This window comes from Arachis hypogaea, chromosome 4 (genome assembly GCF_003086295.3).
Source record: "Arachis hypogaea cultivar Tifrunner chromosome 4, arahy.Tifrunner.gnm2.J5K5, whole genome shotgun sequence".
In the NCBI taxonomy this organism is placed as follows: domain Eukaryota; kingdom Viridiplantae; phylum Streptophyta; class Magnoliopsida; order Fabales; family Fabaceae; genus Arachis; species Arachis hypogaea.
Window position 1 is genome coordinate 31,894,673 of NC_092039.1, and position 72,089 is coordinate 31,966,761.

The 72,089-nt window shown below is 37.3% G+C and overlaps 3 protein-coding genes across 7 annotated transcripts; all 3 read left to right on the forward strand.

Moving 5' to 3' along the window:
• Positions 1–27,746: 27,746 nt before the first annotated feature.
• Positions 27,747–35,035, forward strand: LOC112796622 (uncharacterized). The gene is made up of 4 exons (XM_025839169.2): positions 27,747–29,649; positions 29,762–32,349; positions 32,931–33,252; positions 34,789–35,035. The coding sequence occupies exon 3, from the start codon at positions 32,949–32,951 to the stop codon at positions 33,240–33,242; it is 294 nt and encodes a 97-aa protein (XP_025694954.1). The 5' UTR covers positions 27,747–29,649; positions 29,762–32,349; positions 32,931–32,948; the 3' UTR covers positions 33,243–33,252; positions 34,789–35,035.
• A 1,709-nt stretch (positions 35,036–36,744) lies between these two features.
• LOC112796623 (tRNase Z TRZ1) lies at positions 36,745–43,561 on the forward strand. Of its 5 annotated transcripts, none has more exons than XM_025839172.3 (11): positions 37,286–37,579; positions 37,701–37,936; positions 38,104–38,225; positions 39,172–39,390; positions 39,804–39,966; positions 40,067–40,137; positions 40,603–40,698; positions 41,548–41,661; positions 42,617–42,685; positions 42,771–42,845; positions 42,962–43,561. In XM_025839172.3, exons 4-11 carry the CDS (start codon positions 39,181–39,183, stop codon positions 43,034–43,036), a joined length of 873 nt encoding a protein of 290 aa, XP_025694957.1. In that variant the 5' UTR covers positions 37,286–37,579; positions 37,701–37,936; positions 38,104–38,225; positions 39,172–39,180; the 3' UTR covers positions 43,037–43,561. The 5 variants fall into 5 exon arrangements, with proteins under 5 accessions (XP_025694959.1, XP_025694957.1, XP_025694958.1 ...); XM_025839171.3 differs by having other exon boundaries at positions 37,368–37,579; positions 37,862–37,936; XM_025839174.3 differs by lacking the exon at positions 37,701–37,936 and having other exon boundaries at positions 36,745–37,579.
• Positions 43,562–47,404: 3,843 nt separating this feature from the next.
• Positions 47,405–52,592, forward strand: LOC112796624 (uncharacterized). Its single transcript, XM_025839176.3, has 9 exons — positions 47,405–47,924; positions 48,047–48,130; positions 49,165–49,274; positions 49,684–49,734; positions 49,954–50,097; positions 50,181–50,270; positions 50,971–51,077; positions 51,216–51,300; positions 52,298–52,592. Exons 1-9 carry the CDS (start codon positions 47,813–47,815, stop codon positions 52,394–52,396), a joined length of 882 nt encoding a protein of 293 aa, XP_025694961.1. The 5' UTR covers positions 47,405–47,812; the 3' UTR covers positions 52,397–52,592.
• Positions 52,593–72,089: the final 19,497 nt, after the last annotated feature.

Sequence of the window (72,089 nt, forward strand, 5' to 3'; positions counted from 1 at the left end):
CAAAACCCCACATCATTAGGGGGAGGAGCTCTATTGTAATTCAAATGAATGAATGAAGTTCTTCATCTTTTCAATCCGCTTGTTGTAGCTAAGGGATAACTTCTGTGCTTAATAGATCTATTCACTACCGGAAGAGGGTTTAGATCCATTTGAATTTCTTTGTGAGCCTCGGAAGGGGAATCATAGAAATTAGTTTGAAGCTCCTTCCCTCACAACTCTCTTGATTAATAAATTCCTGGTTTGAATTGAGATCCTGAGAACTTGTGTGGCTTATGGACTAGAGAATTGAACTTAACCTTTTCTCATGAACAATTAGATCAAGGAATCGGCAATTAATTATGTTAAGAGAAATTGAATCACCAAGGGATTGGGATTCAATTACTACAATCCGCCATAGATCTACTTCATATGATTGAGAATAAAGTGGAGACCTATTGATTCATGATGGATTACGATATCTCCAATCCCTAATAAATCATACCCATTATCTTTCCTCTACTTAATTGCTTTGAGTTTCTTGTTATCTTTGATTCCCAGATCCCAAAACCCATTTAAATTTCATACAATTTACCTTTCATTGTCATTTACATTCTTGCTTTTACTTTCTTGTCATTTAAGTTTCAGCTCTTTAAATTTCTTGTCATTTAAGTTTCCGCCATCTACATTTCGCAGTTTACTTTCAGCACTTTAATTCCCAGTAATTTACATTCTGTTAATTCAATTTCACTAACATCATCAAATATTAGCTTGACTATGTAAATCACCTAACTAAAGTTGCTTAATCCATCAATCCCTGTGGGATCGACCTCACTCAACAGTGAGTTATTACTTGGCGATTTGGTACACCTGCCGAAGAAATTTGTGTTGTGCAAATTTCCAGCTCATCAGTCACATGACGACGAATCTCTCTAAGTATATGAATGTCTTTCTTAAGGGTACATGCTATCTACCAATATCGGCAATCGTACAATGCACCTACGAGAGGGTACAACAGTTGTTCGTGTGGAAGGGACGGGAGGCACACGCATAGCTAGGGGCGGGTAATCAGTTTTCACAATGGCTTATGGCGGCTATTGAGAAGAACATAGAGGGAATCTTGAAGATTGGTGCACGAAATTGCAATCACACTTTTGCAACTCCGCACAACTAACCAGCAAGTGCACTGGGTCGTCCAAGTAATACCTTGCGTGAGCAAGGGTCGATCCCACGGAGATTGTCGGCTTGAAGCAAGCTATGGTTATCTTGTAAATCTTAGTCAGGATATCAGAAATTATCAGGATTGATTGTGAAAAGCAAAAGAACATGAAATGGTTACTTGTTTTGCAGTAATGGAGAATAGGTTGAGGTTTTGGAGATGCTCTGTCCTCTGAATCTCTGCTTTCCTACTGTCTTCTTCATCAAACACACACAGTTCCTTCCATGGCAAGCTGTATGTAGGGTTTCACCGTTGTCAATGGCTACCTCCCATCCTCTCAGTGAAAATGTTCCTATGCTCTGTCACAGCATGGCTAATCATCTGTCGGTTCTCGGTCAGGCCGGAATAGAATCCCGCGATTCTTTTGCGTCTGTCACTAACGCCCCGCCTGCTAGGAGTTTGAAGCACGTCACAGTCATTCAATCATTGAATCCTACTCAGAATACCACAGACAAGGTTTAGACCTTCCGGATTCTCTTGAATGCCGCCATCAATTCTAGCTTATACCACGAAGATTCCGGTTAAAGAATCCAAGAGATAATTACTTAATCTAAGGTAGAACGGAGGTGGTTGTCAGGCACACGTTCATAGTTGAGAATGATGATGATTGTCACGGATCATCACATTCATCCGGGTTAAGAACAAGTATTATCTTGGAATGGAAGCAAGCATGATTGAATGAGAAACAGTAGTAATTGCATTAATCCATCAAGACACAGCAGAGCTCCTCACCCCCAACCATGGGGTTTAGAGACTCATGCCGTGGAAGATACACAAAGAAAACGTGTAAAGTGTCATGAGGTCCAGATACAATGTCAAAAGATCCTATTAATAGTAAACTAGTAGCCTAGGGTGTACAGAGATGAGTAAATGACTTAAAAATCCACTTCCGGGCCCACTTGGTGTGTGCTTGGGTTGAGCAATGAAGCATTTTCGTGTAGAGACCTTTTCTGGAGTTAAACGCCAGCTTTCATGCCAGTTTGGGCGTTTAACTCCAAGTTTTGTGCCAGTTCCAGCGTTAAACGCTGGAATTTCTGAGGCTGAATTGCCACGCCAGTTTGGGCCATCAAATCTTGGGCAAAGTATGGACTATCATATATTGCTGGAAAGCTCAGGATGTCTACTTTCCAACGCCGTTAAGAGCGCGCCAATTGGGCTTCTGTAGCTCCAGAAAATCCACTTTGAGTGCAGGGAGGTCAGAATCCAACAGCATCTGCAGTCCTTTTTGGTCTCGGAATCAGATTTTTGCTCAGGACCCTCAATTTCAGCCAGAAAATACCTGAAATCATAGAAAAACACACAAACTCATAGTGAAGTCCAGAAAAGCGAATTTTAACTAAAAACTAATAAAAATATACTAAAAACTAACTAAATCATACTAAAAACATACTAAAAACAATGCCAAAAAGCGTATAAATTATCCGCTCATCACAACACCAAACTTAAATTGTTGCTTGTCCCCAAGCAACTGAAAATCAAAATAGGATAAAAAGAAGAGAATATACTATAGATTCCAAAATATCAAGGAAACATAGCTCCAATTAGATGAGCGGGACTAGTAGCTTTTTGCCTCCGAACAGTTTTGGCATCTCACTCTATCCCTTGAAGTTCAGAATGATTGGCATCTATAAGAACTCAGAACTCAGATAGTGTTATTGATTCTCCTAGTTAAGTACAATGATTCTTGAACATAGCCAGTGTATGAGTCTTGGCTGTGGCCCAAAGCACTCTGTCTTCCAGTATTACCACCGGATACATACATGCCACAGACACATAATTGGGTGAACCCTTTCAGATTGTGACCCAGCTTTGCTAGAGTCCCCAATTGGAGGTGTCCAGGGTTCTTAAGCACACTCTTGTTGCCTTGGATCACAACTTTATTTCTTTTCTTTTTCTTTTTTTTCGAAATTTTTTTTGTATCCACTGCTTTTTCTTGCTTCAAGAATCAATCTAATGATTTTTAGATCCTCAATAACAGTTCTCTTTTTCCTCATTCTTTCAAGAGCCAACAATTTTAACATTCTCAAAACAACAAGTTCAAAAGACATATGCACTGTTCAAGCATTCATTCAGAAAACAAAAATTATTGTCACCACATCAAACTAATTCAACTAGTTTCAAGGATAAATTTCGAAATCCTGTACTTCTTGTTCTTTTGTGATTAAAGCATTTTTTTTTTAGAGAGGTGATGGATTCATAGGACATTCATAGCTTTAAGGCATAAAATTTCAATTTTATTAATTATAAATTAAGAACAAGACTCAAAGATAGATATAAGACGAGACTAAAAAATAAAAATAGAGAGCAAAACAAAAGAACAAAAACGCAAAAAATAGGCTCCTAATGATAGGGGTTTTCACAGAGTTAGGACTCAACAACCTTGATTTTGAGAAGTGGATGCTCCCTCAACTTGAGATGAGAGCTTTTGGCGTTTCAACTCTTGGAGTTCACGCCCCTGCTTCTCTTGTTCCTTCAGCAATTTGCAGAGCATGCAGTTCTGATTCTGCTGTTCTTCCTTCAGTTGCTCCATAGTCTCTTGCAACTTGGTGATAGATGCTTCTAGGCTGGTCCAGTAGTCAATTCTTGGGAATTCAGGGAGGAATTCCTGCGCCCTCCTCTTGATAGAGTTGTCTTGCATTTGTCCTTCCATTGACTTCTTGGTGATTGGGTGTTCAATGGGTATGAGCTCATCTACTCCCATCTTCACCCCAGCCTCTTTACAGAGCAAGGAGATCAAGCTTGGGTAAGCCAATTTGGTTTCAGTGGAATTTTTATTTGCAATTGTGTAGATCTCACAAGCAATCACATGATGAACCTCCACTTCTTTTCCAAGCATGATGCAATGAATCATCACTGCTCTCTTGATGGTAACCTCAGAACGGTTGCTAGTGGGCAATATGGAACGCCCAATAAAGTCTAGCCAACCTCTTGCAATTGGTTTGAGGTCTCCCCTCTTGAGTTGGTTTGGGACACCCTTTGAATTGGTTATCCACTTAGTTCCAGGGAGGCATATGTCCTCTAGAACTTGATCCAACCCTTTATCTGCTCTCACCATCCTCCTATTAAAGGATTCAGGATCATCTTGCAGTTGAGGTAGTTTGAAGATTTCTCTTATTTTGTCCAGATGGAAGTACATAACTTTCCCTCTGACCATGGTTCTGTAGGTATGGTAAGCAGTTCCAGTCATTCTCTGCTTATCTGTTAGCCACAGATTAGAGTAGAATTCCTGAACCATGTTCCTTCCAACCTTTATTTCAGGATTGGTCAGAACTTCCCATCCTCTGTTTCGAATTTGCTCTTGGATCCCCGGATATTCATCTTCTTTCAGATCAAATTTAACTTTCGGGATCACTGACCTCAGACCCATTATTTTGTGATAATGGTCTTCATGTTCTTTGATTAAGAACTTCTCTTGATTCCAAAGACTCTTTGGATTATTCTCTTTCTTCCCTCTTAAATTGGTTTGTTTTCCCTTAGGAGCCATGATCTTGATGCGTCTTGGCTTAGTGATCACGGGAAAGCACACCAAACTTAGAGGTTTGCTTGTCCTCAAGCAAAAGAAAGGAAAGAAGAGAGAGAGAGGAAGAGGAAATTCGAATGGTGTGGTGGGAAGAGGGAGCCAAACGTGTATTTATAGAGTGGGGAGGGGACTTTTCGAAAAAAAAGAAATTTGAAAAGAGATTTGAGAAGATATGGAAAGAAATTGAGAGAACGGTGAGTTTTTTGAACAAAATTTGGGAATGATTTGAAAGATTTGAAGAATGATTTTGGATATTTGAAAATTTGAAAGTGAATGATGAGAGATTGAAATGTATTTTTGTAGAAAAATATGGGTGAGAAAAGGAAAGTTTGAAAAAAATCTGATTTGAAAACAAATTGTGGTCCCCCCCACCTTACTGGCGTTAAACGCCCAGGATGGCACTCATTCTGGCGTTTAACGCCCATTGGATGCCCCTTTTGGGCGTTTAACGCCCAGCCAGGTGCCCTGGCTGGCGTTAAACGCCAGAAATCCTTTATCACTGGGCGTTTTTCTGAACGCCCAGGATGTTGCACACCTGGCGTTAAACGCCCAGAATGGTGCCCATTCTGGCGTTTAACGCCCAAAATGGCACCATTCCTGGCGTTAAACGCCCAGAATGGCACCCATTCTGGCGTTTAACGCCCAAAATGCCCCTTACTGGCGTTTTTTCGCCAGTAAGCTCTTTTTCTCTGCTTTTTGAGCTGAATCCTTCTGTAACTCTGTGAATTCCTTCATTTTTGATACTTGCCTCTGTAAGAACAATTCATACAACCTCCTAATGACTGGGTTGCCTCCCAGTAAGCGCTTCTTTACTGTCTTTAGCTGGACCTTTACTGAGAATCACTCAAGTCTCAGTTTTGAGCATTCCTGCTCAAAATTGCCTTCAAGATAATGCTTGATTCTCTGTCCATTAACAATGAACTTCTTGTCAGAATCAGTATCCTGAAGCTCAATATATCCATATGGTGACACTCCTGTAATCACATACGGACCCCTCCACCGGAATTTGAGTTTTCCTGGGAACAGTCTGAGCCTAGAGTTGAAGAGCAGAACTTTTTGTCCTGGCTCAAAGACTCTGGTTGACAACTTCTTGTCATGCCATTTCTTTGCCTTTTCCTTATAAATTTTTGCATTTTCAAAGGCATTGAGTCTGAACTCCTCTAGCTCATTTAGCTGGAGTAATCTCTTCTCACCAGCTAACTGTGCATCCATGTTTAGGAATCTGGTTGCCCAGTAGGCTTTATGTTCCAGTTCCACGGGCAGATGACAGGCCTTCCCATACACCAGTTGGTATGGAGAGGTTCCTATAGGAGTCTTGAATGCTGTTCTGTATGCCCACAGAGCATCATCCAAGCTCTTTGCCCAATCCTTTCTTCGGGCTATCACAGTCCATTCCAGGATTCTTTTTAGCTCTCTGTTAGAGACTTCAGCTTGCCCATTTGTCTGTGGATGATACGGAGTTGCCACTTTGTGGCTAATTCCATATCTAACCATAGCAGAGTATAGCTGTCTATTGCAGAAATGAGTGCCTCCGTCACTGATTAGTACTCTGGGAACACCAAATCTGCTGAAGATGTATTTCTGGAGGAATTTCAGCACGGTCTTGGTGTCATTAGTGGGTGTAGCAATTGCTTCTACCCACTTAGATACATAGTCCACTGCTACCAGAATGTAAGTGTTTGAGTATGATGGTGGGAATGGCCCCATGAAGTCAATGCCCCATACATCAAACAACTCTATCTCTAATATCCCTTGTTGAGGCATGGCATATCCGTGAGGCAAGTTACCAGCTCTTTGGCAACTGTCACAGTTACGCACAAACTCTCGGGAATCTTTATAGAGAGTAGGCCAGTAGAAGCCACATTGGAGGACTTTAGTGGCTGTTCGCTCACTTCCAAAATGTCCTCCATATTGAGATCTATGGCAATGCCATAGGATCCTTTGTGCTTCTTCTCTGGGTACACATCTGCGGATCACTCCGTCAGCACATCTCTTAAAGAGATATGGTTCATCCCAAAGGTAGTACTTGGCATCTGAAATTAATTTCTTTCTTTGCACGTTGCTGTACTCCTTGGGTATGAACCTCACAACTTTATAATTTGCAATATCTGCAAACCATGGAGCTTCCTGAATGGCAAAGAGTTGCTCATCTGGGAAAGTCTCAGAGATCTCAGTAGAAGGGAGGGACGCCCCAGCTACTGGTTCTATCCGGGACAGATGATCAGCTACTTGATTCTCTGTCCCTTTTCTGTCTCTTATTTCTATATCAAACTCTTGCAGAAGCAACACCCATCTGATAAGCCTGGGTTTTGAATCCTGCTTTGTGAGTAAGTATTTAAGAGCAGCATGGTCAGTGTATACAACCACTTTGGATCCCACTAGATAGGATCTAAACTTGTCAATGGCATAAACCACTGCAAGTAACTCTTTTTCTGTGGTTGTGTAATTCTTCTGTGCGTCATTTAGAACACGGCTGGCATAATAAATGACGTGCAGAAGCTTGTTATGCCTCTGTCCCAACACTGCACCAATGGCATGGTCACTGGCATCACACATTAATTCAAATGGCAATGTCCAATCTGGTGTAGAGATGACTGGTACTGTGACCAGCTTAGCTTTCAGGGTCTCAAATGCCTGCAGACACTCTGTGTCAAACACAAATGGTGTGTCAGCAGCTAGCAGGTTACTCAAAGGTTTTGCAATTTTTGAAAAATCTTTTATGAACCTTCTGTAGAATTCTGCATGCCCCAGAAAGCTTCTGATTGCCTTAACATTGGCAGGTGGTGGTAATTTTTCAATTACCTCTACCTTTGCCTTATCCACCTCTATTCCCCTGCTTGAAATTTTGTGCCCAAGGACAATTCCTTCAGTCACCATAAAGTGACATTTCTCCCAGTTTAAAACCAGGTTAGTCTCTTGGCATCTTTTCAGGACAAGTGCTAGGTGATTAAGACAGGAGCTAAATGAATCTCCATATACTGAAAAGTCATCCATGAAGACTTCCAGAAATTTCTCTACCATATCTGAGAAGATAGAGAGCATGCACCTCTGAAAGGTTGCAGGTGCATTGCACAGACCAAAAGGCATCCTTCTATAGGCAAACACGCCAGAAGGGCAAGTGAATGCTGTTTTCTCTTGGTCCTGAGGATCTACTGCAATTTGGTTGTAGCCTGAATAGCCATCCAAAAAGCAGTAATAGTCATGCCCAGCTAGTCTTTCTAGCATTTGGTCTATGAATGGTAAAGGAAAATGATCCTTTCTGGTGGCTGTATTGAGCCTTCTGTAGTCAATACACATACGCCACCCTGTGACTGTTCTTGTAGGAACCAGTTCATTTTTTTCATTATGAACCACTGTCATGCCTCCCTTTTTGGGGACAACTTGGACAGGACTCACCCAGGGGCTATCAGAAATAGGATAAATAATCCCAGCCTCTAGTAATTTAGTGACCTCTTTCTGCACCACCTCCTTCATGGCTGGATTTAGCCTCCTTTGTGGTTGGACCACTGGTTTGGCATTATCCTCCAACAGGATCTTGTGCATGCATCTAGCTGGGCTAATGCCCTTAAGATCACTTATGGACCACCCAAGAGCTGTCTTGTGTGTCCTTAGCACTTGAATCAGTGCTTCCTCTTCCTGTGGATTTAAAGCAGAGCTTATAATCACTGGAAAAGTTTCACCCCCTCCCAGAAATGCATACTTCAGGGATGGTGGTAGTGGTTTGAGTTCAGGTTTGGGAGGTTTATCCTCCTCCTGAGGAATTTTCGAAAATTCCTTTGTTTCCTCTGGTTCTTCTTGATCAGGTTGAGCATCTTTGAAGATGTCTTCAAGCTCTGATTCTAGGCTTTCAGTCATATTGATCTCTTCTACCAGAGAGTCAATAATGTCAGCGCCCATGCAGTCATTTGGTGTGTCTGGATGCTGCATAGCTTTTACAGCATTCAACTTGAACTCATCCTCATTGACTCTCAAGGTTACTTCCCCTTTTTGTACATCAATGAGAGTTCGTCTAGTTGCTAGGAAAGGTCTTCCTAGAATGAGAGTTGCACTCTTGTGCTCCTCCATTTCCAGAACCACAAAGTCAGTTGGAAAGGCAAATGGCCCAATCATGTCCTTAATTATGCCTGATGGGTGTTTAATGGAGCCATCAGCAAGTTGGAGGCATATCTGGGTTGGTTTGACTTCTCCAGTCAACCCAAGCTTTCTGATAGTGGATGCAGGTATTAGATTGATGCTTGCTCCAAGATCACATAGAGTTGTCTTGGTGCAAGCACCTTCTAATGTGCATGGTATCATAAAGCTTCCTGGATCTTGAAGCTTTTCTGGTAAGCTCTTTAATATGACTGCACTGCATTCTTCAATGAGAAACACTTTTTCAGTTTCTCTCCAATCCTTCTTATGACTTAAGATTTCTTTCATGAACTTAGCATAAGAAGGTATTTGCTCAAGTGCCTCTGCAAACGGAATCTTTATTTCAAGAGTCCTTAGATAGTCTGCAAAGCGGGCAAATTGCTTATCCTGCTCCGCTTGGTGGAGTTTTTGAGGATAAGGCATTTTGGCTTTATATTCTTCAACCTTAGATGCTGCAGGTTTATTCCTTACAGAAGTGGTTGAAGAAGCCTTGTTAGAGGGATTACTGTCAGCACTCTCAGGTGTCTGATCCCCCCTAGGCGTTTGAACGCCAGGATTGGGTGGAAATTGGGCGTTTAACGCCAACTTTTCCCCCTTTTCTGGCGTTTGAACGCCAGAACTGGGCAAGGAATGGGCGTTTAACGCCAGCTTTCCTTCCCTTTCTGGCGTTTGAACGCCAATAATATTCCTCTCTGGGCTCTTACTGTCCTCAGAGGGATTTTGAACAGTGGTTTGGTTGTCCTCTGTCAATTGTTCCTTGTTTGGCTTTTTACTCTTTTGAGCAATGTTATTCAGGGTCTTCCCACTCCTCAATTGAACTGCTTGACATTCCTCTATTATCTGTTTAGATATTTGCTGTTTTGCTTGATTCAACTGCAGTTCTATGCTCTTGTTAGCAACTTTAGTTTCATGGAGCATCTCTTTAAAGTCTGCTAACTGTTCTGTCATCAGGAGCAATTGTTGATTAAGCTCAATTATTTGTTCTTGAGGACTAGGGTCAGTGACTACTGCCATGACTTCCTTTTTTGGAGAGAACTCATTGCTAGAGTACAAATATTGGTTTCTAGCAACAGTTTCTATAAGCTCTTGAGCTTCTTCAATTGTCTTCCTCATGTGGATAGATCCACCAGCTGAGTGATCTAAAGACATCTGAGCTTTTTCTGTGAGCCCATAGTAGAAGACGTCTAGCTGTACCCACTCTGAAAATATTTCAGAGGGGCATTTTCTTAGCATACCTCTATACCTCTCCCAGGCATTATAAAGGGATTCATTATCCTCTTGTTTAAAGCCTTGGATGTCCAGCCTTAGCTGTGTCATCCTCTTTGGAGGGTAAAAATGATTCAGGAATTTGTCTGATAATTGTTTCCATGTCTTTATGCTTGCTGTAGGTTGGTTATGACCACCTTTTAGCTTGATCTTTTACAGCAAATGGAAACAGTAATAGTCTGTAGACATCCTGATCTACCTCTTTATCATGTACTGTGTCAGCAATTTGTAAGAACTGTGCCAGAAACTCAGTAGGCTCTTCCTGTGGAAGACCGGAATACTGGCAATTTTGCTGCACTATGATAATGAGTTGCGGATTTAGCTCAAAGCTGCTTGCTTTGATGGGAGGTGTACAGATGCTACTCCCATATGCAGCTGTAATGGGGTTAGCATAAGACCCCAGAGTCCTTCTGGACTGATCAATCCCACTTATGTCCATAATGGATAAAGGGAAATGATATGGATTGCAAATAGATAAATTTTGTTTTGTTTTTGTTTTTTTTTTTGAATTAACCGAAAAAATAAAATAAAACAAAAGGAAATTAAAATAAAAATTCGAAAATCAAAAAGAAAATAAGATCAAAGCAAATTGAGAACTGAATCAATTAGTTAATTAAAAAGTTTTTGAAAACAGCAATCAAAAAGATATGATTGAAAAATTTTTATGAAAAAGATTTGATTTTTGAAAAGAGGAAAGAGAAAAACAACAAAAAGACACCAAACTTAAAATTTTTAGAAAATCAAACACTAATTTTCGAAAATTTTTAAGGGAAAAACAAAAAGAGGACACCAAACTTAGAATTTTTATGAATCAAAAAGGGACTAAGAACATGCAAATTCGAAAATTAAAAGAAAAACAAAAGCATGCAATTGACACCAAACTTAAAATATGAAACTAGACTCAACTAAAAGACTCTAAACCATAAAAAATAAAACAGTCCTAATCTAAGCAACAAGATAAGCCGTCAGTTGTCCAAACTCAACAATCCCCGGCAACGGCGCCAAAAACTTGGTGCACGAAATTGCAATCACACTTTTGCAACTCCGCACAACTAACCAGCAAGTGCACTGGGTCGTCCAAGTAATACCTTGCGTGAGCAAGGGTCGATCCCACGGAGATTGTCGGCTTGAAGCAAGCTATGGTTATCTTGTAAATCTTAGTCAGGATATCAGAAATTATCAGGATTGATTGTGAAAAGCAAAAGAACATGAAATGGTTACTTGTTTTGCAGTAATGGAGAATAGGTTGAGGTTTTGGAGATGCTCTGTCCTCTGAATCTCTGCTTTCCTACTGTCTTCTTCATCAAACACGCACAGTTCCTTCCATGGCAAGCTGTATGTAGGGTTTCACCGTTGTCAATGGCTATCTCCCATCCTCTCAGTGAAAATGTTCCTATGCTCTGTCACAGCATGGCTAATCATCTATCGGTTCTCGGTCAGGCCGGAATAGAATCCCGCGATTCTTTTGCGTCTGTCACTAACGCCCCGCCTGCTAGGAGTTTGAAGCACGTCACAGTCATTCAATCATTGAATCCTACTCAGAATACCACAGACAAGGTTTAGACCTTCCGGATTCTCTTGAATGCCGCCATCAATTCTAGCTTATACCACGAAGATTCCGGTTAAAGAATCCAAGAGATAATTACTTAATCTAAGGTAGAACGGAGGTGGTTGTCAGGCACATGTTCATAGTTGAGAATGATGATGATTGTCACGGATCATCACATTCATCCGGGTTAAGAACAAGTATTATCTTGGAATGGAAGCAAGCATGATTGAATGAGAAACAGTAGTAATTGCATTAATCCATCAAGACACAGCAGAGCTCCTCACCCCCAACCATGGGGTTTAGAGACTCATGCCGTGGAAGATACACAAAGAAAACGTGTAAAGTGTCATGAGGTCCAGATACAATGTCAAAAGATCCTATTAATAGTAAACTAGTAGCCTAGGGTGTACAGAGATGAGTAAATGACTTAAAAATCCACTTCCGGGCCCACTTGGTGTGTGCTTGGGTTGAGCAATGAAGCATTTTCGTGTAGAGACCTTTTCTGGAGTTAAACGCCAGCTTTCATGCCAGTTTGGGCGTTTAACTCCAAGTTTTGTGCCAGTTCCAGCGTTAAACGCTGGAATTTCTGAGGCTGAATTGCCACGCCGGTTTGGGCCATCAAATCTTGGACAAAGTATGAACTATCATATATTGCTGGAAAGCCCAGGATGTCTACTGTTCAACGCCGTTGAGAGCGCGCCAATTGGGCTTCTGTAGCTCCAGAAAATCCACTTTGAGTGCAGGGAGGTCAGAATCCAACAGCATCTGCAGTCCTTTTTGGTCTCGGAATCAGATTTTTGCTCAGGACCCTCAATTTCAGCCAGAAAATACCTGAAATCACAGAAAAACACACAAACTCATAGTGAAGTCCAGAAAAGTGAATTTTAACTAAAAACTAATAAAAATATACTAAAAACTAACTAAATCATACTAAAAACATACTAAAAACAATGCCAAAAAGCGTATAAATTATCCGCTCATCAAAGATTCACGTCACTCACTGCGACAGACGGGCTTCTGTTTTTGTGGTTGATGAGTTGTTGCCATTCGAGGGTTTGTCGCAGGATTCGTTTCGTGTTCACTTGGTAGGAGGCACGTGTGACTGTGGATGGACCTAGGTCATGCCAAGGCGACTGCTAAATGAACCTAGGTCATGCCATCTAGGAGGAGCAACGTCCCAATCATCCCGACCATCTCCTGAGCCTGACACGGATGGCGGATGTGGTGGAGGAGATGGAGGAGGCAGTGAGTCACCCTGGTCCTCTAGGATATCACCATGCTCATTCTGTCGCTGATACTCCACCTCCTCCTCGGACTCCACGTCCAACCACTCTCTGCGGGGCCTGACCTTGTCCCTGCGGCGTCATGCAGCACCTTCGCGCTCTCTAACACATCTCTCTCTCCTGGTGAGCCTCCTGGTGTTTGGCGGAACCTCCTTGGCCTACCTATGATGGTCAAGGACGTCCCGGGGAGAAGGTCTAGGATGTTCCTTAACTGGCTAGCAGAAGGTTGTACGTCTCCCAATAAATCCACCAGCTTGGTCATCTAGCACGTCCTGCCCCGACAAGTGTCTGACAGGGCAAGCCATTATATACCAAACTCAGTACTCCCACCTCGGCCGATAATCTAAACACGACTGAATGGAGATGTGGTGTCCCCCCAAAACCGAGCCCTCCACCGGTCATACCACTCACGGAGCTTGTCAACGTTGACCGGGTCCCCAAGCACAGGCTGCTTGCCATTGAACTGATGCTTTACACAATCCTAGATGCTAGAATTCCACTATATTGAAGCATACGAGGGGGACAATAGACATCCATGTCCCCCACTCTGCCTCCTCCTTCATCCATAGGAGGCACATATCCTACAGTGTAGGGTCATCGTACGACGTCCACGTGAACTACAACGGACGCATTGAAAGAGGTGTCAATGACAGATGTTATAAAAGGTTGACTAATTTATGCAAATGAACCAAATAAAAGGGTACATAGCTTACCTCATCCCGGAGTAACTGATCCAACTCCCAACGACATCAGTGGACCCTCTGCTCATGCTGGTCCCTGTTCTGCTGTGTCATGCCGATCAACCTGTGGATAATTGCAACATTAGCCACCATTTAGTCAATCAGTCTTAATAATGTTATGCGAAAAATGAAGAATAGTAAAACAAAACTAAACATTTACCTTGCAGCCATAGGGAACATGTGAATCGGTTGCTTAAGTGGACACCACTTAGGAAATCTCTGGTATATCCAAGATATCAGCAGAGGAGTGCACTAGACGATGTCTGTAGTGGAGTGGTGGGCCGCAGAGCATAGGGAGTGGTACGTCCATGCTAGCACCGTAGATCCTTAGGACAAACTTCAGCACCTCGCAAAGTCATCCAGTAGTGGGAGCCACCAGAGATGAACTTGATTATTTGATTTATCAGTCATCAGAAAATCTCCGATCATCAATAGTATGTAGCACCTCGCATATTGTCAAAAGGTGGCTGGGTCATCAGTACCAGGCAGCATCTGTTAGACATGCTCTCGAAGCCATGTCAGCTTTAGGGAGAAAGACTCCTTCCTCTGTGTTCCCTGCTGCTAGACTACAGGAGGCCTGGCACCGAGTAGCTTCTCAACCAACTCCCAGGCCCCGGTCCTGTACCTTGTGTAAAAGTCACAAAAGCAACCACCCACGGGCTCTCCATTAACGTGCAACCTGAGGTGGTATGTGACGTCTTGTAGGGTGATCGTGCACACACCCCACAGCAGGTGGAAGGTGTGGGTCATTGGGCGCCAACGTGGTGGACGAAATTGTGATCACTATTCTTTGAGTTGTACTCATTGTAAAATTATGGAATTTAGAAATTGGCACGAGTGGACACAACTCCGTTCAACTAACCAGCAAGTGTACTGGGTCGTCCAAGTAATAAACCTTACGCGAGTAAGGGTCGATCCCACAGAGATTGTTGGTATGAAGCAAGCTATGGTCATCTTGTAGATCTCAGTTAGTGAGTGGAATCATAGAGTCAAATGGAATTAAATTGGATAAATAAAATAAATAAAAGGGATAGAGTACTCATGCAGATTCATTGGTGGGAATTTCAGATAAGCGAATGGAGATACTTTATGGCTCAAGGACGCCTGTTCTCCCATTGCTTCAACTCAATCCTTCTTACTCCTTTCCATGGCAAGCTGTATGTAGGGCATCACCGTTGTCAATGGCTACATCCCATCCTCTCAGTGAAAACGTTCCTATGCTCTGTCACAGCACGGCTAATCATCTGTCGGTTCTCAATCAGGTTGGAATAGAATCCCTTAATTCTTTTGCGCTTGTCATCACGCCCAGCCTTCAGAAGTTTGAAGCTCGTCACAGTCATTCAATCATAGAGTCCTACTCGGAATACCACAGACAAGGTTTAGACTTTTCGGATCCTCATGAATGCCGCCATCTATCTAACTTATACCACGAAGATTCTGTTGGGGAATCTAAGAGATACACATTCAAGCTCGGTTGCATGTAGAACGGAAGTGGTTGTCAATCACGTGCGTTCATAAGTGAGAATGATAATGAGGGTTACTTATCATCACATTCATCATGTTCTTGGGTACGAATGAATATCTTGGAATAAGAATAAGAGAGAATTGAATGAAAGACAATAGAATTGCATTAATACTTGAGGTACAGCAGAGCTCCACACCCTTAATCTATGGTGTGCAGAAACTCCACCGTTGAAGATACATAAGTAAAAGAGGTTCAGGCATGGCCGAATGGCCAGCCCTCTCCATGATCAAGTGACCGAATATTCAAGAGATTAAACTGTCAAAAGATGGTCAAAAGATGTCTAATACAATAGTAACTTATCCTATTTATACTAGACTAGCTACTAGGGTTTACATGAGTAAGTATTTGATGCATAAATTCACTTCCGGGGCCCACTTGGTGTATGCATGGGCTGAGCTTGATCAATCCACGAGCTGAGGCTTTTCTTGGAGTTGAACTCCGAGTTATGACGTGTTTTGGGCGTTCAACTCCGGATCATGACGTTTTTCTGGCGTTTAACTCCAGACAGCAGCATGAACTTGGCGTTCAACGCCAAGTTACGTCGTCATTCTTCGAATAAAGTATTGACTATTATATATTGCTGGAAAGCCCTGAATGTCTACTTTCCAACGCCGTTGAGAGCGCGCCAATTGGAGTTCTGTAGCTCCAGAAAATCCATTTCGAGTGCAGGGAGGTCAGATTCCAACAGCATCAGCAGTCCTTTTGTCAGCCTTCTTCAGAGTTTTGCTCAAATCCCTCAATTTCAGCCAGAATTTACCTGAAATCACAGAAAAACACACAAACTCATAGTAAAGTCCAGAAATGTGAATTTAACATAAAAACTAATGAAAACATCCCTAAAAGTAGCTCAAACTTACTAAAAACTATCTAAAAACAATGCCAAAAAGCGTATAAATTATCCGCTCATCACAACACCAAACTTAAATTGTTGCTTGTCCCCAAGCAACTAAAAATCAAATATGATAAAAGAAGAGAATATACTATAAATCTCAGAATATCAATGAATATTAATTTAATTAGATGAGCGGGACTTGTAGCTTTTTGCTTCTGAACAGTTTTGGCATCTCACTTTCTCCTTTGTAGTTTAGAGTGATTGGCGTCTCTAGGAACTTAGAATTTCGGATAGTGTTATTGACTCTCCTAGTTAAGCATGTTGATTCTTGAACACAGCTACTTATGAGTCTTGGCCGTGGCCCTAAGCACTTTGTTTTCCAGTATTACCACCGGATACACAAATGCCACAGACACATAACTGGGTGAACCTTTTCAGATTGTGACTCAGCTTTGCTAGAGTCCCCAGTTAGTGGTGTCCAGAGCTCTTAAGCACACTCTTTTGCTTTGGATCACGACTTTAACCACTCAGTCTCAAGCTTTTAACTTGGACCTTCATGACACAAGCACATGGTTAGGGACAGCTTGATTTAGCCGCTTAGGCCTGGATTTAATTTCCTTGGGCCCTCCTATCCATTGATGCTCAAAGCCTTGGATCCTTTTGACCCTTGCCTTTTGGTTTTAAGGGCTATTGGCTTTTTCTACTGCTCCTTCTTTTTCTTTCTATTTTTTTTTCGCCATTTTTTTTTACTGCTTTCTCTTGCTTCAAGAATCAATTTCATGATTTTTTTCAAATCATCAATAACATTTCTCTTTGTTCATCATTCTTTCAAGAGTCAACAATTTTAACACTCATAAACAACAAGATCAAAATTATGCACTGTTCAAGCATTCATTCAGAAAACAAAAAGTATTGTCACCACATCAATATAATTAAATTAAATTCAAGGATAAATTCGAAATTCATGTACTTCTTGTTCTTTTGAATTAAAATATTTTTCGTTTAAGAGAGGTGAAGGATTAATGGGTTTTATTCATGGCTTTAAGGCATGGTTACATACTAATGATCATGAAGTAGAGACACAAAACATAGATAAACACAATATTAAAAACCGAAAACAGGAAGAAATAAAGAACAAGGAATGGATTCACCTGAGTGAGGGTGGCGCCTTCTTGAAGGTCCAATGGTGCTTTTTGAGCTCCTCTATGTCTCTTCCTTGCTTCTGTTGAATGATTCCTAGTAATTTTGGTGTTTCTTCCCTTAGTTGCTTCCAATATTTGTGTGGAGGATAACTTATTCCCTGAGGTATCTCAGGGATCTCTTGATTTGCAGCCATATGTTCTACCACTGAGCTATGACGGCTTATATTTTTTTCCATCTCCCAAGACTCAGAGGTGGAAGCTTTTGTCTTCCCTTTGAGGTTTCTCTGGCCTTAGGTGCCATTAATGGTAATGGAAAAGCAAAAAAAAGCTATGCTTTTACCACACCAAACTTAAAATATTGCTCGCCCTCGAGCAAGAAAGAAAAGAAGAGAAGAAGAAGAAGAAGAAGAGAATGGAGGTGAGTGAGGGGAGATGGATTCGGCTATATGGGTGGGATTGGGTGGGAAAGAGAAGTTGAATTGTAAAGGTAGGTGGGGTGTATGGGGAAGAGTGCATAGATGTAGGTGGTGAATGAAAAATAGAAGGGATGACCATGAATGGAAAGAGAGAGGGCGAGATAGGTGGGGATCCTGTGGGGTCCACAGATCCTGAGGTGAAAAGAAATACCATTCCTTCACCATATAGGCATGTAAAATGCCTTCGTGCATCATTCTGGCGTTTAAACGCCCATTGGTGCACGTTATGGGCGTTCAACGCCCATGTAATGCATGTTTCTGGCGTTGAACGCCAGTTTCATGCTTGTTACTGGCGTTCAGCGCCAGTTTGTCCTCTCTGGGCACATTCCTGGCGTTCAGCGCCAGGATGTTGCTTGTTTCTGGCGTTCAGCGCCAGAATGGTGCTCTGTTCTGGCGTTGAACGCCGGCCAGATGCACCTTACTGGCGTTGAACGCCAGCCCGTGCGTCCTCCAGGGTAAAAAATTTTTTTCTTCTGTTTTTGACTCTGTTTTTAATTTTTTTGATTTTTTTCGTGACTCCTCATGATCAGGTACCTAATAAAACACAAAATAACAATAAAATAAAAATTAGATAAATAAAATTGGGTTGCCTCCCAACAAGCGCTTCTTTAATGTCAATAGCTTGACAGTGGCTCTCATGGAGCCACAAGGTGATCAGGTCAATGTTAGTGTAGTCCCAACACCAAACTTAGAGTTTGGATATGGGGTCTTAACACCAAACTTAGAGTTTGGTTGTGGCCTCACAACACCAAACTTAGAGTTTGACTGTGTGGGCTCTTCTTGACTCTGAACTGAGAGAAGCTCTTCATGCTTACTCCTTTCTGTCACAGAGGGATGGCCATGTGCTTTAAACACAAGGTAGTCCCCATTCAATTGAAGGACTAACTCACCTCTGTTGACATCTATCACAGCTTCTGCTGTGGCTAGGAAAGGTCTTCCAAGGATGATGCAATCATCCTCTTCCTTCCTAGTGTCTAAGATTATGAAATCAGCAGGGATGTAAAGGCCTTCAACCTTTACTAGCACGTCCTCTACTATTCCATAAGCTTGTCTCAATGACTTATCTGCCAATTGCAATGAGAACAAGGCAGGTTGTACCTCAATGATTCCCAGCTTCTCCATTACAGAGAGTGGCATAAGATTTATCCCTGACCCCAGATCACATAGAGCTTTTTCAAAGCTCATGGTGCCAATGGTACAAGGTATTAAGAACTTGCCAGGATCTTGTTTCTTTTGAGGTAGAGTTTTCTGAATCCAAGCATCTAGTTCACTAATGAGCAAGGGAGGTTCACTTTCCCAAGTCTCATTACCAAACAACTTGGCATTCAGCTTTATGATAGCTCCTAAGTATTGAGCAACTTGCTCTCCAGTCACATCTTCATCCTCTTCAGAGGAAGAATAGTCTTCAGAGCTCATGAATGGCAGAAGGAGATTTAATGGAATCTCTATGGTCTCTAGATGAGCCTCAGATTCCTCTGGATCCTTAATAGGAAACTCCTTCTTGCTTGAAGGACGTCCCAGGAGGTCTTCCTCACTAGGATTTTCGTCCTCCTCCTCCTTAGTGCATTCGGCCACTTTGATTAAATCAATGGCCTTGCACTCTCCTTTTGGATTCTCTTCTGTATTACTTGGGAGAATACTAGGAGGAGTTTCAATGACTTTCTTACTCAGCTGGCCCACTTGTGCCTCCAAATTTCTAATGGAGGATCTTGTTTCATTCATGAAACTGAAAGTGGCCTTTGACAGATCAGAGACTATATTGGCTAAATTAAAAGTGTTTTGTTCAGAATTCTCTGTCTGTTGCTGAGAAGATGATGGATATGGCTTGCTATTGCTTAGCCTATTGCGTCCACCATCGTTAAAGCCTTGTTGAGGCTTTTGTTGATCCTTCCAGGAGAAATTTGGGTGATTTCTCCATGATGGGTTATAGGTGTTTCCATAAGGTTCACCCATGTAATTAACTTCTGCCATGGTAGGGTTCTCAGGATCATAAGCTTCTTCAGAAGCTACCTCTCTAGTACTGTTGGATGCATGTTGCAATCCATTCAGATTTTGAGAGATTATGTTGACCTGTTGAGTCAACATTTTGTTCTGAGCCAATATGGCATTCAGAGCATCAATTTCAAGAACTCCTTTCTTCTGAGGTATCCCATTATTCACGGAATTCCTCTCAGAGGTATACATGAACTGGTTGTTTGCAACCATGTCAATGAGTTCTTGAGCCTCTTCAGGCGTTTTCTTCAGGTGAATAGATCCACCTGCAGAATGGTCCAATGACATTTTCGAAAATTCAGAGAGACCATAATAGAATATATCTAATAGGGTCCATTCTGAAAACATGTCAGATGGACATCTTTTGGTCAGCTGCTTGTATCTTTCCCAAGCTTCATAGAGGGATTCACCATCTTTTTGTTTGAAGGTTTGAACATCCACTCTCAGCTTGCTCAGCTTTTGAGGAGGAAAGAATTTGTCCAAGAAGGCAGTGACCAGCTTATCCCAGGAGTCCAGGCTATCCTTAGGTTGTGAATCCAACTATATTCTAGCTCTGTCTCTTACTGCAAAAGGAAAAAGCATGAGTCTGTAGACTTCAGGATCAACTCCATTCGTCTTTACAGTCTCACAGATCTACAAGAACTCAGTTAAAAACTGATAAGGATCTTCAGATGGAAGTCCATAAAACTTGCAGTTTTGTTGCATTAATGCAACTAGTTGAGGCTTAAGCTCAAAGTTATTGGCTCCAATGGCAGGAATGGAGATGCTTCTTCCATCAAACTTGGATGTTGGCTTTGTGAAGTCACCAAGCATTCTTCTTGTATTATTATTATTATTATTTTCGGCTGCCATCTCCTTCTCTTGTTCGAAAATTTCTGAAAGGTTATTTCTGGATTGTTGTAATTTAGCTTCTCTTAATTTTCTCTTCAGAGTCCTTTCAGGTTCTGGATCAACTTCAACAAGAGTGCCCTTTTCCCTGTTCCTGCTCATATGAAAGAGAAGAAAACAAGAAAAGAAAGAGGAATCCTCTATGTCACAGTATAGAGATTCCCTTATGTTAGTAGAAGAAGAAAGGGGTAGAAGAATGAAGAAGGATGAATTCGGATTTTTGGATGAAGAGAGGTGAAGAGAAGTGTTAGTAATTAAATAATTAAATAGAAGAAGAAAAGAGAAGAGAAATTTTCGAAAATAATTTTAAAAAAGGGGTTAGTAATTTTCGAAAATTAAAGATAAGATGAGATTAAAATTTAAAACAAAAAGAATTTTTGAAAAAGAGAGGGAAAATTTTTGAAAATTAGAGAGGGATAGGTAGTTAGTTGGTTTTAAAAAAGATAAGAAACAAACAAAAAGTTAGTTAGTTGATTGAAAAAGATTTGAAATCAAATTTTGAAAAAGATAAGAAGATAAGAAGTTAGATAAGATATTTTGAAATCAAAATTTGAAAAAGATAAAATTTTTGAAAAAGATAAGATAAAAGATAAAAAGAAATATTTGAAAAAGATATTTTGAAAAAGATTTAATTTTTAAAATGACTTAACTAACAAGAAACTAAAAGATAAGATTCTAGAATTTAAAGATTGAACCTTTCTTAACAAGAAAGTAACAAACTTCAAATTTTTGAACCAATCACATTTACTTGTTAGCTAATTTTCGAAAATATGATGTAAAAGATAAGAAAAAGATTTTAAAAAATATTTTAAAAAAAAATTTCGAAAATTAATAAAAAAAGAAAAGATTTAATTTTTTTAAAAAAGTTTTGAAAAGATAAGATTTTTAAAATTGAAATTTTGACTTGACTTGTAAGAAACAACTAATTTTAAAAATTTTTGACCAAGTCAACCCAAAATTTTGAAATTTTGGAGGGAAATAAGGAAAAGATAATTTTTTGATTTTTGAATTTTTAATTATGAAAGAGAAAAACAACAAAAATAATCAATGCATGAAATTTTTAGATCAAAACAATGAATGCATGCAAGAATGCTATGAATGTCAAGATGAACACCAAGAACACTTTGAAGATCATGATGAACATCAAGAACATATTTTTGAAAAAATTTTGATGCAAAGAAAACATGCAGGACACCAAACTTAGAAATCTTTAATGCATGAAAAATATGAATGCAAAGATGCACATGAAAAACAACAAAAGACACAAAACAAGAAATCATCAAGATCAAACAAGAAGACTTGTCAAGAACAACTTGAAGATCATGAAGAACACTATGAATGCATGAAATTTTCGAAAAAATGCAAGAAAAATTTTAAAAGCATGCAATTGACACCAAACTTAAAAATTAACACAAGATTCAAACAAGAAACACAAAATATTTTTGATTTTTATGATTTTCTATTTTTTTTTGTATTTTTATTAATTTTTTTTTCGAAAATAAAGTTTGCAAAAACGAAAAAGAAAGGAAAAATTTTTGAAAAAGATTTTTTTGAAAAGAAAATTACCTAATCTGAGCAACAAGATGAACCGTCAGTTGTCCATACTCGAACAATCCCCGGCAACGGCGCCAAAAACTTGGTGGACGAAATTATGATCACTATTCTTTGAGTTGTACTCATTGTAAAATTATGGAATTTAGAAATTGGCACGAGTGGACACAACTCCGTTCAACTAACCAGCAAGTGTACTGGGTCGTCCAAGTAATAAACCTTACGCGAGTAAGGGTCGATCCCACAGAGATTGTTGGTATGAAGCAAGCTATGGTCATCTTGTAGATCTCAGTTAGTGAGTGGAATCATAGAGTCAAATGGAATTAAATTGGATAAATAAAATAAATAAAAGGGATAGAGTACTCATGCAGATTCATTGGTGGGAATTTCAGATAAGCGAATGGAGATACTGTATGGCTCAAGGACGCCTGCTCTCCCATTGCTTCAACTCAATCCTTCTTACTCCTTTCCATGGCAAGCTGTATGTAGGGCATCACTGTTGTCAATGGCTACATCCCATCCTCTCAGTGAAAACGTTCCTATTCTCTGTCACAGCACGGCTAATCATCTGTCGGTTCTCAATCAGGTTGGAATAGAATCCCTTGATTCTTTTGCGCTTGTCATCACGCCCAGCCTTCAGAAGTTTGAAGCTCGTCACAGTCATTGAATCATAGAGTCCTACTCGGAATACCACAGACAAGGTTTAGACTTTTCGGATCCTCATGAATGCCGCCATCTATCTAACTTATACCACGAAGATTCTGTTGGGGAATCTAAGAGATACACATTCAAGCTCGGTTGCATGTAGAACGGAAGTGGTTGTCAATCACGTGCGTTCATAAGTGAGAATGATAATGAGGGTTACTTATCATCACATTCATCATGTTCTTGGGTACGAATGAATATCTTGGAATAAGAATAAGAGAGAATTGAATGAAAGACAATAGAATTGCATTAATACTTGAGGTACAGCAGAGCTCCACACCCTTAATCTATGGTGTGCAGAAACTCCACCGTTGAAGATACATAAGTAAAAGAGGTTCAGGCATGGCCGAATGGCCAGCCCTCTCCATGATCAAGTGACCGAATATTCAAGAGATTAAACTGTCAAAAGATGGTCAAAAGATGTCTAATACAATAGTAACTTATCCTATTTATACTAGACTAGCTACTAGGGTTTACATGAGTAAGTATTTGATGCATAAATTCACTTCCGGGGCCCACTTGGTGTATGCATGGGCTGAGCTTGATCAATCCACGAGCTGAGGCTTTTCTTGGAGTTGAACTCCGAGTTATGACGTGTTTTGGGCGTTCAACTCCGGATCATGACGTTTTTCTGGCGTTTAACTCCAGACAGCAGCATGAACTTGGCGTTCAACGCCAAGTTACGTCGTCATTCTTCGAATAAAGTATTGACTATTATATATTGCTGGAAAGCCCTGAATGTCTACTTTCCAACGCCGTTGAGAGCGCGCCAATTGGAGTTCTGTAGCTCCAGAAAATCCATTTCGAGTGCAGGGAGGTCAGATTCCAACAGCATCAGCAGTCCTTTTGTCAGCCTTCTTCAGAGTTTTGCTCAAATCCCTCAATTTCAGCCAGAATTTACCTGAAATCACAGAAAAACACACAAACTCATAGTAAAGTCCAGAAATGTGAATTTAACATAAAAACTAATGAAAACATCCCTAAAAGTAGCTCAAACTTACTAAAAACTATCTAAAAACAATGCCAAAAAGCGTATAAATTATCCGCTCATCACAACGCTCAACGAATGTCGTTATTAGGGAGTTGTCGAACACAAAATTCCTGAGCGGCAATGCATCACCGAACGCGACCTCCCTCAAGTACGGACGGAACAATGGCATCTGGTGGTGGAAGTGTATAACTCACTCTTCTTAGAAGAAGTAGACGAGGCCTCTGGTAAACAATAAAAATATCGAATCAGGAATTAATTTGACTTATAAGCAAACTATTTAAGCTAATAACTACAAACATTTAAATTATAAATTTATTTATATCAAAAAGTTTACTTGAATAATGAAAATGTTTTAGTAAAATAATTAATTTAAACATCTGTATAATATAATGTAAATAAAAATGTCTCCTAAGATAACTAATGACTACACTAATTAACGTCTATTTTATTTAATCTAAATAAAATTATTTAGTTAAATAGTAAATAACAAAATTCATTTCGCATTTTCTATATATGGTATATTAAGTGAAAATATTTAATTGAATAACCAACGAGTACATCTGTATAGATAAGTTAGTTTAAATAACCAGAACATTTAACAAAAAATAATTTACTTAAATATTTAGTAAATACAAACATAAACATTTTACTACATGATTAGGTTTATTACAAATTGTTGACAACCTTAATTAATAACTAAATTAATAAACATATGCTTAATAATAACTTAGAATAAAGAAAACTAACCTAAACAAATATTTAATTAACATATATTTTAAAGTATGCCTAATATCATATCCTAGCATTTAAACCAATTTTAACGATATATTTATTCGCATAACATATACTGCATACTACTTTCATAAAAGTACCCTAATTATTATAACACATCTATGCTTTAACATAACCATAAAACACAAAATAACACCAACCTCAAAGTCAGTTTTTCTTACAATGTGACAAGTCGCGTTCAATCTATTGATGTTTCCATTGTAATTATTAGCGTGCACCATATTTTTCAAGTAACTCAGAAATTATATGATTAGAAAAGGGTAAAAGTGAGAGAAAAGGCCAAAAAAGAAAAACCAAAGGGTCTGAATGAAGGTTGCCAATGGAATATCTATATATAGACATCCGCTTCTCTTATCTCGTTTACAGTGTAAATGAAATAAGTTAACACGTATCAAATTTATACTGTAAATAAGATAAGGCTATTACACAACATATGTATAAACATGATACGACCACGTCGTCTCATACCTTATCTTGATATGTGTTAATATTGTAAACGAAACAAGAGATGCAATGCTTTTCGATAATAATGCTTCAAAATATATATTTTGGTAATTAAAATATTTATTTTATTTATTTAAAAAAAATCCACACAACTGTCTCAAATAAAAAAAAGCATTATACATCCAAAAGCATTCTTCGAAACTAAGAAATGAAATGATACATAAAGAATTTCAATGAACAAAAAATTTTCTCACACTATATATATTATTAGTCAAAAAAATATAAAAGTGTGCTGTTTAAAAATATTCTGATTAAGTGCTTTTCGTTTTAATTATAATATTTCATTCTCCACTTTGTAAAATCTTTTCAAATACCAAAAGAGAATTTTTTTTAGTTATTTTTAATATAATTTTATACTTATATATTTTATATCAGATTATTAAACATATTTTTAAGAAGTTTTTATATTTGATAATATCTTAAAACTAAATCTCAAATCCTAGTATGTGTATCTCATGCACAAACTATTGAACTTTTATAACTGATTCATTGGTGATAAATTTAATCTAAAAAAATTTAATATAATAATAATATCTAATATTTTTTAATTTTTTAAGTAACTTGAGAATTCTCGCAGAAATAGTATCTTGTAATACTATTTTATAAAAAATATAATTTAAAATGAACTATTAATAATTTTTAACCAAAAATTTTTTGGCATCTTTAATATTGATTAATGCCAAAGGAATAATTCAGCTGTTAAAAAATAAAAACCTTATTTGATCGTGACAAAATAAAGTCAAATGATCTCAAAAAGTATTATTATCTTTATAATAAATATTTAATCATTAATTTTTTTTATCAAATAAAATTATGTATTCAAATACTACTTATAATATTAATTTTTGTATTCTTATCTCTGCATATAAGTTATAATTTTAATTAACTTTTTTTACTATTACTATTTGCATAAAAATTATATTTTATTATAAATTTTATTTTTCTTACAATAACTTAAATTTAATATTTATTAAATGTATGACAAAAATATGATATGCATATTTAAATAAAAAAGTTTAAAATCATTTAAGATATTCAAAATAAAATTGAATATATTTATCTTATAAAGATAAAAGTTAATTTTTTTGGTCAAATTCTAAGATAAAACCAATGTTTTTTCTTCCAAAAAAATTTTTAAATTACCTTCATAAACAATTGTTTAGGTTATATAAAAGCAAAGAAATTTTAATATCACAAGTAGCAACAAGCCAAAATATGGAATATACAGATATATTTTTATACCTTATAATTCACTTATAAAATAATTATTTTATTGATATAATGTTACGTAATTAGATATACATATAAAATTATGGTTAAATTATACAGTTGGTCCTTATACTTTCAGTGAAATTGTAAATTAGTCCCTACACTTTAAAAGTTTATAATTGAGTTCCTAAAGAGAATTAAAATTTGCAATTTAGTCCCCGCCGTTTAAAAAGTGTTTGATTTAACAGAATATTCTCAGAATATTCTCTATTTTGAACATGTGACATGCACATGTTTAACAACAGGGACCAATTTGTAATTTTAGTGAAAGTATGAGTACCAACTGTGTAATTTAATCATTTGAAGTGACCAAAAACTCCCTAAGCTATCTGAACCTACCCCGTCCCTCCCCAACTCTCTCACTCTCACTTTCTCACTTTCTAAAACGACACCCAAACCCCACCACTCTCTATCTCTCACCTCGGTTCACCATTGCTACGCCGGATCTACCGCATTTGTGCTCACGACTCGGGTCTCGCCTCCTTTCTCCATCTCGCTTCTCTCATCCGACAACTTTTTCTTCTCTTCCAATCCCAATACTGAACACCGACGATAAATGAAAGAGAACAATTCCAATCCCAAGCATGCTCAAAGCGAACAATTTAATGTATAAGAAAAAATAGCAACAAATCAACACAAAAGTAGTAACTTAATTTATTAGTGAATTCGGCGTCGTGACGGAGGCGAGAGGCACGACGATGGTGAGTCGAGATGAGAGACAGAGAGCGTTGGGGTTGGGGTGCCATTTTGAAAAGTGAGAAAGTGAGAGTGAGAGAGCTGGGGAGGGGTAGGGTGGATTCAGATAGTCTAGGGAGTTTTTGGTCATTTTTAAATGGTTAAATTACACAGTTGGTCTCCATACTTTCACTAAAGTTGCAAATTGGTCCCTATTGCAAACATGTGCAGGTCACATGTTCAAAATAGAGAATATTCTGAGAATATTTTGTTAAATCAAACACTTTTTGAATGGCGGGTACTAAATTACAAATTTTAATTATCTTTAGGGACCCAATTACAAACTTTTAAAGTGTAAAGACTAATTTATAATTTCACCAAAAGTATAGGGACCAACTGTGTAATTTAACCTAAAATTATTTTATATTTGATAATGTATTAAAATTAAATTCATAAAAATAGTAGTGACAATATAATTTTTGTGGAGTTAATAGTCAAAATAGTCCTTGAAAGATACCTCGATCTCCATTTTTGTCACTGAAAGATAAAATTAATCAAAGTCGTCCCCAAAAAATAATCGACATGTTCACGCCTTCCATCATCTCCGTCGTTAAGGTGACTAACATTCGCTGACGTGTTCTGTTAACTGTCAGCTTAGCACACAAACAAAACGACGCAGTTTTGATTAAATGGCATCCAAGCCTTGATGCGTCATCGTTTACTGTCCAGAAGAGATTCAAAATATTTGTGAACATGATCTAAAAGAGATCCTCCTCTTTTCTTCATCTCATCTTAGCTTAGCTCGTTCATCATATTCTAATGGTGATTTGTCTATTTTGCCCTTCAACAAACAGGCTTTGCGGATGAAATGAAGAACGCAAGAAGGATCGGCACCTTTAAGCAGTTTGTGGTTGGAAGAAGCAGCGAAGTCACCTTCACCACGACCTTTGAAAAATATGAAGCTATCCTTTGATGCCTCGCCAATTTTGATCCTACCAGAGAGATACATATGCTTTCTCCTTCTCATCGATCTTGTTTCAGTTATTGTTAATTTTAGTTTTTGTTAAATTTTATTTTAGGTAATTTTCAAAATCTGACTAGGGATAAAAAATAAGAAGCGGCGAAGTATTGTATTATCTAAACTTGTCGCTACTGGTTCATTTGGATTTTGGACAAGGATTTTAATTTTCTCTACATATATAGCTGAAGTTATGATATATTTAGACATGGCTAAGCAAATATTTTTTCCAGATTTCATAGCTTCAGTTCTATTAGTTCTGGCTAAACTGGATTTCTCACTTAACTTGTATCTAAAATATGGATTTGGTGTTTTAGTATGTATTGTACTTATAATGTAAGGTTATGTTGAATCTAGTGTGTTCCTGTTTGCACAATTGGGAACAGCAACTTGACATTTTTCATCCTTTTCAATTGAACAACTAATTACTAAACTACATTGGCTTTGCTTTTTTTTTTTGAAGTAGTATATACCAGAACCCTTATGAAAAGGTTTTTTCAAATTGATTAGCTAATGCTTTGTTTGATTGTTTATTCAGGTGTTGTGGATAGACTTTAAACAAATCAGGGGTTGTAAATTAAACTACAAGGAAGGTGCTCAGAAATGGCTGAATGAATCTGTAGTCTAACATGTTCTATTTTAATTCTAATCAAGCTGCATACTTAAGCTGGTGTTAGGATGAGATATTTTGTAAAATGAAGTATCATATTAAACATTGTGGTTATCTGTAATTTGAAAGTTGTATGTGCCATTCTCTTTTGGTATAGCTTTCTTTTTAGGTTTGTATCCTTATGCAAAACCTTATGAATTTGCTGTGGTAATTATCCTTAAGACAATGTAACAATTAGCCTTCAATGGCAAGACAATGCAAAGATTACTTAGTTTGATTACTTAGTCTATTTATGGCTTAATATATCTATAGCAACAGTGACAGTGATTAATTTGCAATATTTGACAATGTTAATGATAGAGAGTTTGGACTTAATCTTAGAAGGAGCTTTACTTTGCATGTCATATATGTACAAGTAAGAGAAAGTGAATGCGGTATGATGGCTTTAGGTTGCTAGATTTTTTGTTTCTAGTTATCATGGTTAAACTATTATAAACTGAAAATAGAGTTTATAAATGGCAACTTAGATTATGAGTACATTTGTTAATCAAATATATTTATGCATCAGTTACACCATCATATATAAAGAAGTCTTAATATAAATAAGATACAAAAGGTAATAAAGTAAAGGTAACGGCGATGAAGTTTTATTTTTATTGTGTTATTTTGCAAACATGTTATGCTTTTTCAATTATAGACATCTATTTTCAAAAGAAAAACGGTTACTATTTTCACATTTTTCCTTTCTAAGTTCTAACTATTCCATTATAATACAAGTTTGTGGACAAAATTAACTCTATTCTATTTACATTTTACAGATTATAGAATAAATAAAATTAAGTTACTACAAAGAATAATTCGATTTCTCCCATGGAGCAGTGCATTCTGTTCTGTTCTATCTCTAACTCTCTTTATACTTTAAATATGTAGAATCTGTAGCTCCCATTTCTGTTATACTCGTGCAACAGGAAAAAAGGGTGGCATCATTACATAAGGTAAAGTCTTGTTCTTCTCCTTTGATTGCATAAAAAGCTCTGCATCTTTCCTCATAAGCATTTCCAGTGAATTACATTGAGATAATGGTTGATTTTTCTCCCACCCTACAAGGCTACAAGTGGAAGTGCCATGCAAAATGGCAACACAAACGTAGAAGACTTGTAACAGGGATAACTGGACATGGAAATCAACTACATATTCACCTTCTTCAACTCTGTCCAAGCTAAAGGTAGGAGTATTTTTCTTAACTCCCTATAAAGTATGCACAAAATGAAAAACACATAAGATATTTGCTAAAATGTAATCATGACAATATTGTAAATGAAGCAAGCTGTACATTTTCATGTATCATTAAATCAGTTAATTTTTCAATTATAGAGTGAGTGTCTGTTTGCTCTTTTTAATTTTTATCCTAATTTGGATGTGTTCTATCTTATAGTAGCAAAATGGTTGCTAAGCATACAAGTAATAAGTTGGAACTAATTGCATTAAACTTTTGGATCTTGAAACTTTGCACTAGCTTATGTTATGCAGTTTCTAATAAAAAGGCATCAATCTTCTTCGGAAAAAAAAAAGCATGAAAATAAGAAAGTGAAGATCTTAATGACTAAAACATAATGATAGAAAAGGAAGGTCTTTTTTGTAATTACATCTTAATGGGATTTGATCAGTGAATGAGAAAGCATATACAATAAAGTATGAAGTAGTTAAACTATAGAACTATTTACCTGAAGAAAAAGTTGCAATGGTTGATAATACAATAGGTTTTTCGTTTCCTCAACGTTTTTCCTTCTTCTTCGCATGGACGAGCTCGAAGCATAGCTACCATGTGAGTGTGATGGAAACCCACCACCGAGATCTCCATTTCCGCTTCATCATGGCACCGAAATCGATTTTTTCCTCCCTCAACAACTGTTGGATCTGCAACAACACTCAAGCAATGCATCATGTTCATGGGAAGATGGGAGTTATGGTTTATTTAATTGAGATTCAGGGACTAAATTGATACATTTTGCTAAACATATCTCGTTAGCAACACACACAGCATGCCAGGTGTAATTCATATTGCCACTTCACATTCCAGGTCAGCAGATTGTTAACGGTAGTGTGAGAAAGTTAACGAAAGGACGAATGTGATTTAAAAAAAATCATTCAGGGACAAAAATGGAGATTGCGTGATCTTTTAGGGACGATTTTGAGTATTAACCCAATTTTTGTGATTCTCCTAGAATTGAGAGAAAAATGAGGTAGAAAACTGGGTCATATTATTGGATTTGGGTCACATATTGTGGAGTTATATATTCAACAAACCCACCCATGTGAGGAAAACCAGCAAATATAGTTATCAAATCCGGTTCGATCTGGTCAATTTGACCAAAAATTCAGTTATCCAATTATTTGGTCGAGTCGAATCACTCGTTGTACCAATCATGCATCAAACCTGTTGAAATTCGGATGGATCCAATCGATTTTCATCAAAACGGCGACTCGACCGGTTTATTTGACCCGAACAGTGTCATGTTTTTTTTTTCAATGAACCGTTCCATCCTCCCGCCCCCCTCCTGGGCCGCCTTTTTCTTTCTGAAGCTCTAAGGTAGTGTTTGGTTGATGTCCACATCTCATTGACATAGACACACATGTCTGTTGTTTGGTTTGGTGAGACACAGATTTTCGAAGGACACAACAGGATATGGATGGACACGGAGACAATAAATTTGTGTACTTCCAATTTGGTGAGACACTGAAACACAACTTATGAGACATTGATTTTTTATTCTTTTATCCTTATTGAATTTTTAAGATTTGTCCTTTTATCTCCCCAAACTTTTTTTCTCTTCCTCTTTTAGATTTTACAACCAAATTTATCCTTCTATTTTCTTCAAGAAAAAATTATATATTTAATTTTTTATTTATTTAAATTTTGATTAATCTTTAATAAATTCTAAACTTTAATTTTTTATCTTTTTTAAAAAATTATATATTTAATATTTGAATGATAATTTAAAATGATATTAGAAGAAATAAAAAATATTAAAAAAATAAAAATTTAATAATAATGATATACAGTATTTGAAGTAATAAATATACAATAATAATAAAACTTGTGGTTGAACGAAAAATAATTCAAATTTTTTGAAATATACGTGTCTTATTCTTTATTTTTCCCGAACACAATTCATATATACAAATTTTGTATGTGTGTTTAATGTCTATCTTTTTGGTGTCTGTGTCTCGTAATATATATGAACCAAACGGAGCCTAATTGCGGAAGATCACCGGCAGCCCAACGCTATCTCCTCTCTCAAACTCTCTCTCAGTTTCTCCCACGAGCTCAAGCTCTCGTCAGCTCGTCTCATCTCCGGTCTCTCACCTCTCGTCTCCGGTCTGTCAAGCTCTCGTCAGCTCAAGCTCTCCCTTCCCTGCGCTAGCTTCGCCGGTGGCAGAAGCAGACGGAACTGCATCTGGTCCCTCGGGTGGTGGTGGTCGTCGTCTTCTTGCTTCTCACGGTTTCTGTCTCGCACCTGGTCTCGATCTCTCCCTTCCCTGCGCAGCTGCGCTCTTCGTCGCCGGTAGCAGAGGCAACAGATCCCGGTGGGCTGGTCTTCAGTGTCGTCTTCTTGCTTCGAGCCTTGACGTCAGATTCTCCCTCGCCATCAGCTTCTCCTTCGCCGTCATCTTTCTTCGCGCAACCCGATTTGGTGAGCTCCCCTGTTCTTTCTGTTTCAATTTTGTTGCTGCATCACTGCACTTTTATTTTGTTGCTGAAAGTAATTTGTTGTTGAAAGTTGAATGTGTTGCTGAAGTTTGTTACTGATTATCATGAACCTTGAATTTGATGTTGACTTGCCAAAATAATCACTTAGCTTTTAAGTTTGTTTGTTGCCGAAAATATTACTGAGTTTATTGAACCTTGAATTTGGTGCATATTTTTGTTATTGTAAATCTGTAAATCATGTTGAATTTGTTATTTATTATCTATCACTGGAGATTGAATCTATTGTTGTCTTGCTGAAATAATCACTTATCTAAATTTTTTTTTGTTGTAAATCTGTGAATCATCTCTTGAGATAAATCTTTTGTCGCTAAAAATTATTATAGTTGAATTTGTTGTTGAAAATGAGGTTCATGCTCTCTGCAATTGTTCAGTTAAATTGTTGTCCCATACTTTCTGTTTGTATTATTATGAATTATGTTATCAAGAATAGTACAGAATGATAGCACAAAAGAATAGTATTATCAAGAATCAGCATTTTATTCTCAATCTCCCCCAATTTTCTAGGGTTTTTGAGGATCCCAAATGGCGCTGAGGAAGTTCGTCAACGAGATCAGGGGTTTGAAGGTGAAGGAGCTTCCCAACTACATCAAGCCCAAGTTATCTCTCGATTACATCAAGAACTCCTTTAACCGTGGCTTGGATAACTACTACACCAAGTACATCGAAACCAGTTCTCCTGATCCACTCTACCATGTTTGCTTCGGCGGCATGGTTTTGTCCTACCTCGTTAATCTTCCCGAGGAGCGCCGCCACTACGAGCACCTCGAGCACGAGCGCCTCGCTAAGGCACACAGTTCCACCGCCGCCCACCATTGATCTCCAATCGGTACTTTTTAATCTTTTTTCTTGGTTTTAGGGTTTGTGGTGAAGATAGATCTAGAATTCGGTTGGTTGTTGGTAATTTTAGGGTTGATTGTGTTAGGTGCTTTATATGTGGGTAGAAATGGGGATAATTTCCGTGGGTGAGATGTATTTGTAGAATTAACTACAAGCCTTAGGGTTTGATTTTGGTAAAGTGTGATTGAAGAGGATTCTTACTGTGCTAGTCAATGCCGGACTTGGATAGATTAGTGGAAGTTTCTGACCTTTTCTATCAGCAAGCATCTCAAGAGTCAAAGATGCAGTGGTGGATTGGATTTTGATGTGGTGAAATTTACATTGATATGTTATCAAATTTGAGTACTACTACTTTTTCTTTGTTTGGATTGCTTGTTCGGTGTGTTTTCAGTTTGGTGATATGTTATATGTCTTTGAGAGTTTGAGGTGTAGTAATCAGGATTGCATTATGATCCATGCCTGTTTGGGTAGTGCTTGAAATGATAAAATTTGTGGAAGGAATTGTTGGCTGTTTTTTTTTTTTGGAGGTTTTGTTGTGATAATAACTTAATAAGTGAAAGTTCTCACCTTGGATTAGTGGGAAATGGAGCATCTTGCAAAAGTTTCTGTATTTTTTGTCATTCCATCTTGAAATGATTTTTTGTGAGCAGTTGTTAGCTTTGTTTAGCTGTTTGCTATATACAAAATTCTTTTGACCCTTTGGGAACTGCAGATGAGGGTGTTGTTTTAAATTGAATGGTGATTGATGATGATCCGTTGCTGCAATTGTGTATGAGAATAGAGTTATACTTAGTTTTGATATGATGGTGCATTTTGACTTTTGGAGGCCATGTCTTTCTATTAGAATTTATTACTGATGTTTCATGTGTTTGTGGACTTATAAATAGTTGTACTAAACAATTGATATTATTTTATTCGTGCAGATGATTGGTTGAGCTATAATTGTACCAAAATACACAATTTGTGATATTTTCCTAGCACACGTTTTTAGTTTTAGCTGCTGTATGACTCTTCCTCCTCTGTGTTTGAAATTATGGGCATGTTGTTTAGGGTTCGGAATTTACATATTAACTATGATGCTGTTTAATAACATTGTTTGCCGTTTCTTTCCAATAAAGGGTGCAGCACTTTTAGTTGTCCAACTCACAAATCACCGGTTCTCTTTGATCCTTCTGTTTGCTCCAAAATTTTCAGATTTAGAAGTTTTTATTGGGTATAGACAAGCTAGTTAGAAATATTTATGGAATGTTATACTTAACATGACATGACAATGAAATCGGTGGGGGGCTGAAATGCGTTATTTTTTAAATACTTACTATAGTGTGGGATAAATGATAAGAACTGACTGTGTATCAGAACTTCATAGTGTAGCAGAGCCCTCGCTGTGTCCAAAGTTCAAAACGTTCTGTTTGCGCAGATGATTATGTTTTGAATCTCAATAGTTTCATGACGTGTTTATTTTTTATCTTTTTATTTTTTTGATGTGGTTGTTGATATATGACTTAATTGATTTCTGCATTTGCAGGTTCCTGGTTGTTGAGTTGGAGATGATCGGCTTGCATAATCATTTTGTTTGAAAATCTGAATAATCAAGGCTTAACAATGCTGTTGCCTTCAATGTATTTCAGCGCTTAGATGGTTAAATAAGTTTTATTTGATACAGTACAGGGTTTCCTTGCATTTAAAATGTTAACTGAATCTGCGAAAGGTGGACATATTTCTTGTTTCCCTTGCGTTTAAAGTGACAATGGAATTTGTGGAAGGTGAACATATTTCTTGGTCTCTTCCTAGGCTGAGTCCTCTTCACGTGATTTTTTTTTTTCTAAACCAAAAATAATGATTGGAATAGGGGCATGAGAATCCAACAAAGGATTAGTTAAATGTGATTCATACGTTGAACAAATTCATTCAGCGACAATATGGTAAAAGTGTTGAATTTGATAGTGGGAAAATTGGACAAATATCGGTATAGGGTGTAATGGCTTGATGAAGCATGCTTATAATATTAATAAATGGTACATATAATTTAGACACCAAAGGAAATGACCCATATAATTTAAAATCAATCTAATACTATTGGTTAATTAATCCATTATTACATTTATGTTAATATGCAGCAAATATTTTCACCAGGAACAGTTTATCTTAATATGCTGCAAATATTTTCACCAGGATGCAACAATGACACTTGATTTGAATAGTTGTCTGAGAGTAAGAAGTAGGACAAATTGTGATTGATGACTTTTTCTAGAGGCACTGATAAATTTGCAGTGAAGTGTAAACTAGGATGTTGTCAAACCTTGAATTGTTCTCGGAACATTAAGCTTATGAAGACTTAAGGATTTAGTATCATGTTATGCTATAGGATACTAGTTTGAATTTGTAATAACTCTGACATGAGTCAGTTTTGTTCTGCATCAAGTCGAAGGAGGAGAGCTGCCTTTGAGTTTGTTGTGTAAGACCTCGAAGGGTTCCAGTTTACAAAATGTGGACGAAGATGAGATTTTGCAGAAATCAATGGCCTCTAAATGCAATGGTTCATTCACCGAATAATGGTAACGGTGTTACCGATAGACAGAAAGTGAAGTCATCTGGCAGTATTTGGAAAAAAAGGCAACCGGAAATATCTCCTGCTAAGACAGCAGAAAATGGCAACAAGGTACTTACCTATTCTCACAAATCTCACATTATGCATTTTGGTGCTTTGGAAGTAACTTTCTGCACAAACAAACTCTGGCAAAGCAAAAAACTGAGTGTATAATAAGATGAAAGTAAAGATTTTGTTGAAAATCAAATCTGAAATTCTATCCAATCCATGTAGTATGTTAAAAGTAAGATCAAATTCAATCCAAATTTTTGCACTTCTAATCGGTTTAATGGTTTTAATTGAATTGGATTGGATTGGATTACCTCTTACAAGCATAGATGCCTTGATGATGTTGGCTTGAAGAAGGACCATAATTCGAAAATTTTCACATTATCTTTTCAGGACTTGGAAGAAGAGAGTGATGATGTTGGCTTGAAGAAGCTGTTACAAGAAAAGAAAAGAAAGATGGAATTTGTGTTTGGAGGAGACTCTAAGGCAGCAGAGTTGGAATTTGAAAGACTTAGCAAATTGAAGACTAAACTAGATAGCATGAAGGTTAAATTAATTGAAGTTCAAAACCACAGAGCAAAGGGTGCAAAGGAACCATGTGTTATATATGTACCCATAGCTAAGTTAAGGGAAAAAGGTTGAATAATTAAGAGACTTTTTAGTACCATTTTATTTTATTTTATTTTATTTTAACAGAAGGTTATATAATATATAGTGTTTTTTCTTGTATAATGAAAGTGAAGCAAACCTAACAGGTGAGCCACTAGGAGTAGTTTAGATTCAAGCTTCATTGTCATAATGTACCCCAAAGAAAACGAAGTGAGGCAAAGCTGTTGAAGTTGGATTTGCTTATACATATTAATAATTTAACGTTAGCAATTGCTCATTGTAAGAAACACCCTTCCCCCCCCCCCCCCTTCTTTCTCTCTCCCTCTCCCCCCTTCCTCTCTCTCTTTGAAGTCTCTTATTATTATTTCAAAAAAACAAGCCTTTAAACATGCTTATATTACTTCTATCAGCTAACCAAGTTATAGGTTCAATTGTTGGATATCAAATACCGATTATCTCAAAAAGACTGTTTTGATTGTTCTAAGAACAAGAACTCTCACATTTAGAAGAGTCTTTGCAAGGCTTAAAGAAAATGATGAATTTGCTTGGTGTATTGAAAATTTGAACCAAAATTTTTTATTTTCTAGCTAGAAGAGAGAAGAGCAGTTATGTAATGAGATAGATTATGTTTCACATTTCTGATTCAAACCAGAATATTTGGTCAGTTGGTAGGTACTATTTGGAGACTCTTTATTTCCCTGCATCTCAGAATCTGAAAGATAACATTTTTTTTTCAATTTAGATGTGCAAACGGGGTCCGGAAGCGGGTGGGTATTGGTTTGGGGCTGATCCAAAGTCTATGACTCACGCAATAGTTATTTGTGGTTGTGTAAGCAGCTTTTTAGTTAGGAGGAGTGGGGAATTGGCTTTAGCTTTGGCACTAGCTTATTCTAAAAAAGCACAAATTTTTGATTTGGTTGTGTTTTAGTGAGACTCTTCCTACTATAAGCTTGTCCGTTTTTGCTTTCCTCGCTCTTGTCTTTGTGCCATCGCAATCGTCACCTTCCAGCCACTTGGTAGACGTTGTTGTCGCCGTCTCCCTCCCCTCGACTCCTCCTTCTCAGAAGCCTTGCAATCGCCAACGTGGCCTCTCAGATTGCAGTTCGAAAAGGTTAAATTGAGTATCAATTGAATTCAGCATAATTGGCAAAATCATGTTCTTTTTTTTTTTTAATTGTAAAGCGCATTTTGTACAAAAGGGTGCTACTTACGTTTTAATATGATTCATTTAGAGTATGGTTTGTTTCTCCGGAGCAACTAGTGTTACAGAGATTTGATTGTTGTTCAACCACAAAGGGGAAGATAAAAGAATGAACCTTGGTTCTATTTTGTCCGGTTGTGATGCACTGAGAATTGAGCTATTCAGGGGTTTGAATTGGTTTTGTTGTCATAGGTTATTATCCTCTTTTGGGGATTTGTGATTCCTAGTTCGCTGAGTGCCATTGATCATTGGTCGCCGGAGGTGAAGGTATGCTGTTGTTGTAACTGCAACTGAAACATGAAGTTGGGTTTTAGACTTGTAGTTTCTTCTTTGAGGCTGTACTAATTTTTTAGGAGAACTGTTTAGAAGGTTTGAATGTTAAAATAGAAGTTGGTCAATCATTGGTAAATCTCTTTCCCTTATTCGATTTTCAGGGGCAGGGGATGGTTTGTTTTGGACATCTTGGAAAAAATGTTGCTGAGATTGGTTCATATGCGGATGTGATTCTTGATGCTTGTTGCCAGAATATTGGAGAAGCTAATTAGAAATTTCTTGTGTAAGTTTGTGTTTTCAAATGTTTGCTGATTACTTTAATTAGAATTTTTTTGTGATTCTGAATTTTTGTTGCTGATGTGATGAGTTTCTGGGTAAGTTTGTGTTTGTTATTTATGTGATTTTTGATTTTTTTGTTTTAGTTATAAATTTTGATATTTGAATTTGTTTGTGATTTTTAATAATAAATTATGGACTAGTTATTATGTGAAATTATAAAATTTTGAATTTCATTAGCTTAAAAATCATTGAATTTAAATATTTAAAATTATATTTTGAATTGTTAATAATTTATTTTATATTTAATTAAATCGGTTTAACTACGATTCGATCTTGGTTGGACTATTAAACCAGTTATTTGACTGGTTCGGTTCTTACAACCTTGAGAAACTTAAAAAAAAAAAGTCTTAGTGATTTTTCTAAATATTACTCTTTTTCATCAATCAATCCCGTCTTCCCCCAATGGCCCAACCAAGAACCAACATAAGTCCCAAGTACTAAAATAGAGGCTCTTGCACACTCAATACCCAAAAAAAAAAAAAAACTGAAAAAAAAGGCTTGCACACTTCCGGCCACCGCCACAGCTGCTAGACCCAAAAGCTCCACGACTACGGAAACGGCACGTAGGTGTTCATACTCCCTTTGTGATTGTTGTGTTTGAATAAGATTAAATGTGTGTCACTGTGTTGTGTTTTTTTTTTTTTTTTTAATTTGGATTGTCAATTATGTTATGTGCATATTGTGCCTCTAATAGACTATTACGGTGTTGTTTAACAGATTAATACTATTTCATTTGAATTTGAATCATGCGCTTGTATACTTTTAAGTTACTCTGTGATTAGGCTTCTATTTCTTATCTTCTTTTAAGTTAATGGTTCTAGTTCCTATACTAATTTGTTCTGATCTCATGTTACTTCCTCTTATGATTTTCTTATTTTCTGTTATATCAGTTATTGTTTATGGAGCCAAAAAATGAGCAGCCAAATTCTTCAAAGAAAGCAAAGGATCTGAATATTGAGGGATACCCAGTTGGGGGTCTGTCCATTGGAGGCCATGAAACTTGCATCATATTTCCCACTCTTAAAGTAGCTTTCGACATCGGTCGCTGCCCACCTCGCGCCGTTTCCCAAGACTTTCTGTTGATCTCCCATGCGCACATGGATCACATAGTTAGTCTTCTTTGTGCATAATGCATGCATGAGATCCTGTTTGGAATTTTGTTGCACATGTATCACATTGTGATAATATTATCAAACCAGCATATGAATAATTTTTTGTTTATTGTTTAAGCTAATACTTTGAAGGGGAGCCTTGGAAAAACCAATTGAGTTGTCTCTGTGTGATTTCAAAGTCACGGGGGTCACAGGTTCAAACCGTGGAAGCAGCCACTGATGTAATTATCACGTTAGGCTGCGTACATTACACGGTGCGGCCCTTCCCCAAACCCTGCATTAACGGGGATGCTTGTGCAGCAAGCTGCCCTTTATGCTAATATTTTGCATCGGGGTTTTATCTAGTGAATGTATGGCTGAATTAATTTGTTGTTGAACTTCTGTCTTGTGACATACAAATGTTTTATCAGGGAGGACTACCGATGTATGTTGCCACACGTGGCCTGTACCGTATGAAGCCACCAACAATTATTGTACCAATTTCAGTAAAAGAGGATGTAGAGAAACTCTTTGAAGTCCATAGGAAAATGGACCATTCAGAGCTCAAGCACAACTTGATTGGGTTAGATGTAGGTAATGGTTAATTTCAATCAAACTTATGCAACTAAGATCCAAGGTTTTGAGTTATTCCAATCATGTGCAGTAGTTGCTAATACATGGCTTACATTTGCAGGAGAGGAGTTTTATTTGAGAAAAGATCTTAAAGTAAAAGCATTTCGGACTTACCATGTTATATCCAGCCAGGTACCCGACCAGCAATTGCTGCTCGAGTCATAAGCTATATATTCCTTAGTGCTATAGACTAGGGCATTGTTTAAAAAATGTAGCTTTAGGTTCTGGTGCACTCTGAGGGTAGCTGTTTTGATAATGCTTTCTCATTGCAGTTTATGTGCCATTGGCAATTCCGAGAGGCACTATAGCAGATGATTTTTGAAAGGCTTTATTATTTTGTAATCTCTTACTTGATCCTCTCGATATTTGAAGTTTTAAAGCTGTTTATTTTTAAGTTAAAATCATCTATGTTTTAATTTAAGTCTTGAAAATAGCTTTAAAAATTATGTTTATCAAACTTCCATTTGTCACCATATTCACCAGATAAATTTTGAACGACCTTTAGCAACACCCTTTCTACGAAACCAAAAGCATTTTGATGTAAGACAGAAACTTAATATGCATTTAATCTAATTAATATGCACTCTTTTGGGGCAGGGTTATATACTGTACTATGTAAGGCAGAAACTTAAACCAGAGTACATTGGTCTTTCCGGAAATGAAATCAAGAATTTGAAGTCTTCGGGTGTGGAGGTCAGTATTCACTATTCTACTGTCAACAATTCGAAACATGTACATTGTTGCAGTTTTAATGGTGCTCTATCTGTCCCAATTGTTTGGTATTTTTTCCGTATCTTTTGTTAATCTGTATTTGATAAGAAGAATGAAATGCACACAAAATGGAATGGTGATTGGTGGCCATGGCCAGGGAGGAGGTTATAACTTGTAGCTGACTATTAACATAATGTTTGTATTTTTTATATTTGGTCTTAAACTTCAAAATGGTGAACTACATATTACTTAGTGTGGTTATATTCTTGCAGTACATTGGCAAATGAGTCGTTATTTGTTGTTCAGTATTTTTTATTCTCATAAGCACTGAGCTTTCTGTAGCTTGTGTGGGCCATTGTACGAGGAAGAGGAGTGTTATGCAATGTGTGGGTTCAAATTTTAACAACCTACCAACTCATGGGTAGATTGGGTTGATGGCAAGTTTGATTCTTTAGGAGCAGTATAAAAGGAAATGAACTTGTGGGGAGAAACCAGATCCCCTTGAATACCAGGAACTATCTGTATTTGTTTTCCTAAGATTTTTTCTACATTTCCTCAGTAAATCCATGTTATTGTTACTGAGATACACTGATACCAACAGTTTGCGGTATAGTATAAATCATAGATACCATTTTCTATTCTTGGTTTGAGCCAGATTCTCTAAATTAATTTTTGTGCTTAAGAATATTGTTTATAATCCATGCATCATTTACATGGAAGTTTGGTGAAAAGTTCAACTGCACTCTATTTGTGGTAGAAGTTGTGGTGGATCATCTGTTATATCTTTTGGTTTCACTTTGCATGCTAATCATCAAGCTTGGTTCTTGGCAGATAACATACACTTTGACAGAACCTGAGGTCGCATTCACGGGAGACACCATGTCAGATTTCATAGTTGATGAAAGTAACACTGATGTTTTGCGGGCTAGAATTCTTGTCATAGAGGTGAACGAGATATCTATCCAACATGTTTAAACTTATAAATCATTGAATATGTTGTGTGTTAGGTTTCATAATTCTTTATGGATTGGACTTAGACCCATGTAATGTGTAGATTAAGATGGATATATATTTTTTTGAAAAATAGTAGTATATATTATATAATACTTTTTTCTATTTGAAACAAAGAAAGTATGTGTTGGTTTAATGATAAATTTAGTAATCTTGCATAGAATGAAAGAAAAATAATATTTATTTAGAATGAATAAAAATAAATACAAGTATATGTTATTTGGAAAGAGTTTGTAACCTAATTTTTCCATTCAACTAACGTTCTCTTTTTCTTTCTCTCTGGATGAAAAGGACTATGTTTGGATTCTTTTTGTTTGTCAGTTATTAACCGAACAAGCTGGTTTCCTAGTTGGAATAATGTTGTGTAAACTCATCTATTGTTGGAAAAAGTTTGAGAATTCGCTTCTCTCAAAAGTTAATAACAATGAACTGAAACTTTTATAAATATGTAATACGAACTTTAAATTTCTACAGTAATACCAATACGAATCTTCGAATGTATCATCGGATGAAATAACTCAAGTGTAGTAAGTGTTACTTATAGAAGTTTAATGTTGAAACATTGTGGCCATGATTTAAGAGTGATGATGAGTGAGCAAATAAAAAATAATATATGATGTGTAGTTAGTGATGGTAATTAGTGAGGGTTGGTGATTGTAATTAGTGAGGAAAATAAATATAAATGGAACAGTTTCTAGAAGCACTATTGATAAATGGTTAAGTTTAGATGGTAATGTAAGAAGAAATAGACACCTACAAAACCATGCTTATATGACAAAGTTATAGAATAGCAAAATGTTTACAATTCATTGTGCGACAACATTAGTGTTAGATTGTAGTTTTGCAACCTCAATGAACTAATTCTGGCTTTTCTCCTTTTCTCTTTTAGTGTACCTTCGTGAACAATTCAATCACTGTGGAGCATGCCAAAGATTATGGACACACGCATCTGTCTGAGGTATGCTATATACTGCATCAAAAAGCAGTCAATGCATCATGTAAATTTCAGTGGCAATTTATTTATTATGACTGTTGTTTTCCAGATAATTGGTTATGCCGAACGGTTTAAGAACAGAGCAATCCTCTTGATTCACTTTTCAGCACGTTACACCGTGGAGGTAAGATGCTACCTTTAATCTTGAAAATAATATATTCAACCTCTCAAAGCACTGATCTTTGTGATTGGGATCCTGGGAGAATGTTGCTATATCTTTGTGCTGCATATGCTATGCAGGAAATTGAAGAAGCTGTAACTGGTTTGCCACCTCCTCTAGCTGGTCGAACTTTTGCACTTACCGAAGGTTTCTGACAAGAAGTTGGGAGTTTGGTTCAAGTAACCAATGTGGCACAAGATTGTTGTTTAGCCATTAACTGCATTGGAACCGTAGCGGAAATTGCAACCTTTACTATGTATACCATTTTAATCCCAATTTTCACAGCACGTCACTACCACAACCACCATTGTAGGTGCAATTTAAAACCATCCATCAGCTTTTTTAGCACGTGGTCATAGGCAAACTGCACATTGTCATTGCTGGAAAATGAGCAGTGGAATGCAAGGCAAAGTCGGCCGCTTTAGGCCCCAGTTACTTAGTCGTTGATCAGGTTGGCTGTAACTTTAATCAGTTTTCAGTTTTAAAATATTTGTAAACCCCCCCCCCCCCCCCTGCTCTTCCCAATTTTTTTTTCTTACCTCTTTACAAGCCATTAGGCTCTGCAGTGAGCACAAATTTTTAAAAGGTACCCTCACGCTACGACACAATATAAGTATTTAGCATTTTGTTATAGATATTAAACCTAAAACACTGATTTTTATTACAATTTTATCCTTAAATATTACTTTTTAATCTTATTAATTTTATCGCTAATGTTATAAAGGTTGGGTAATGGTGGTAGCAAGGACTAAAGGCTTGAGATGGGTTTAGAAGTTAAAAAGTTGAAGACGATAAAAAAAATAATTTGAAAAATATTTAATGAAGTTAATTCTAAAATTAACCATTCGGTACTTTGGTCAAATGAAGTTTATTTTTTATAGATACGGTTTATACCATGATCCAAAATCATGGTTCAAATAAATATTCACTTCAGCAAGAAATCTAGAAAAAATATAATAGATTTACACAAATTGTGCTAGTTAACCACATGGGTTGATCTACTTGATTTACTTGAGGCATGGGTTTTGTGAACCATACTCGACCTGACTTGGATGATAAGTAAGATTTTGTTAACCCACTATCTTAGATATTTGTCTTTAATTCATGGAAAAGTATAGGGAGCCAATGGTCTAAGCGTACAATGTGTACAATGGAGGTTTAGGAAGTATTAGAGATATGAGTATTAGTGTTACATTGTCCCGTTAGGTTATGCTTTTGGGATGAGTGGGTTCATGACATGGTATTAGAATTCTAGATTCGAAAGGTCAAGGGTTCGATCTTTGGTGAACTCCAAAATTAACCTAAGTTTTTAGGATGAGTGATTTTATGACATGAGATGTTTATTATCCCTGGTATTCGGATGGTTATTCTGGATAGTGTGGGTGATGTTCATTTTATTCATGGACCAAAGGTTTAGCCCATTGTACACATTGTACACTTAGGCCATTGACTCCCTAGCACTACTCTTAATTCATTTATTACTAATTCATTTATTACTCTAATGTGAGATAACTCACCAGATATCGGAGGAGTTGTCCACTATTGTAAATGAAGAGAATTGAGAGTGCAATCACCTATTATCAAATTCAGGAATTTCTCAATCACAATTCATTTAAATTTGTCTAAAGATTTTGTTAATTTAATCATCAAAATTTTTTACAAGTACTCATTACCACTGTTCAGATGAGGGCGTTGGACAAATCCATTATCTCGGCGGACAAGTCGAAACTTTCATCCAAAAGAATATGAACCTCATGTCTAAAATCACATTACCTTGGTTTCAAGTATTACTTCAGAGTATTGGCATCATTGTCAGGGACCGAGTCTAATCTTTGACAAATGGCGGATGACCAACAATAAAATAGACACACACCATCTGATTCAAGATTTAGAAGTGGAGATCATCATAATAATGACAAAATCCTCTCATTTCATCAAGATTCTAAGAGAAAGGAAAGGCAACAACAGCACCCCTTAGGGGCAAGGTAAACCCAAAAAAATCATATACAATAACAAAGATTAAGCACTCACAGCAACAAACATCATCTTGCCAGAAACAATAATTTATAATTACTAAGTACCTTCAAACTAACAATCTTCATGGAGACATTCTCAGAAATTCAGAAACATTCTTTATAAATAAAAGATCAACAAAAAAGGAATCACTAGCATGTAACAAAGCCACAAAGAATAAAGCAGAGAAAAAAGCAACAATGCATACAGAGAGAAAGAAGAAGAAAAAACACCCACCTTAAAATTGAAGTGGCAAAAAACGTAACAAAGAATGCCTGAAAATCTTGGAAGCACCAATGGAAACAAAGAAAAACAGGAACTTGGAAGAAGAAGAATGACAATTATGAAAAAACGAAGCGACAGTCCCATTAAATCACGTCGAGCTGTCTAACTACATTGCTTCAATCACGTCGAGCATACTGACCTATCAAAGTAAGAAGTTTTGCATCTATACGACTTCTTAACAAATAAGCAAAATGACAATAACATGACAACTTTCTTTGCTCAAATCCCAATTTCCGTAAGTTCGATCACGAGTACGGGCACTGTTTATATCATAACCAAAACTATGGTCCAAATAAACATTCACTTCAACAATGAATCCAAAAAACCCCAACAGATCTACGCAAATTGTGCTAGTTAACCACACGGATCGATCCACCCGACCTACTCGAGGGTACGAGATCTATGAACCGTACCTGACTCAACTTAGGCGACAAGTAAGACCTTGTCAACCCACTACTCCAGATATTCGTCTCAATTTATCCATTACTCTAACGTGAGATAACTCTCCATATATTGGAGGAGATGCTGTCCACTGCTGTAAATGAGGAGAATTGAGAGTGGTGGCTAAGTAATCACCCGCCTCTATAAATGCCCCACTAAATTTAAGTATTTGTCAATCCCAATTTACTTAGACTTGTCAAAAACTCTTGCTAACTTAAGTATCGAAATCCCTTGTAAGTATTTCGACCGTTCAAACAAAGACATCATACAAATCTACTATCCTAGCAAACAAGTCGAAACATTCATTCAAAGAAATCTAAACCTCGCATCTAGGCATATATCACATTGGTTTTATGTATTATCTTGGAACAGATACAATGTTAGTATTATTTTTTATTTTTTTATGAATTAGTTTTTTTAATATTCAAATATTTGATTATAAAAAATGATAGTTTATTCGTATTTTATAATTGATTAATTAATGAAGAGTGACTAATATAAAAAAGTTTAAAGCATATATTTACACATTTTGAGATATTATACAGGAGAGATTTACACATTTTAGACGCTACATAAACAAAAGCTGATTGGCTGGTCGAATTGGAAAATGCCAACTAGAGACCAGCTTTTAGAATTAATATTGGATTAGAAAAGTCGACTTAAAACAAAATAGTTATAAATGAAATATCAAATGAATTCTTAAAAAATTATGATGAATTTGTCAAATAAAAAAATACCAATAAATCTTAAATAATTGTAATTTTAAATTTATAAGTTTTCAAATTATAATATTAAGCACAATTGCTTTTTTTAATAAGGAATTTGTTATAAGTTTAAATTTTTGATGGAATTTATTCTTTTTTGGCTCAAGAATTGAAACCGCGTTATTTTTGGGCATAGTATCAAACTTGATTAGATCTATTGAAAACTTAATGATCATGATTATGAAAATCGGATCGAATCGGATAGTGAGACTATTCAAATTGGGAACCGAACATCTATGTAGTTCGGTCTAGGGGTGGTAAAACGGGTCGAGCCCGCCGGGCCGATCCGCAAAACCCGCTAAAAAAGGCGGGTCGGGTTAGGATTTCGAACCCGCCAAATTAAGAAAACCCGCCAAACCCGCACCGCCAAATTGGCGGGTTTTGGCGGGGCGGGGCGGGCCGGTCCGCCGGGCCGAAGCTTTATATTTTTCTTTTTTTTTTATTAAATAAAATAGTGGTTACTATTATAAAATTAATAATTATAGAATTTTTAAACACTTTTTTTATTTTTTGTTTTTATTCTTCTTTTAGTTATTAACTTTATTTATTTTATTTTACAATTTCATATATATGCTCAAATTATGTGACTTATTTTTTAAAATAAAGATGATTTTATTGACAAATATTATTTTGAACAATTTTATTGAAGTTAAAAATTAAAAAAATAGTAAACAAATTATATTAAAATTTGACTATTTTTTATTTGTATTTTATTTTTTAATTATTATTTTTTGGTTAATTTTAATGAATTTTATTTTTCAAAAAAAAAAAGAAAAAAAAAGTCAAGCGGGCTAGCCTGCCAAACCGCCAATCCGCCATAAAGCGGGGCGGGCTAGCATTTTGAACCCATTTTAGTTGGCGGGGCGGGCCGGTCCGCCCCGTTTATGAGACGGGCCTAGGCGGGGCGGGGCGGGTTGGGGCGGGCCAGCCCGCTTTGCCACCCCTAGTTCGGTCCTAAGAAAAAAACTGAAATTTTAAAAACCGTTTATAGATCACTAAACCGGTCGGGAATTAACCGGTGATCCGATTGGTTTACAATAAACGACCACGTTTTGAATTTAAAAGAAAGAAAGGGCATCAGAATCCATTCCTTCCCCTTCTCTGCGGTTCAAAATTAAGAAAGCTCAAAGTTGAAACCCTGAAACCTAGCTTCTCCACCACCACTGCAAGGACTGCCGCCGTCCGTCGTGGTCAGGCATCGCCTGGTTGTCCGCTCTTCTCTAAAAGCTCAACTCTCAAGCTTTCTCTCTCTCGTCTCTCCCACTCAACGTCTCTCCCTTCTCGGTCACTCATTCACTCTTCCTCCGTGGCCTCCGTTCCTTCCGCCGCCACCAGTGTACCACCAGCAGCTTAGCTTCTTCTCTCTTTCTCTTCTCCGAACAGTCTCTTCTCTGCGTGTCACTTTGGGTCTGTGTGGTTGCTGCCAAAATGTTGCGTAGAAATATTCGCATGAGGAGGGAGTATTTATACAGGAAGAGCTTAGAAGGCAAAGAGCGCTTGCTCTACGAAAAGAAGCGCAAGATCAGAGAAGCACTTCAAGGTTCTTCCTTCCTTCCTTCCATATGAATTTTTCGTTACCGTTTTTAATTTTAATTCACTTGTTTTCGTGAAAATTTTTTATTATTATTGTTAGTTCATGTGTTTAATGTTAGTTTTATGTAGAAGGGAAGCCAATACCTACTGAGCTTAGGAATGAGGAGGCTGCACTTCGTCGAGAGATCGATCTCGAAGATGAAAACACAGCTGGTATTATATTCTTCCTTTGTCTTCCCCTGTTTTTTCTATTTTTTTTTTAATTTAGTTAGTGAATTTTTTTTATGAATTTGATTATGTTGTTTTATAATTTAATTTTATTCATTGTTTTACCCAATGAGTTCTGTAATGTTTTTAGTAAGAAGCTATTAAAGACAAACATAATAATCCATTAGTACACAACTCAATATGTAATTACCTATAACCCTTGCTAGTTTTTTATATGCTTTCTATTTAACCCCTTTGTACCAAAACAGACAACACTGAATATACATATAATTGATGGTTAACTAACTTGACTCATGCCACGTAAAAGGTTAATTCTGTAATAGACAAAATTTGTCTGGTTTAGGAGTTTAACTCTAAGTGAAAACTCTGCATATGATAGGGGAAAACATTGTATCTTTTCTAATTATTCAAGTGTTGCCAACAATAACCCATATCATAGTGAGTGTTGGTGATTTTTATAATTGTTGATGGCATTCTTTGTTTTTGTTTTGTTTTGATTTACTTTTTCTTCCCCTGTTCGGTGATTGAGTAATTTTATAGGTCTTAGAGGTCATGTTTTATTGAGAAAGGCACTATATTCATACTGAAAGCATTGAGTTGTTCCGAGTCCTTACTGCTAATACATGTGACACAGTGAACTGATTAATCGAAGCGTCATACATGAGAACATGTATACAGAAGAATATTTTGGCATTGAGAAAATAGCTTTATTTGTATCATTCCTTGCGGTGTGTTTATGAGTTTGGGCTCTTGGAGGGAAAGAGATGGATGGGAAGGGATTGAAAAGTAAAATGAACTCTACTCTATCCATTAAGGGATTAACTTCCTTCCTTTCCCCTCTGAAAACCAAGCTCACAAATCCACCCTTTGTCTCCTGGTACCCCAAGCTTTTAGGCTATTTTGCCTTTCCCTCATAAACCTTTTTGATGTTTTATTCTCGCTTGCATTGATTTATTTCAAAAGAGACATTGATGTGATTGCTGAAATTTTGTCTCCACTTTTTGCTGTGTCTAATTCAGTCCCGAGAACACACATTGATGATGAGTATGCACATACTGCGGAAAAAGATCCTAAAATTTTGCTAACCACTTCCAGGGATCCAAGTGCTCCTCTTCAACAGTTTGTAAAGGTTTGCTCACTTCAATTGTTTTCATGTGCAAACTAGAAGAGAATTTTATTTATATTCTAATTATGTATAGATAAAAAAAAAGGAAAAGAGGAAAAAGGGTAGGGAAGTAACACAAAAAGATGTTTTTTTTTTTTTTTTCCATTTGGAGCAAACAAACTCAAAAGGAGAGTCAAATGAGGAAGAAAGAAAAATAGGATGATTTGAATGGGTAACTAATAAGCCTATTTATATTAGCTGTAAAATTAGGAAGACCGATAGATAACACCTAAAGTTATTTTATTTAATTTAATATATATAGTTTTATACATATAATATTCACAATGTTCTATTTTATTTATTCCTTTTTTACTGTCTTAGTAAATTCCGGATAACGTTTTGACTATTGTGACACTCAATTTTCTATGTTCAGGAGCTGAGTTATGTCTTTCCGAATGCACAAAGAATGAATCGTGGTGGTCAGGTTGTAACCTTTACTGTTTTTTTCCATTTATTATCTCTTGTATACGTTCAGAATCTGAATAATTGACTATTTGGTTGATTTTCCATTTATTGTTTTCTTGCTAATGAGTAATGATAATAAATATAGCTAAAATATAATCATTATTATATATCTAAAATATAAACTGATTTTCTTTTCTGTTTTGTGTTTGTATTTGGATGGTTGTTGCTATCATTTTAGGTTATTTCTGAAATTATAGAGTCTTGCCGTGCACATGATTATACAGATGTTGTGTTGGTTCATGAACATCGTGGTGTTCCGGATGGCTTAATTGTCTGCCATCTGCCATATGGTCCAACTGCATATTTTGGATTGCTCAATGTGGTAAGTGTTGGTCTTAAAAAGTATTACTTTTTGTAATATATATTTGTACGGATAACATGCTGAGTTGTTTCTTTTCCGTGTAGGTTACAAGGCATGAAATCAAAGACAAGAAAGCCATTGGTACAATGCCCGAGGCTTATCCACATCTGATTTTTGATAACTTCTCAACTAAGGTTTTCATAAGTCAACACGATCTCTATTTTGTTTACTTGCTCGAATTTCATTGGTAAATTGCCCATGGTTTTGATCTGTGGTCTGTTGCATTTTGCCATTGGTCTTTCAGATATCTACTGGTCATGCCAATGGTGTCTTGTCTGGTCTTGGAACCATAATATTCTGAATTGGACTAGAAGCAGTTGCAGCTTGACTGTTTAAACTTTAAAGTGATTTAAATGATTTCCCTCTGATGCTAAAACCGTTAAGAGTAAGATTCGAGCACAGGTTAGGACTAGGAGAAGGCACATTGTCAACTTTTTAAGCATTGATCTATTAAAATAGTTGGGTTTCTAATGGGGTTGCTTTTATTAATTAGTCTTAGAGATGACAAATGATTTAACCGAGATTCAAACTTAGGTTAATTTGGAATGAAAAAGATGATGTAGTATCAGTAGGCTACTGGTCAGAACAAATATATGTATTTTTCTTGTAAGAATAAAAGTGCAAGGTTGGTTTTGTTTGCATTGTGATTCGGGATTAGAATTTTGTTTATGTTGGCCACTTTTTCTATTCGCTAATTTCCCAACTATATATTTATGGAATATATACTTCTGCAAATTCAATATTATCGAAAGTAATTACTATCTATAGCAATAATTACGCTGGTTTTGTTCTGACTACTCATCTTATTTGGAATTCATTTTGGACTTTAAACAGTTAGGTGAAAGGACAGCCAACATTCTAAAGTATCTTTTCCCAGTTCCAAAACCAGACACAAAACGTATTGTGACTTTTTCCAACCAGTCTGACTATGTATCGTTCAGGTTGGTTTTGCATTTACAATCTTGTGCATTTGACCTTTCATTATAATTTATAAATATCCATTATTCATTCATGTTACAGTGAACTTGTGCTGGTTAGTGTTTTTTCCCTTCTCATTATCTAGTGTTTGTTCTATACAGGCATCACATATATGAAAAGCATGGAGGTCCAAAGTCTATTGAACTAAAGGAAATTGGTCCGCGGTTTGAGTTGCGACTTTATCAGGTTTGCATTACTATTAACCTCACCATTGATTGCTTCTTTGTCTGTTGTTATGTTATGAGGAAAGATGATCTTCCCCTCAAAACAAAGTAACTACATCTGTCTACATGCTACTAAATTTAAGAAAACTGTAGTTCAGTGATTGCATTTTCCATGTGTATACATGTTTCTTTGTTTTGGTTGATGTAATGTTGCTCCAAAAGTTAAAATTTTCTGTGATTACATATTTTACTTTTACATTTAAAAATATCCTTTTTGTTACCCCAGTCATTTGTAAAATTGCTTACACGGATATATATTTTTTTTGGATATGTTTGTGAACACAGCTGTTTGACAAAATGTAAACTAATTTAATAACACAATATCATTGTAAATTCTGATCTATTAGTGTTAGCAGCAGTTTGGGCCGCCTTTTTTATTTTTGGGGCTTAATTTATTAGATTCAAATATTAAAATCGTAAATTATCTACTTACTAGTGACTACTACTGCTTCTACTTTCTATTATCTACTATTTTAAAGGAGTTGAGGCAGTTTTACCACCTTTAGGTCACATTTCTGTAATTCTTCTTTCTATTTTACCCTGGCATGTCTTTGTCTCTTTCTACCACACACTTGCTTACGCTAAGAACTACATAAAACTATCCATATTGCCATGTATTACAAAATTAACAGCCATCATTGTTCTATAATCTCAAGATGCTAGTGCTTGTTGATGTTTATTTCATATTTACTAAATAAAATAATGCATTGTTCCGATTGTTATTGGATACCAAACCTATTCCTAATATCATGATTATTAAAATCAGACTGATATTCAACTCTATTGAAGCAATGGGATGGGACGGGTGGCCAGTTCACTGGTTTTTGGTCTGAAAAGATCGGTCCAGTCCAGTTCTTTTTTATTTGGTGTCCCAATCCAGTTTTAATTGCCATGCTTGTTGCTATTTTCACTGTTAACCAATTAATCCAATGTCTCTATTTTTCTCAAACACGTTGCAGATAAAGCTGGGAACTGTGGATCAAGCTGAAGCTCAAATAGAATGGGTTATTAGACCTTACATGAACACGAGTAAAAAACGCAAGTTTCTCGGTGATTGATGTTGCCATATCAAAAGCCGCAATGTTAAAGTAGTATTTACGCAGCTTAACCTGATACACGTTGAGTGCATTTTTTTATCGTGACGGAACATTGTCCTTAGTTCCTTAGTTTGAAAGAATATAATTTTTGGAATGAGCATCATTGTAAACTGCTAAAGCTATGAAAAAGTGAGAATGAAATTTACTTTTATGATTATTTCTGGAAGAAAATTATTATTTGCTTTTTCTTGGGAATATGAACAGTTCGTTTGTTATTATTATTATTATGAAAAATTTTAGATGAATAAGTTTCTTTAATATTACTTTTTTTAATAATGATTTTTTTAAAAATTAACATGGAAATTTTTGAAAAACGTAAAAAATTTGAAATAAATTGTTAAAGGTGTTGCAAGTGTGAGTAGCTGCATTTTTTGTGAGAAAAAATAGAGAAAAAGGCACAATTGCAAAATATCTGATAGCATAAAATGGTGAATCACATTTTATAGGTAAGTTGCAAATACATATATATACAGTACCTACACTATACCTTAGTTGCATTAGATCAGTACCCTTCTAACAAACTAATAACCAATTTGCTGAGGTGTCATCTAATATAATTATCAACACGACTAACTAATTCTGCATATATTGGCTCCTAACTTACATTACTCTAACTATTTATTATCAAACTTAGAGGTCAAGTGACATCCTCCCTTAAGTTAGGAGCGCATATGTTCATCATGCCTAGTTTGTCTCGGAGCCCACCAAACACGGTTGGTGCGAGTGCTTCGGTGAGCAAATCAGCCACTTGCTTATGGGTTGAGATGGGTAGTAAATGAATAAGTCCCTCTTGAACTTTATTCCTCATCACATCACAATCCACCTCTATGTGTTTCGTCCTTTCATGAAACACAGGGTTAGATGCTATGTATATTGCTGACTGACTATCACAGAAGATGTTGATAGCTTTGGTAAGAGAGATCTGCAGATCCTTCAAAATGTAACTAATCCATTGTGCCTCTCTAGTCGCACTTGCTAATGTTCGATACTCTGCCTCGGAGGACGATGAAGCCACTATCAATTGCTTTTTAGACTTTCATGTTATGAGTGAGTTTTCTAGGTAGAAATAATAGGCCAAAATTGATTTCCTAGTGTCTGGGCATGCTGCTTAGTCCGAATATGAGAACCCAGTCAAGTTGAAATCTGGTTCTGATGTGAAAAACAACCTTGCTGTTGGAGCTCCTTTCAAGTACCTAAGCACATGATGTGCTTCCTGCATGTGCTGTGTGGTTGGGCAGTCCAAAAACTGACTGATCTTTCCAACTGCTTATATCAGGTCTAGTGTTAGCTAAGTACAAGAGCCTCCTAACTAGCTTCCTATAAGCTGAATGGTCTTTTAGTGGTTCTCCTCTTTCTTTGGACAGCTTCACAGTATAGTCTAATGGTGTTCTTGTTGGTTTGCAACCTTCAAATCTTGTATCCTTTAATAAGTCCATCACATACTTTCTTTGATAGAGAGCAATACCTTTCTTTGATCTTGCAACTTTCATCCCTAGAAAGAACTTCAAATCTCCTATGTCCTTGATCTTGAATTTCTCATCCAAGATCCTCTTAATTCGATCGATTTCCTTTTCATCATTTCTAGTTATCACTAAGTCATCCACATAGACTAGCAGCGCTGTAAAACCAGATTCTGTCCTTTTCGTGAACAAGCAATGGTCTGATGCTGACCTGGTGTATCTAGCTTCTACCAAGACAGAATGTAGCATGTGGTTCCATTGCCTACTAGCCTGCTTGAGTCTATACAGTGATTTTTTCAGCTTGCACACCTTCCCATCTTCAACTTCTAAACCTTATGGTGGCCTCATGTAAACCTCCTCCTTGAGTACGCCATGCAAGAACGCAGTATTTACATCAACTTGTTTAAGCATCCAACCTTTCATGGCAGCCAAGGCTAGCACAATCCTTAGTGTTTTCAGTTTTACCACTGGGCTAAATGTGTCTAGATACTTAATACCAGCCACTTGTGTGTACCCTTTTGCCACTAACTGTGCCTTGTACCTTTCTATCGAACCATCCGGGTTGTGTTTTATCTTGAAGACTCACTTACTTCCAATCGCTTTCTTCCCATGAGGCAGAGTTGCAAGTGATGCGAGAGCATCTTTCCTATCTTTTTCTAGTGAATTTGCATCTAATTTATTGAGTTTAATAAAGAATTAATTATCTTTTAGCCAATATGGATGCTACTTTGAGTCTTTTGCAATTTTATTTATTTTAGGTAGCATTCGGCTGGATTTGATGGAGTTTCTGCAGCACAAGAATCAAAGGAGATGGTAGCGAGGAGCGATGCGTACGCTAACTGACGCGTGCGCGTGATTTGGAGCTTTCCATGGTGATGCGTGCGCGTGACTGACACGTACGCGTGATTTGAAGATTTGCACAGCGACGCGTGCGCGTGACCGATGCGTCCGCATGACTTGCAGAAAAGACCATCGACGCGTATGCGTGACTGACGCGTACGCGTGACATGCGCCATGTGCAGAAAATGCAGAAAATGCCAGGGCGATTTCTGGGCTGCTTTTGACCTAGTTTTCAGCCCAGAAAGTACAGATCAGATGCTACAGAGTGAAGGAACCAAGTGGTCCCCATCCATCAATTGAAGACTTGCTGATTGCTATAATTAATTTTGATTTAAATTCAAATTTGATTTTTAAAATAGGAAAAGATATGATTTTAATTTTAGATTTTTAAATTAATTAGGATTAGTTATAAAAGGGGGATTCCATTAGGAAATTCTATATCAATTTAGATTCCATCAGATTGGAACTCTGTACATTTTATCACAATCCTAGTTTTTCTCTGAACCATGAGCAACTAATCCTCCATTGTTAAGGTTAGGAGCTCTGTCTATTTGTATGGATTAATTTTATTACTTTTTCTATTTTAATTCATGTATGGATTTATAATTTAAGAATTGTTTTCGCTCTTTATCTTATGAATTTGGGTGGAACGGAAGTATGATCCTCTTTCTATTTGAGTTCTTGTAAAACTTGGAAAAGCTCTTTGCTTGAACAACAGCTTGAAAACACTTTCTCCTAAATTTTAATTATTTGGATTTAATAGGATACGTGACATATAATCCTTTTATTTTTGGGTAATTAGAATTTTTGTGGCATATAAACTGAAATTTGAACTTCACCCTCTAGTTGGAATTAATTGACTAAGGCATTGGCAGTCGATGAATTTTAGAGGAGGCTAGAAAGGTCTAAGGAATTAGGGTCTAGTCACATATAATTTGCCATAAATTAAATCCTACATGATTAAAATAGTTAGTAAGAAAAGTTAATCCGGAAAAATAGATAACTTTAAAGCCTTAACTGTTTCTCCAATATTTTATTTTCAACTTATTTACTTGCGTGACTGCCTTATGATATTTTCAAATTTAAACCTTTTGAATATCTCAAAACCCTTTTTTGCTTGCCTAAATAAGTAAATCATTTAACCATTGTTGCTTGATCCATCAATCCTTGTGGGATCAACCCTCACTCACCTGAGGTATTACTTGGTACGACCCGGTGCACTTGCCGGTTAGTTTGTGGTTGTTAAAACACCGCACCAGTAAGCCTCCACGTTTTGTTCATTTTTAGAGCCTTAAGCTCAACATTGATCGCGTCTTGCCAACAGGGTTGTAACACCGCCTCCTCATAACACTTCGGCTTGATATCATTGGTTAGTGCAAGTGAATATGCTTTATGTAATGCAGAAAGAGATTCATAAGACATAAAGTTTAACATTGGATACCTGACTTTATTGTTGATGGTTTTATTTGGATTAGCTTTGTCAATAGTGGTGCTCATACAAACAAAATCCTTTAGATAAGCTGGTGGCTTTCTCTCCCTTGTGGATTTCCTTTGTACATTATGTTCAGAGTATCTTAGTTGTGAGTTTTCCCTGGCTAGTTCTTGGGTATTTTCCTTTGACTTGTTGAGTCACCATCAGTGACTCTCGACGAGTCACTCGTGTGCTCGTATGAAGAAGGACCACAGTCCAATTCCAATGTTTTAGGTCTTAGTGCAGGTGGTGCAATGGTTTTATTTATTTCTAATTCTAATGTTGATGTTTGATTGTTTTTATCTTGTGCAAAAGGAAAATGGTTTTCGTAAAATTTCACATTTCTAGAAACAAAAATTTCTTTAGATTTTAAGTCAATTAAAACATATCCTTTTGTCCCCTCCCTAAATCCAAAGAAGGCACATTTCTTGGCTCGAGGATCCAGCTTGGACCTGTGAGCATTGATGGTGCTAGCATAGGCCAAGCAACCAAAGACCTTTAGGGTCATTAGATAAGGGAGAGATTGATGCAAAATTTGAAAAGGAGACTTGTCCTTGAGAAAAGTAAAAGAAATCCGATTCTTTAAGAAAATAGCATGCTTAATAGCAAAATTCCAAAAACAATGTGGGACTTGAGATTGAAATAGTATAGCTCTGGTGATGTTAAGAATATATTGGTGTTTTCTTTCTACTTTCATATTTTGTTGAGGAGTCTAAACACAGGAAGTTTGATGCAAAATTCCAGTTTTAGCAAAAAAGGATTCCATGAGAAATTCTGTTCCATTGTTAGTTCGAATGATTTTGATAGATTTATTGAATTGAGTTTGTATGAAAGTTATGAAATGTTGAACTAAATTGCATATTTCAAACTTCAATTTCATCAAGTACACCCAAGTATATCTCGATTTATTTTCTATAATGGTTAGAAAGTAACGATGTCCACTAGTGGATGGCACTCCAAGTGGCCCCCAAATGTCTATGTGTACAAGCTCAAACAATTGAGTTGGGTGAAGAACGAAACTCTCGTGCGATTTAGAATTTTCACAAATATAATCACGTTGTAAGTATAGCTTCTAGACCGACAAGAATTTCTTTCTTACAAACGTTTTGGTTGTCACAAGTAACAAACCCAATAAAATTTATAAACCGAAGTATTCAAACCTCGGGTCGTCTTCTCAAGGAATTGCAAGGAAGTATGATTTATTATTGGTTATGGAAAATAGTATTTTTGGGTTTTTGAAAAGGTTTGAACAAGAGAAATAGATTGCAGGAATTAATAAATCAATAACTAATAAAACTCTTGGCAAGGTATGAAAATTGGAAGTCCTATCCTAGTTATCCTTATCAATGGTAATGAGAATTATATTTTGCTCCCACTCAGTCAACCTCTAACTATGAAGGTAAGTCAAGTGGATAAATCAATTTAACACCTAAAGTCCTAGTCAACTCCTAGGGAAAGACTAGAGTTATAGGAATCTAAATCAATCAGCAAAGATAACAATTATCAATCACGATGAGTTTGCCAACTCAAGAGTCACCAATCAATCAATCAAAGCCAAGAATGTAGAAATCTAAATAAAAAAACATAAGTCTGAAATACCTCAAATTTATATTAAATAAGAAAATCAAATCCAATATGGAAAAGTTTATAAGTCAAATTGGGAAAATAAAAGGAACATTGAACCTGTGATGAAGAGAAGTAGTCTGAACATAATAGAAATCCTAAATCCTAATCCTAATTCCTAAGATAATTCCTAATCCTAAGAGAGAGGAGAGAACCTCTCTCTCTAAAAACTACATCTAAATCCTAAAACTATGTATGAATGTATGTTGTATCATGTATCCAGTGTCTGCCCTTGTATGTCGTCTCCCTTGATGAATGGCTGGATTCCTCCATTTATAGCCCTTTAATCTGTGTTCTCTGGGCTTGGATCTGGACCAAAAAGGGACCAGAAGTCGCTAGGGCTGACTTCTGCAAATTCTGCAGATCGCGCATGTCACGCGTCCGCGTGGGTCACGCGGTCGTGTCATCTGGAGTGTTGCTCTTCCACGCGGTCGCATCAGTCATGCGTTCGCGTTTAGTTGTGTTTCGCGAGTCACGCATTCGCGTCATTTATGCGCTCGCGTCGATGCCAAATTACGCAAAGCGCACGTTCGCGTCGTCCATGCGGACGTGTCGCTGTCAGTTTCTCCAAAAACTCCAATTTGTGCTTTCCTTCCATTTTTGTATGTTCCCTTTCCATCCTTTAAGTCATTCCTGCCCTATAAAACCTGAAAGTACTTAACACAAAAATCACAGCATCGAATGGTAATAAAGGATAATTAAATTTAATAATTTTAAAGCATAGGAAACATGTTTTCTCATATGTCATATTATAAGGAAGAAATTGTAAAACCATGCAAATTCATATGAATAAGTAGGTGAAGAGTTGATTAAATCATTCAATTTAAGCACAAGATAAATCATAAAATAGTGGTTTATCAACCTCCCCACACTTAAACAATAGCATGTCCTCATGCTAAATCTAAGAGAAAAGAGTAAAGGTAAAATGGTGGAATCATATGCAATGCAATCTATTCTAAATGCAACTACCTAAATGAATCTTGCAATTCTAGTTATTATTCACCTATATATAAAGCATACATGTAGTTAAATTAATTCATACCTTCAAGGAATCATGTATGTACAATTAGGGCCAAATCATATTAAAGCACAATTACAATTGAGTTGAGTTAAGATAGTTCACAACTTGCAAGAAAATTAATAATTAAACATGGACACATGAGAATGAGCTATGGAACCCTCACTGGATTGTGTGTTTACTCTTTAGTCGCTTAGTGTTTGGGTTTAATCAGTCTCTTCTTTTCTAGTCATGCTTTCTAAAACTTTGTTTTTTCCTCTAATCAATCAACAATTATCGAATATAGACATACAAAGATCATGAGGTCTTTTCCTAGGTTGTAATGGGGCGGAGGTAAGGGTAAGGATGTGTATATAAGGCTAAGTGAGCTAACAAAGTGAATCCTTGACTAGTCTAAGATCTCACCTAACATATACATATATAATTTCATAATTCTTCACCTAGCTACCCAAATCTTTCCACTTTTGTGTTACATGCTCATGCATTTTATTTTTGACTTTTGTCCCATGTGCATTGATTCCTTGCAATTGCATTCGGGATAAATTTTTTGTTTTGTTTTGTTTTTTTTGTTTTGTTTTTTTTTTCAATGCACATCGTAATTTAATTGTTTTGATTTCACATAAGCATGCTTCCCAAATTTTTTGAAACATCTTGTTTAGTGTAAATCCCTACTTTTTTTCTATCATCCCATATTCCTATAAAGTTTCACACACTTAAATTATACACAATATCTATCTTAAGCTAACCAAAGATTCAACTTGGGATTTTTATTTTGTTTTTCTGCTTAAGGCTAGTAATGTGGTTATAAAATGAAGGAGGATTAAAAAGCTCAAGGGGGCTAACAAGGATGGCATAAAAAGGTAGGTTTATTTGGGACAAGTGGGCATAAATACAAATAATGGCCTCAATCATCTCTTGGTATGCATCTATGTTCTATAATTGAACATATAGATTAAAACAAAATAAAGATTGCAAGCATAGAAACACACAGGAATAAAATTTATGGTTTGATGTAACCATACAATTAAGCTCAAAACTCACGGGCTGTGTGTTCTTAAGCTCATAAATCACATATCAGTTATGTATGTCATGCAAGTAGAAATTAAGAGTTTTCTATTCAACTCAATGTAAATCTTTAAGGTGCCCCTTAAAATCTTAGTGTTTCTCCTTGAAGAAATGTTGTTAACTAACTAACATGTAATGCTATATATACAAGGTGTGTGGATTGTTTTAATATACTACGGTTCCTAGCTTACTCTTTTTATTTTTCAATTAAACCAAACTATCATATGCTAAAAAGGGTAACATATACTAATTAATCCACTTAATATATAACTAGTAAACTAAGGTGCAAATTAAGCTAAAATATCCAAGATATATACAGCCCAAAGTGCAGAATGTAGAAATACAACAAAAGCAAAAAAAGGAAAAATGCACAAATAAAATACAGAAAATGAACAAAATAAGATAAGAGTCTGTAGTGGTTCACCAAAAAATATGCCAGAGATGGCAACCTCCCCACACTTAAATAATAGCATCGTCCTCGATGCTCACTCAAACTGGGTGTGAAGAAGTGTCATCTCCGGAAAGATGGGCTGCCGGTGTCTAAGTGGTAGTCTGAAGATCTGCAGTCTCTGTGAGTGTAGGAGGAGCGGTCTGTCGAAGCAGAGGCTCTGTCTGTAGAGGAATGTCCGGATCAGCAGACTATAGCTGGTGGTGCTTCTCATGATGTGGTGTAGTGTGCTCGGGTCCTCCCTGCTCAGCCTGGGTAGGTGTCTCCTCCTCATGATCGCTCGCCTCCTCCTCAGATGTGTCAGATGGTGTATCGGGCTCGGAGGGGATGTCGCCACCAAATCAGATTATCATCTTGAGGTGCTCATAGCGTCGCTTGTGGCGATGCTTGGACCTCTCATAACGTTGCGTGTTGCGATGTTCAGACTTCTCATATTGCCGCTGGTGGCGGCGCTCCATCTGGTCTAAGCGGTCAAAGAGTCGGTGTACCAGAAGATAAACGGGCTTAGGAGTAGGTAGAGGTGCAGTGGGTGGTGCTGGGGCAGTGGAAGCAGAAGGCACAGCTGAAGATGTAGCTGCCTCGGCAGAGTCAGTGAGAAACGGAGGTCGGTAGCCTAAAGCCTGAAACTTATGACTGTGAGGGATGATCTTCCGGCAGTCTGCAGTGGATGGCTTTTCATCAGTAACTTCCCAAGGTACCTCAACTCGGCGACCCAACTGAGTAATCAGGAAGGGAAACGGGAGGGTGCCTCTAACATGGACCGTGGCCATGTAATACCGGATGAAGCGGGGTAGATATAGGTCCTTACCCATCATCACACACCAGATGAGGGTAATCATAGCAGCTGGAACCTCTGTCTCATGAGTGCTTGGCATCACATAGTTACTCAGAATCTGTTGCCAAAGCCGAGCCTCATCATTCAGATATATTAGCCTGATTCCCTTGGGTACAACTGTGCTCTTTCCCATGACCCATGGAACAGTAGGATCAAGAGTAATAGCCCGTTTCACTGCATCCCAATCAAACCTCATGAATCTCATATCCTCCTCAGCTTTCTGGTAACCGTCTGGCTGATCTGATTTAGGTGGGAGCTGGAGGATGTCTTCAATTACTTCCTCAGTAACCAGAACTTGCTTGCCTCTGAGCTGTACTGTATCCAGGGATGATAAAAAGTAGTTACAGTAGAATTTTCTGACCCAGGATGAGTTGATCTCAGTTAAGTTTCTCTCCAAGAAGAACCAGCCTCTCTGTTTAATTTGGTCTGAAGTGTACTGCCAGAGTTCTTCTGGAATTTTGAGTGTTCTTTCTAGGTATAGGTTCCTGGATGTGGCAAAAACTGGGTACTTCAGCTCACAGTATTTGTTTGCAAATTTAACTGGGTCAGCCGCAGGTACCAACTGATCAGCTTTTTTCTGCGGGGTAAAGTTCTTCTCCCACCAGGAATCATCATGTAAGATGCCAAGGATGGATACAGAGGATTCACCTCTTTTCCTTTTACAAGTGGTTGCTTTGCCCTTTCCTTTGATTTGAGGGTCAGACATCCTGAAAAGTAGAAATTCCAGGATATAATTGAAGGATAGAAGCAGGAAAACAAGCAGGCAGATAAGATAATAGCAATATAAGCACAGAGTGGAAAAAGAGCAAGAGAAGCATGAAATGATTCAAATAAAGTGCATTCGGGATTGTGTTCAATTGAAAAAGTCTAAAAAGAAAAATGACAATCCAAAATACATGATAAGTGGAATTCATGTTAATAAGGAAAAACAGTGATCATGCCCTGAGTTAAAAGTGAAAGTAGGTAGGTAAAAAGAGAATGCCGAAAGTTAAAATGGTTAATAAGTGAAAAAGGAAGTTAGAAAGTGAAAGCAGTGAGTTAGTAAAAAGAGGGTTAGAGTAAGTGTCATGATGATTGGTTTTCTAGTTAACAAGAAATCCACAAATTGAAAGAATAATCAACTCATATTCAAGCAAGGTTTACAGTTAATTGATGATAATTCATATAGATTAAGGAAGTGGAAAAGGAGAATGATATCATCATTGATGCAAAGTATTAACCAGGGAATCAAATGGAATAAGAAAGCTAGCCCATGCATTCATGAATTGGTTTGGGTGTAGCCGAGTAGTGAAAAATTTAAGATTGCCAAAACCACTACATGAATGGAAAAAAAAGTGAAATAATTTGCAGAAAATTGGGCAGCATTCCGGCTAAAATTGGATGTTCCCGGGAAATACATAGCAGGATAAATCAGTTCATATATAAAATTTAAATAATGCTGCAAAGAGACACAATTAACATGAACATGAAAGAACAGTGTAACAGCAGCATGAAACATGGAATAACAACATATGAACAGGATGAGCATTACAGCCAGATTAAAATTGCAGAATAGATAAACAGGTAACAAGATCGGCGCAATTATCAGGCATAAATCCACTAACCACATCCTAGCTACCTAACCACCTAGAATCCACTACGAACATGCATCTCTGACTATCTTAAATCGAACAAATTCTGATAAATACGCAACTAACGAGGAATGATAAAGCAATCGGTGTACGGCGGAACCTGGTATGTGTATGAAAAAGGGATAGGGCAGAGGGAAGCTGGTGGTGATGCGGCGGCGCTGGGAGGGAGCACGGCGGCGCGGCGGTGGAGCAGGGGCGGGCTAGGGTAACGGAAGGGAGGGAGGGAGGAAAAAGGGGGCGAATGTTTGGGGCTGTTGTGGGTGGCGGCGCTGGAAGGGGTGTTTAGCGACGGAGGTGGCGGCGCGGTGGTTGGTGGTCACGGGTAGGGGCAGTGGTGGAGGAGGTGGTTGAGGGGGAGAGAGATACAGAGGAAGAGGGAGAGGCGGGTGGCTGGGGTTTGGGACGCGATGGGTTAGGGTTCGCGTGATTGGGGTTAGTGATCGCAACTCCATGCGAACGCGTGGAGCACGCGATCGTGTGAGTAAGGGGAAAGATGGGTGACGTAGACGCGTGAAGCATGCGAACGCGTCGCTGGAATTTGTGCTAGACGCACAGTTCCAGCGTCGTTTTGGCGCAACTCTCTGTTTCTATTTAGGGGGCGATATAATCCATGCGACATGAATGCGTCGCTCACACTTTCGCGTGGGATGAGTGTGATGCAAGTGACGCATTCGCGTCAGGGACGCGAACGCGTGGGCCATTTTATGCTAAACGCACAACAACCGCACGATTCCAGCCCAACTTTCTGGGCGTTGGATCCTTACACCGATTTCAATTCCACGCCCACGCATGGCCTGCGCGCTCGCATGGTTTTTTTTTGATGCAGCATGCAGAATGCAAAATGCAATGAATGTCATGCAAAAATTCCAGGTTCAATCAAAATTCAAAAACATACTAAAATAGAAAAGGAACGATCATATCATGGTGGGTTGTCTCCCACCTAGCACTTTTAGTTAAAGTCCTTAAGTTGGACATTTGATGAGCTTCCTGTTATGGTGGCTTGTGCTTGAATTCATCCAGAAATCTCCACCAATGTTTGGAATGCCGACAGCCTCCGGGGTCCCAAACAAGGTACGTAAAGCCCTTAAGTGAGTTCAAACAGGCTTTAAGGCTCCCGGGGTGTTGAATGTCAGAATAGATTCCAGGATCCCAAACTTTACTTTTACACCCGTTTTTGTCTTGATCTACATTTTTCCAACTGGGTGGTGAGCAATCTAAATTCTCACTGTCGTGACCAAATAGCTTCCGAGATCCTTTCAATTTAGCTTGACACCAATCCTTGCACCTCGAATTGAAGTGTGAAACCTCATTGAATCTTGCATACCAAGTCTGAGTGTGAGTCATTTCCCTTTAACTCTTAAAGCCGCAGAAAGCTCTAAGCTGGCCATCTGTTTCAAGTAAACAATATTCAAACGGGAAAGTAAAGATAAAAGTTAAGGATTTTACCCACTTGAAGTTTGTATTGGGTGGTAATGGCCTTGGGATAGGTGTCTCCAGTGGTTCTGTAAGCTCTACTCCCTTGTGGTCTTCTGTGAATTCCTCCACTTCTTTGTAAACTTCTTTAAACTCAACCATGTCTTGATCAAAGTCTTCGATATCTTCCTCATCACTCGAGTCATAATTAGGAGGTTGAGAAAAGTCTACCTCTGCATCATCTTCGTATTCACTTGGGGAAGATTCTTTTATCTCATAGAATTCACTTGCGGATGCAAGTTCATTACTAAGAGAACTTGACTTGTGATTTTCATCCTCAAGGAAACTTGCGTCTTGGGTTATTCCATCCAGTTCTTCATAAGATACCCGCTTTGGAGGCTGTGCAATATCCTCCTTGGCGTCAATTGTAACATCCTTGATGGAATCTTCCATAACTCTGGGTTCCTGTGGAGGTTCAGCATCTCCTAAATATTTAACCAACTCTTCTTCTTCTACAATGACAGCGTCCTCTACTTGTTCCAGTATGAAGTTATGCTCTATGCTGTCCACTGGAGTTTCTAGTGTCTCCTTCATGCTGCGTTCTTCATTAGATTCTCCACATGAAGCTATGGGAGCTCCTTAGGTGTCCAAACGTGTGGAAAATAATTGATTTATTGCTTGCTCTAGTTGATGAAGGGTTGCATGAAATTGATCTACTGATTTTTCGAAGCGAACCTGTGATTCTTGAGTGGATGGATATGGACATGGTACATAGGGAAGTGGTGGCTCTTGGGAGTGATTGGATTAGAATTGGGGTGGATAAGGATCGTATGGTGGTGAATGGTGAAAAGGAGCTTGTGAGTGTGGTGGCTCGAAGCTATGTTGAGAGGATGGTTTATGAGCACGGGGTGGGGCTTGTTGGTAACTACAAGAGGGTCCACCATATCTATCAGCTTGGTATGCATTGTGGAATGGTCCTTGTCCATGATATCTAGGAAGATGTTGTTGCCTAAAGGGTTGATCACATCCTCTTGCCTCCATCCATCTTTGATTGCTTAGACCTTGATGCATGTTCCTGTTATAACTTCCATTTCTTTCAACAAAATTAGAACCAAACTCAAAGCGAGAGGAGTGAGAACTCATAATAGCTAATAGAAATAAGGAGGGAAAACAAAAACAAATAAATAAGTAAAAGAAAAATATTTACAATAACCAATAATAAGGCACACATTTGCAACTCCCCGGCAACGGCGCCATTTTGAAGAACAAAACTCTCGCGTGATCTAGAATTTTAACAAATATAATCACGTTGTAAGTATAGCTTCTAGACCGACAAGAATTCCTTTCTTACAAATGTTTTGGTTGTCACAAGTAACAAATCCAATAAAATTTATAAACCAAAGTATTCAAACCTCGGGTCGTCTTCTCAAGGAATTGCAGGGAAGTATGATTTATTATTGGTTATGGAAAATAGTATTTTTGGGTTTTGAAAAGGTTTGAACAAGAGAAATAGATTGCAGGAATTAATAAATCAATAACTAATAAAACTCTTGGCAAGGTATGAAAATTGGAAGTCCTATCCTAGTTATCCTTATCAATGGTGATGAGAATTATATTTTGCTCCCACTCAGTCAACCTTTAACTATAAAGGTAAGTCAAGTGGACAAATCAATTTAACACCTAAAGTCCTAGTCAACTCCTAGGAAAAGACTAGAGTTATAAGAATCTAAATCAATCACGATGAGTTTGACAACTCAAGAGTCACCAATCAATCAATCAAAGCCAAGAATGTAGAAAGCTAAATAAAAATCATAAGTCTGAAATACCTCAAATTTATATTAAATAAGAAAATCAAATCCAATATGGAAAAGTTTATAAGTCAAATTGGGAAAATAAAAGGAACATTGAACCTGTGATGAAGAGAAATAGTCTGAACATAATAGAAATCCTAAACCCTAATCCTAATTCCTAAGATAATTCCTAATCCTAAGAGAGAGGAGAGAACCTCTCTCTCTAAAAACTACATCTAAATCCTAAAACTATGTATGAATGTATGTTGTATCATGTATCCAGTGGCTGCCCTTGTATGTTGTCTACCTTGATGAATGGCTGGATTCCTCCATTTATAGCCCTTTAATCTATATTCTCTGGGCTTGGATCTGGACCAAAAAGGGTCCAGAAGTCGTTGGGGCCAACTTCTGTAAATTCTGTAGATCGCGCATGTCACGCATCTGCGTGGGTCACTGGGAAACCACTATTTTATGGTTTATATTGTGTTTAATTGTGTGGTTTTATCATGATCCTTACCCACTTATCATTAATTTAGCATGCATTTATATTTCCTTCCTGAAATTATTACATGATTGAAAACTGCTTCCTAGAGACTTTTAATTATGCATTTTAATTCTTCTTTATTCCATTCGATGCCGTAATCTGTGTGTTAAGTGTTTCAGGCTTTATAGGGTATGAATGAGTTGGAGATTGGAAAGGAAGCTATCAAAAATGGAAGAACACGAGAAATTGAGGAGATAACTAGCGAGAAGTGACGCGGCCGTATGGCTCACGCGTTCGCGGGCGAAAGAGGAGAAATCGCAGTGACGCGGCCGCATGGCTCACGCGACCGCGAGGATTGGAAAAGCACAAGTGACGCGGAAGCATGGACGATGCGAACGCGTGGCAGAAAAAAAACGCGAATGACGCGTCCGCATGGATGACGCGATCACGTGACGTGCGCGATCTGCATAATCTGCAGAATTCGCTGGGGGGCGATTTTGGACCCTATTTTGACCCAGTTTTCGGCCCAAAACAGCAGACTAGAGCCAGAGAACATGCAGAAACCAGGGATAACAATTCATTCTAGACAGTTTTAGTTTTAGATCTAGTTTTTACTCCTCCTCTAGGTTTTTCTCTCTACACATTCATAGTTCTTAGGATTTTATTTTTCTACCACTTTTTGCATTGGGATACTGAGAAGAGTTATTACCTCATCAAGACTTCGTCGTTCTAGTTCATTTTCTTTACTTGGCTTTACTCTTCCATGTCCTTTTCTTTGTTTAATTTTACCATTGGAATATTTTTAGGATTATTTAATACAAGGATTACTTTTATTTTTAATTGATTATTTTGATTTTTATTTACAATGTCTTTCTTTAATTCCTTTTCATATGTTATGAATTTTACATTCACAATGAGCGAGTAGTTCCCTAACTTGATGGGGAGTTGATTGAAAGGAACCCTTGAGTTGGAAAGCTTAAAAGAAAGATTGTAATTGGGTTTATTGTTGGATTTCCCTCTAGTCACTAACACCAATCCCTTTTAATTAAGTGGGTTGCAACTTGTGAACGGACGTAGCATTCCAACTTGTTTGACTTTCCCTTACCTAGTAAGAGATAACTAATCAGGATAACCTTTAATTATCAATTAATCTAGAGAGTAATCCAACAATAATGGGGCTTCCAACTAATCAACTCCCAGTCAAGGCTTTTATTTACATTATTCAAATTCTCCAATTTAATTTCCTGTTTACTCAACTCAAACCTTTTTGAAAACATCTGATTAATAAAATAGCACACTTTTCTGCAACTCGTTGGGAGACGACCTGGGATTCATACTCCCAGTATTTTAATTTTAAATTTATGTGGCACCTTTCTAAATTGATAAGTGGATTTCTGGCGAGTTAAGAACTATACTTGAAATGTATATATTTTAATAATTTTTTTTAATTCGCCAATTTCTGCCCGCATCAATTTTTGGCGCCATTGCCGAGGAGTTGCAACAAAGTGCTAATTTATTGATTGGTATTTATTTTAATTGCAAATTTTTCTTTTCATTCTGTCACTATGAGCTCTACGTTTCTTTCGTTAAATGACGCATTCACTTCCTGATCCAAGCTTGCCAGTATTTGACCCTGAAATTGAAAGAACTCTTTCACGTATATGGCAAGCTCGGCGTCGGCGACTCCTCTTTGAGGACGAACTTGAACCGTCATCTAAGGAAGAAACAAGCTCCCTCTCTACTGATCCAGTTCATTTACGTGCAGGTGACATGGCAGAGCCCAGAAGAGTCACTATCCAGGAGGAAGGAGCCCCTGATTTTACGCTCCAACCATTCCAGGCACACCACCCAGCAGTAGCTGTAGCTTTTGAAATAAAGTCTTCACTACTCAACTTGATGCCCAAGTTTTATGGCTTACCTGCTCAAGAGCCTATCAAGCATCTTAGGGATTTTCAGACAGCTTGTTCTGCTGTTAAGCGTGATGGCACTGATGAAATCTCCATTCTGTTGAAAGCCTTCCCGTTTTCTCTGGAGGGAAAGGCAAGAGAGTGGTACTACACTCAACCCGTAACAACTGTTTCCAACTGGGATACACTTAGGAGAGAGTTTCTGGATAAATTCTTTCCAGCTGAAGTTGCCGATAAGCTGAGGAAGGACATGTCTATGATAATTTAGGATGAATCTGAGACCCTTTATGAATACTTAGAACGCTTCAATAATCTTCGAGACGCATGCCCTCATCATATGATTGACAAGATAGTGTTGCTCGGTTACTTTACACAGGGTTTGAAATCTCAAGATAGGACCACACTGGAAGGTGCTAGCAATGGTTCTATGAAAAAGTACAAGACTACAGAAGAAGTATGGCAATTGATCAGTGACTTAGCTGACTCTACTAGGAATCATAGGCAGAGACAAAGTCGGTCAAGAGCTGTTGCAGAGGTATCCACTAGTAAAGAGACTGCTGCTATAGCTTAGAGCTTATGTGAAATGACTAACTTACTGAACCAGATGCAACTGAATCAACAACAGCCTCAGCAAGTTCAACCTTCTCCACCACAGCACAGCCAGCAGTTAGTTCCACAAAGAGTATGTGGAATCTGTGCAGATTACAGTCACTATACCAATGAGTGTCCGCAAATCCAACCAGAAGATAACACTGTAGCAGCCACTCATAACTTTCATGACCGCCCCAATCAAGGGTACACTCAAGGTGGCAACTATAACCAAGGATGGCAGGATAACTCAAACCAAGGTTGGAGAGACAATTCTAACCAGGGTTGGAGGGACAATTATAACAGAGGAGGTAGAGATAATAATAGAAATCAGAGGTGGAATAATAATAACAACTTCAGGCAGTAGAATTAGAATCAGTCCTACAGAGCACCTCATTTAAGACAGGCTTAAGCATCTCAGTAGACCTCTCAGATCACTTACCCCTCCTCATCTCCTAATGATGAATTACTACAAGCCATTGATTGGAGACAACAGGCCATGGAAAATAACCTTACTTCTACTCTGAATGGTTTGAATTCTACTTTGCAAGCCCTTGTCTCACAGATTGGATCAATGAACAACTCCAACAACCAGTCCTCAAGCTCTGGTGGACTCCCCTCTCAACCATTACCCAACCCAAAGGGTGGTATTAATGCCATCACCCTAAGGTCCGGAGCCACATTGCAAGAGAGGAATCAGGAAGAACCAACTCCATCTGAACAAACCTCAGCTGAAGAGGTAGTGGAAATAGAAGATGTTGAAGAAAAAAAGAGCATGCAAGACATGGCTGAAGAAGAAGACGCTAAATCACAGGAAGAAGCACCAAAGGGCGCAGACACTATAGAGGACGCCATTCCTATTCCATTTCCACAACTTGCAAGGAAGCCTAGGAAGCAGTTGGAACCTGATCCCAAAATGGTAGAAATATTCAAAAAGGTTGAGGTAACTGTTCCCCTTTTTTATGTCATTCAACAGGTACCTAAATATGCAAAGTTTCTAAAAGATTTGTGCATACATAAAGACAAAATTAATGAATTAGAAACTATCCCTTTAGGAAGTTCTATATCTGCTTTAATGGGAAATATACTTGAAAAATGTAGTGATCTAGGTCCATGCATGGTTAACTGTACCATTGGAGGTGTGATATTTTCTGACTGCATGTGTGATTTAGGAGCATGTGTTAGTATAATGCCTTTATCTGTATATGATGTTTTGAGGCTCTGACGTTAGGATTTTTGCTAGTAAAGAATTTTACAAAAATAGTCACGTTGTAGATATAGATTCTAAACCAACAGAAATCCCTTCGTGTAAACGTTTTGGTTGTCACAAGTAATAAACCCCTTTGAAATTGAAAACCGAGTATTCAAACCTCGGGTCGTCTTCTCAAGGAATTGCAGGGAGGTATGTTCTTATTATTGGCTATGAAAAAGGTAAAAAATTGGGGGTTTTGGAATTAAGGAAGAAGTATGACAAGTAATTTAAATGACAATTAAAATAAATAAATACTGTAAAGCAAACTTTTTGCAAGATATGAGAAATTGGAAGTCCAGACTTAGTTATTCTTATCAATAATAATGAAAGTTGAATCTTAATTCCACTTAGTTAACCTTTGCTTAAAGCAAAGGAAAGTCAAGGGACTAATTAGTTAGACCTTCGAATCCTATTTATTTCCTAAGAAAAGGTTGGGATTATTGAAGTTCAGTTCAATTAGCAAGATAACAGTTATCAATTATGTTGAGCTGAGATAACTCCTGAGTTACTGATTTCTTAACCAAGACCAAAAGGGAAGGAAATTAAATCTACCGGAATAAGAATATCTTCAGATTGGGAATGATCAATAACATGAATAAAAAGAGTAATATTGAACTGAAATATCTCAAGTAACATTAAATAAGAAAATCATAACATGAATGTAGCATAAGCCAAATAGGCAACATAACTAATACAAGCAAGAATTAATGGTATCTGAAAATAAGAGATAACTGTCAAGCAAAAGAACATTGAACCTGGTAAAAAGATAATCCTTGAAGCAAATAAAATCCTAAAACTAAATCCTAATCCTAAAGAGAGAGTGGAGAGAACCTCTCTCAAAACTAAATCTAAATCATGGAAAGTGAATTATGAAAGCCTGATCTGAATGGATGCATTTCCCTACTTTATAACCTTTGGTCTATGCCTTCTGGACTTAGATTTGGGCCAAAAAGGGCTTCAGAATCCGCTATGAGAGTTTTCTGCAAGTTTTTCTGTGTGGCCTCTGTCACGTGTCCGTGTGGGTCACGCGGTCGCGTCAATTGGAGTCTTCCTTGTCGCGCGGTCGCGTCAGTCATGCGGCCGCGTCATAGGTGTTCTTCTTTAGGCGCGCGGTCGCGTCAGTCATGCGGCCACGTCGCTTCTTCTTCGCGCTTGGCATGCGGCCGCGTCGTCCATGCAGTCGCGTCGCTCCACTTTCTTCATAAACTCTGTTTTATGCTTTCCTTCCATTTTTGCATTCTTCCTTTCCATCCTCTGAGCCATTCATGCCCTATAATATCTGAAAACACTTAACACACATATCAAGGCATCTAATGGTAATAAGAGAGGATTAAAAATAGGGAACTTAAGGCCAAAGAAACATGTTTTCAATCAAAGCACATAATTAGGAAGGCAAATGTAAAACCATGCAAATAGTATGAATAAGTGGGTGAAGAGTTGATAAAATCCACTCAATTAAGCACAAGATATACCATAAAATAGTGGTTTATCAACCTCCCCACACTTAAACAATAGCATGTTCTCATGCTAAGCTCAAGAGAAGCTATAAAGGGGTGAAGAGGGATGGTAGAATGTATGCAATGCAACCTATGAATGCAACTACATGCTAAATGCTTTTCCTTACTTGGTTACGAGTAAATAAGTTCTTCAAGACAAATATAAATCAAATTTTACTAATTCAAATCGTACAATAAAAAGCAAGTAAACTTGTAAGAAGATGGCTCATAAAAGCAGGGAACATAGAATCAAGCATTGAACCCTCACTAGTAATATATATCACTCTAGTCTCTCAAGTGTCTAGGGTCAATCACTCTACTCTTCCCTAGTCA

Bases quoted from the DNA above. Each gene is read 5' to 3' on its own strand.
- LOC112796623 (XM_025839174.3), top strand. From the start codon at position 39,181: ATGGAGCCAAAAAATGAGCAGCCAAATTCTTCAAAGAAAGCAAAGGAT. The intron at 40,138-40,602 runs GTACCCGACCAG...CTTTTGGGGCAG, and splicing joins ACCATGTTATATCCAGCCAG to GGTTATATACTGTACTATGT. The intron at 40,699-41,547 runs GTCAGTATTCAC...GGTTCTTGGCAG, and splicing joins TGAAGTCTTCGGGTGTGGAG to ATAACATACACTTTGACAGA.
- LOC112796622 (XM_025839169.2), top strand. From the start codon at position 32,949: ATGGCGCTGAGGAAGTTCGTCAACGAGATCAGGGGTTTGAAGGTGAAG.
- LOC112796624 (XM_025839176.3), top strand. From the start codon at position 47,813: ATGTTGCGTAGAAATATTCGCATGAGGAGGGAGTATTTATACAGGAAG. The intron at 47,925-48,046 runs GTTCTTCCTTCC...AGTTTTATGTAG, and splicing joins GATCAGAGAAGCACTTCAAG to AAGGGAAGCCAATACCTACT. The intron at 51,301-52,297 runs GTTTGCATTACT...AACACGTTGCAG, and splicing joins TTGAGTTGCGACTTTATCAG to ATAAAGCTGGGAACTGTGGA.